We start from the raw sequence: 70,567 nt of genomic DNA on the forward strand, positions 1-70,567 counted from the left end.
AGGAAGGGTTGTTTGCAAGGTGCCCCACAATGCTTTCGAGAGCTCTCTTGCTACTTCTCCCGTCCAGGGCAGGGTGTATGTCCCCTCCCCTCCCCGTGGTGGGGTGACACGGTGCCACCCCATTCCCCACCCGCTGCCCGGGGCCCCATGCCAGCTGACCCAGCAGGTGGGCGGACACTTGCGTGGGTGGGGACACAGGGGTCCCTGCAGGTCCCGGGCTTCTCCGCGTCCCCTGCCCCCCACCCGCTTCCATTCGCTCACCTGGAAAATGTCCGGCGGGCACTTCGTGCAGGCCATGGGCCCAGCGGTGACTGACGGCATCCGTCCCTGGGGACTCACAGCTGGGGAGAGAGCGTCACACCCAGCGGGTACAACGCACACTCTCTGGGGGGTGGGGGCACTGATAACTTTGACCCAAACTGTACAAAAGCAATTTATGTAACCAAAACACTTGTACCCCTGTAATACTCTGAAATAAAAAAAAGAAAATTGGTGTGTTCAGTATAACCTGCCGGGGGCAGGACGGCCTCACTCTGATTCAGGCCTAGCCAGGCCGCCTGCCCCTGGGACGGCCGCACTCCTGGCAGCCACGGCTGTCCTAGCCACGGTCCCGCCCTCTGTCCCTGCAGGGCCCAGGCTGGAAGGAGGCTCCTCTGCTTGGACGGGGCCTGGGGCCTGGAGAAGGGAGAGGGTCCCGCGTGCTGGGAGGGGGGAGCCCGACTGCCCCATTAGCTGTGAATCTGCCTTGAGGGAGGAACTGGGACAGCCTGAAGGACACAACCAGGAGGGGCAGAGGCTGGCTGAGCCCAGCAGGGAGGCTGCCCAGGGAGCCTGGTGTGGCGGGGCTGAGGGGCTGGGGCCGCACTGGAGGGCTGGGGGCGTCAGCCCCTGAGCTCTCTGGCTGCCCTGTGCTCCCCCACCCCCCACCGCCCCGGCTCCCGGTGGGAAGAACCCAGCCAGCGTCCACGCGTGGCAGGCAGCACATGTCCCGGGCGGGAGGGTGGCATGGCCACGGGCTTGTAGCACACCAAGCACATCGATCTCGAGCTGATTCATCTTCCTGTGCACCAGACCCTGCAGCCAAGAGACGGATTCATCCGTGGGGGACACAGTTTACTTTCAAAGTCTAACTTTATGTGGGATGCAAACTGCGAATTTTAAAAGCCAAGAACAGCTAAAAACCTTCCAAGCCCTTTCCTGCCCCCTCCTCCGAGGCGCTGGAGAGGGTGTGCGGATGCTGGACTCCGGCACACGCAGCTCACCGGCAAGCGGGATCCCCCGAGGGGTTCAGACCAGCCCTCCTGGTTGGCAGCAACTGGTTCTGGGTTCCGCTGTTCACAGAACACAGCTCAGCGGAGGCTGCCAGCTGGAGACCCAGCAGAGCCGTGTTACAATCCGGTCCCAACCCAAAGCCTGAGACCCAGGAGAGTTTATGGCGTTAATTTCAGCCCAAGGCAGAAGCCGATGTCTCAGCTCAGGGAGGAAGGGAAGGAAGCAAAACCTCGAACTCCTCCTTCGCCAGCCTTCGCTCTCTCCGGGCGCTCCGTGGTCTGGGCGACGCCTGCCCACGTGGGCGGGACCCTCTGCCTTCCTGGAGTCCGTGGATTCAAACGCTGCCTCATCCAGAAACACCTGGGAGACGCCCCAGAAATAGAGTTTGCTCTGAGCACCTACAGCTGGGTCAGGCTGACAGGTGAGCCCACCCTCGTGCCCAAGGGCGGCCTCCGATAAACAGGTGCTCTTCATTCCAGCCAAGTCCAAGCTGCAACCTTGTCATTGGTTATCAGAAAAATGGGTTCCATTGAAAACTTGCACTTTCTATTTGTGTCACCAAAAATTTTCTTTCTACAATTTCTACTTTTGGGGGGAATGTTTTAAAGCATGTTTTGGAATTTGAGAGGTGTGAGATGTCAGAAGTACGAAAGTGCCCGTACGCAGACACGCAGCTTAGCGGACGCGCGAGGGAGTCGCCACCGCGGGGTCCAGACTCGTGCTGCTGGCGGGAAGCGCCGGCCCGTCCCGGCCCCAGAGGGCACCACACCGGAACTTCCGAGATAACGTGACGCTTAGAAAAGAAGCAAGGAACAAAGTATTGATAACCTATGTAACATGATTTCACTTCTGTAAAGTGATTTTTTTAAAGAATTTATTGAGATGTTCCTTGTGATCTAATAGTAGCTAATTTTTAAAAAGCTCATGGGTGCTGGGAAAGAAGGTTCCCCCACTGCTGGCAGAACACGAACCGTATTATACATTTGAAACGAACATTCGTTACGAAGTTTGACATGACCGTGTGGCCGAAGGGATTTAACCGGACAAAACTCAGGTGCCAGGAGACTGTTCTGGTTTATCTACATCAAATGTGGTTTCCAGGTGTGGCCGTCCCTGGGCACCCTCCCCAGCCTGGCCAGTCACTTGGGGTCCCCAGGGTCTCTCACGGGAACCCCTGTGGAGTCTCCCAGGCCTGCAGGTGTGGCCCCGGGAGGCAGGTCCGCCTGGCGTGGGAAACTCCTGTGCCCCAGGAGAGGCCACGAGAGCCGGGACGGCTGTTCCTCCCGGGTCCTGCACCTCCCGGGCATGTGCGGGGCAGGGGACAGGGAAGGAGGCCACGGCTCCTCGTGTCTCCCAGCCTGGCCCCTGCCCAGGTGCGCGGCTGCTGCGGCCCTCAGCCCTCCATCCAGCCCGAGGTAGGGTCCTGGCTTCTCAGCCTCCGCGGCCTTAGGAACAGGGTGGGCCCTGCCGGGGAAGGGCTGGGGGAGTGGCCCACACCACGCAGCACAGTTTTCCAATTGACTCATCTCACTCTGCTGAGTTTTGGCCTCTCTGAGCCTCCAGAGAGAAGCAGGTGCTTGCTCTTCCCACTGTTAACCTTTTCCGTCCTCCCCTCTTCCTAGAGTTTGCCCACATGGCTGGTGCAGAGCCAGGGGGCGGCTGCCTCTCTCGGTGTTTCACTCCCGTCTCACCCCCAGAGCAGGTGAGATCCTGCCCACCCGCCCCAGGTGAACAGGCTGCCTCAGTTTTGCCTGGTTCTGTGGAGGCTGAATCCTGGTGCCGGCCTGGGTGAGAGGGGGAGACCGGGGCCAGCGCCCTGCCTGAGCCCAGCATCCTGCCTAAGCCCAGCACCCTGCCTGAGCCCAGCGTCCTGCCCGAGCCCAGCGCCCTCTGCTCCCCAGGAGCTGGGTGCTCCTGGCCCTCCCTGCACCCAGGGCTTCTGGGCCAGCCCCTGGGGATGCCGCCCCCCAGCCCCGCCAGTGCCCGCATCCAGCACCCAGACTGCCCGGAAGCAGCCGCCGCAGGGGTGGGGTGTGGGGAGGGACACCGTCTAGCTGGCCACTGGGTGGGGGTGTGCTCACTGGGTGGGGGCTGTGGGGGTGCTGGGTGGGCGGCCGCTGCAGTGACCCCCTGGCTCCCCAGGACCTCCCAGCTCCCCCCGTGTTCGGGTTTCTCCGTCTGGCTCTGTCACCTGCCAGTTAGCGTCAGTCTTCCCAGACTCCGGCTCTGGGCTGCCTTTGCTTCCGGATAGGAGGTGTCTGCGCTCTCGTCTTCAGTGACGCCCGAGGACGGGGCCTGGGGAGGCTGCCGGCTGCAGGCAGGTGGCATTTCCACCGGGAGCTCCCGGACAGGCGTGCTGGTTGCTCGGACGTGCCACTCGCCGCACACCTGCTGCAGAGCGTGGCCGGGTCACAAGATATTCACAACATATTTAACTGACCAGGCCTGGAATCCAGAATACATAAAGAGTGCTTGCAAATCAATTACAAAACAATCAGTGGCCGGACAGAAAAGCAGGCCAGCGAGGCAGAGAGGAGACCCATGTGACAGGTGTCCAGCCTCGTGGCAACCGGGGAGAAGCACGTTGGGGCCACAGTGAAGGACCCTTGCAAGGCGGCTGGTTGCCAGAAATTCAACGCTGACCACGCCGTGTTGCCCGGGCTGGAGAGGAACGGGGACTTTCACACACGGTGTAGCTGAGGAAATGGTTTCACAGCACCTGGTCATCGGACGACGCGGCTGCCCTGACCTGCAGCTTCGCTCCGGGACACATGTACGCAGGGAAACCAGGACGGACACGCGGCAGGGATCTCAGCAGCCTTGTTCCCAACAGCCGGGGTCAGGAACCGCCCACGTGGCGTCCGGAGTAGAAGGAGAAATGCTTCGCACAGGAGTCAGGCGAGAGGAGAGCTCATTGATCCATCCCATAAACCACGGCTGTCCATGGGCCAGCTGGCCACGTCCCACCGGCCCTGATGTGCCCTGCTCACCGGGCCAAGTAGACCTCTCGGCGCCTGGCCCAGGAGGGCTTTGCAGCAGCTTCGCTCAAAAAGAGCAACAGGGAAACTGAGTCATCGTTGCACAGTGCCTGAGACACAAGCACGTCAGGATCCAGACCCGGCAAGGCTGAGCTTCGGCAAAACAGTGGCACTGGTCACGGTCGGTCCACGTGGTTGAGGTTCGCTGTGTTGGCTTTCTGTGACTGTTCGCATTTAGTTCGCGAACGCCTGCTTGACACTGAAATGCGCCTAAGCGGTACGATAGACCCGATGGCGGCCAGTCCCGGAGCACAGGGACCCAAGTGCTGTTTCGGGGCCCCAGAGGAGGGACAGACCAAACCTAGAGAACTGGTGGCTCTGGGGTGTCCTAGGGACCGCTGGGCCTCGGACATGCAGCCCAGCTGCCTCGGTGCTGGTGGGGGTGGGGGGCACAGCTGTGGCCTCCTGGGGCCACTGAGCCGGCCTAGGGCTGGGCGCTCCACCCTCATCCTGGCCGGGATGGCCAGCACCGCCCTCGGCGCCTGGCTCCCACAGATCTGGCTCCCTCTGCCGAAACCCTGTCCCCTCCTGGGGCTCCCGGGGCTTGGAATGGGTCCCTGAGTGTCCCGGGGCGGATTTGCCAGACGAACCCTTGCATTTGGGGCCGGGAGGCCTCCCGAGTGTGGGTTCCCCCTCTGCTCTGCCTTCCCCAAATGACAGCCTGTGATACTGAGGCCACCACTTCACTCCCCAGGAATTTGACTCTGAGCTCGTGCTGGCTCCAGGCCCCCAGGGCCCAGGCTGGCACCGAGGGCTGTCCCGGCCACCCACCTCCCCTTCTCTGGTGCCCAGGGAGGGCACACATGTCCCCCGAGGGCACAGCCTGCTGAGCCGAGGGGCAGCTCCGTGTGACAGCGTTCAGGGCCCGGCTGTCTCTGGGCGCTGCTGGCTGGTGAAGGTCAATGGCCCTGAAGCCACTTCCGCCTGTCGGCCGGGAGCCTCAGGGCCCCAGGACTGAGTCACACACAGACGTGATCAGAGGAGGGCCAGGCTCGTGGGGTCCGCAGGCCCGTGGGGCTGGGGGTTGGGAGGGCTGGAAGGGGCGCAGCCTGGAGCCTGGCCCTGGCCCTGGGCAGCACCCCACGCAGGCCCCGCAGGCCCCTGTGACACTGTGGGTCCCGTGAGCGGCAGGAACAGGGAATGGGGCTGGGGGGTCCCCGGCTGGGGCCAGTCCTGAGGTGGCCTTGGCTCAGGGCCTCGGGGGCAGGGCCCGCTGGGCTGGGGGGAGGGGCCCAGAGAGGCTCCCCCAGGCAGTTAGGGGTGAGGTCAGCGACCCTGCTGCCACCAGCTGTTCTGACACCAGGGCCGAGTGTGGGAATGTGCATGCGTGTGTGGGTGTGTGTGAGCGTGTGAGTGTGCGTGTGTGTGACTGCACATGAGCCTGCGAGCGTGGGGGTGCGTGGAAGTTCCCCACCCCCACCCCCTGGGAGCCCTGGAAGGTCAGTAAACACAGACATGTAGTTTTCCTCCCCCGAGTGTACAGATCTTCCACTCTATTCACGGCCTTGTTTGGCCAAATCCTCCTGCGTCAAAGAACATGGCTTTGATCGCGTTTCTCCCGCTACACGACAGGTGTTTTAACTTGACAAAATGTGCAGAAATGTTATGTGACTGGAGAGAAGCCTCCCGGGAGGACGGGGCGTCAGCAGGCTCTGTCCCCTGGGTTTCTGGCCTGCAGAGGCCCCAGATGGGCTCCTGCCCAGGCCCGGAGCTCGGAGTCTCCTGGTCTCCCTCCCCAACGCAGCCCTCCCGCCCCCCACACGCACGGGGAGGAGACCAGGGTGGCCAGCCAGGGGACGCCCCGCCACCGCCACAGCCCAGCACCAGCCCTGGGCCCTGACAGCCTGGCCCTGCCCCTGGACACCCTCGGGTCAGCTCTGGGTGGTGTTCAAGGGTGGGTGAGGGGCACTTTGTTCTAGCTGCTGCTGCACCAGGCTCCGGAAGCTTCTGCAGCAGCCACCTGATGACGTCTAGGGAGACCAGCTCGGCCCAGACACCCTGCCGGGACCAGTAGAGAGGCCAACCCCGTGTGGGGTCCAGGAGGAGAGGACCCAGGCCAGCCCGGATGGTCATCTCAGGACTGAGTGCCCCGTGTCCCCCACCCTGCCCTGCCCTCACACCTCCTGTCCCTCGGCTCCTCATCCCGCTCTGTCATCGGCTTGTGTTGGGGGATGCTGCTGCTCCGAGCCTCCCGGCTCCCAGCTGGGTATGCACGGGTGACCCTGGGTGGCTCCACAGCCTTTGTGGAGGAAACATAAATTGCATCAGGAATGAAATGAAAATTTGTGACCTACTTTATTTTTCAGCTGAGTTTAGCAAATCTCTCCTGAGCCCAGCGTTGGGGCCCACGGAGGCCCTGGCTCCAGGGAACAAGGTGGTTCTCTGCCTCGGGCAGGTGGGGGTCACACACTCCTCCCACCCGTGGGCCCAATCTCAGGGGCTCTCCTCTCAACGAGCCGCTCCGCCCCCACAAACCACAGCCAACCCGCTGCACACAGACAAGCGGCCCAGGCCCGGCGAGGGGAGCCCAGGTCAACGCACGGGGCAGGGCGAGGAACCACCCGCCGCCGGCACCTGGGGGCCCTTCCGAGACCTGGAGAGGACCTGGGGTGGGTCCCTGCCCGTGGGTGGCCCAGCGGCCTGTCCGGCCCCTCCCGCCGAGGGCGGCGTCCGGCTGGAAACCGGCAGGTGCGGCGGGACAGCTGGGCCTGCCCGGGATGCTTGTGGCATGAAGTCAGCTGCCCATCCCTGGCCGCTGGCCGCGCCCTGGGCTATTTTGGGAGCCTCCAGCTCGGAGCCTGGCCTTGCTGCTCCCTCCCCCAGAGCTCCTGGAGGGCTGGTCAGGAGGGTGGACAATGCCCCTCTTGTCACACATCTGTCCTTTCCCCAGAGCTCCTCCAGGCCCGGCCTCCTCTCCCGACACAGCTGGACCTGGCTGGGATCGGGGGGGCCGCCTGGCATGGGGAGGGCTGGCCTTGGGCTGAGACCCTGAGGTCGCGGCAGAGCTGGGGGCCTGCGGAGTCTGGGGGGCCCGGACTGGGGGGCTGGCAGGGTCGTTTGCAGTCAGCTGGCCCCCCTCTGGGACAAGTGACCTTGGGCCAGGCACACCCTCTCTCCCAAGGCTTTCAGCCCCTTCCCCGCTGAGGTCCGTCCCGGGGGAGCTGGTCAGGGAACGCGAGCCCTCGCTGCTCAGAACAGCTGCCCTGTGTCCCTCCCCCACCGGGCACGGGGAAGTGGCTCCCGAGAACCGAGGGCAGCCTGGTCTACCCACCTCCGTTACTCAGACACACGTCCAACCCCACCGTGTCCACGCCCTGCCCGGTCAGTGCTGAGGGCTGGGTCAGGCCTGGCCCTGGCCTTGGAACACGTGGCCTTGACCTCGGAGCAGGTGGCCCTGACCTTGGGGCAGGCAGCTCTGGGCAGGGTCTGGGGTGGGCACGAGAAGGCCCAAAGCCACTTGGGGCCGGGGAGGATCCTCTTGGCTGGGCTGAGCGTGGGGAGGCCGGTGCCCAGCCGTGGGGCTGGGCGAGTGAGGGGCAGGGGAGGCGGGAGGGGCAGCGGGGACAGGTTGGATGGCCGTTGCCACCCTGATGGCATTCTGAGCCTGAGGGGCAGGTGGCAGGCTGGGGGGTGGGACAGCAGACAGGAGCCGCCTTCACGAGGTGGAGGCTCATCAGGGAGACCTTTAACCCCAGGCGGTTAGCTAACCCCGGGGGGACCTGCACCTGGAGCTCACCTGTCAGAGCCCAGCAGGGCCCATGTCCCAGGTCCAGGGACGAGTCGGCCCGAGACGATGCTGCACAGCGTGAAGGGGTCTTGCAGGCCTTGCAGCCCCTGCAGCCTCTGGGTGGGGGTGTCCCTGGAGACGGGCCCAGCACCACAAGCCCCACACCCGGGGAAGAGGCGCCGGCACCCCCCGCGCCGGGGGAGGCTTCTCCGGGAGGCTCCGTGTCCGCGACTGCCGCCCATGGGCCCTCAGCGCCCGCCGTAGCCTCGAGCAGGACACGACACCCCAGAGCCACGAGGAAAGTCTCTTGCCATGGACGGCTCGTGTCCCTGCAAGGCCAAGGCTGTGCCGGGGTCCCCTCTCCTGCTGCCCTGCCAGAGGGTGGTGCCAGAGGGGGCAGTGGGGGCCTTGGACCCACTTCATGAGGCTGGGGGTGGGTGCGACGTCCGGCCCGATGGATCCTGGCTCTCGCGGGAATGTGCGGTTTCTGGAAGGACCCACTGGAGCCCTCCCGGGGCCACAGCAGCTCAGCGCGTCCCCCCAGGGGGCCGTGCAGGGGAAGGCGGGCTGGCCATCCCATGGCCGCTGTGATGAGGGGCCCAGGGTCCAGCTGGGTGTTGGCTCAGGTCGGGAGGGTCTCTGGCCAGGAGGAAGCCCCTGGGGTGGGGCAGGTCTCTGGTGGGGACCACCTCTGGGTGCGAGGTGCCCAGGCCTGGGCTCTGGACAGTCAGGGTCAGAGGTGAGGGGCATCCTTGGGCCCGTGGTTGGCACTGCTGGGTCTGACGAAGGAGGGTCTCGGGTGCCGGGAGAGGGGCCCCAGTGCCTGTGCAGGAGCTCGTGCAGGGCTCAGACCGGCCTTCAAGAGACCAGACGTGGATTCAGTTTCCAAATCACACTGAGGAGACTCGGGTTCAGCTGCAGGCGGGTGTGGGCGCCGAGGGGTGGGTGCCAGCAGGGAAGCCGCGGCCCGGGGAGGGCTCCCAGTCCCCCAGGCTCCGGCTCAGCACTGGGGCGGGCGCAGGCTGCCTGAAGCGGTGCCCACCCCGCGGCAGCCAAGCCACAGGGCGGAGGAGCGAGTGCGGCCAGGAGCTAGAGCGTCGCCAAGAGCATCTCTGTGCTCCGGCCAGCGCCGTCCGCAGACGCGAAATAACACGGTGGGCGGTGGCTCTGCCCCAGACCCCGCAGGCGCGGCCCAGTGCCGCTGCTCCAGAGGGGCTTCCTCGGCGCCTCCCCAGAGCCCCTGCCCTGCCCAGACATCCGTGTGCGGCGTCAGGAACTGAAGAGGCGCCAGGCACCCCCAGGGGTGCAGAAGGAGGGCAGGGCATGTCACCGAGGCTTCCTTCAGGGTGGGGGCTCCTGAGTCCGGGAGGGAGGTGGGCCGGGGCTGCCCCTCCCCTGCAGGGAAGCAGGGTCTGAGCTCCGGCCTGCATGGAGACACGGCCCGGCCACGGCCATGGGCAGGAGCCGTAGGAGGTGGCCTGGGCCCTTCTTTCGGGGGGCGGGCCAGGTGGGAGCCGGGGCCCAGGCCAGGTGGTGGGCTGTGAAGTGGTGGGGGTGGGTCGGGGCTCTCTTTGGTCCCTGCAAGAGCAGGGGGACGCCGGTGGTAGCCAGTAGTGAAGGGCGTGGTCCACTGCCCCTGCAGCAGAGGACTGCGGGGCGGTCCGGTGCCCGCAGGCTCCGGCTTTGCTCTGTGAGCCAAGCGCGAGGGGGCGGTGGGGCGGGTGGGCCCAGGCTGGCTCAGCAGCTGCAGCTCAGCTCTGTCTCCTGGGTGCGTTGAGGGCTCCCCCAGCACCACCCCTGCAGATGCCGGGGCGCACGAGGGCTTTGCTCACCAGAAGAGGGGAGCCGTGCTCTCGGGGTGCCCTGGAGCCTTGGAGGTTCTGAGCCTGGGCAGGGTGTGGCCAGCGAGGGCCGTGGGTGGGGACTCGGGTCCAGCCAAGCTACCAGCCAGGTCTCTGGAAGCCAGGCGGCCAGAGCAGAGACGCCCCTGCCAGCTGTGCCAGCTTCGGAGAGTCGCTCAGCCTCTCTGAGCCCACTTCCCCCTGCACGGGGCGAGCTCCCACCTCTGGGTGCCGTGAGGGTTCCAGGAGCCGAGGGGGAGCACATTCGCCCGACGCAGCACCCAGCGCTGCACCCCTCCCAGATGGTGTCGGCAGGGCCTGTGGACGGAGGGGGGAGAGAGAGAGGAGGGAGGGAGGGGGAGGGCATGGCAGGAGGCAGGGCCTGCATGAGCGCAGCATGGCGGCTCAGCACATCTGGGGACGGTGCCTGCTTCGCTTTGACGGGAGGACGGTGGAACAGCGGGAGACGCAGCATCGATGCCGGCAGCAGCCCCTAGAGAGCGGAGACCCTGTCTGCTCGCCCAGGTGCCGGGCACCCACCCAGATGATTAAATTCGATGTGCTGGCGTGGGTGGGTGGGCTCGACCTCAAACTCCCAGCTAATGTTTATGGTTTCTTTTCAGAAAGCAGGGGAGCCAGCCAGGAAGATTTTCTACGATGAGCGTTCGTGCAGGACGCGGGTTTGCGATCCCAGCTGGCTGCATGCTGAGAGGACACGCGTGCTGTGAGGACACCCGTGCTGCGAGGACACGCGTGTGGCCACCCTTCGTGGGGCTGGCGGGTGGGGTGGGTGTGAGGTGCCGCGACTGCCCTTGGGGTGCACGGGCCGGTTGGGAGGATCCCGCCGTGGCCTGAAGCTGCCTTTTAAATCCAAGGACCACAAAGTCTAATAAAAGAAAATCAATTTCCAATTCCTCCTAAGCCCCAAGGTTGCAAAGGAAGATAAACCCGGCAGGGCCCTGCGAGCCGCTGCACAGACCCGAGAGCACGTCCTCCTGGGCTCCGTGACCTGTGCTGGTGACCTTGGTCATGGTGGCCTCCCCTCCGTCCCACCGTCCCCTCAGCTGCCAAGGCCGGGGCTGGACACGCAGGGTCCTTTATCACGGTGAGCTCCCAGTTCCTGGCCCTGACGTGCCACTGACCTGTGATGAGCCCAGGCCTGGGGTTTGGGGGCAGAGTGGCCTTTGCCTGGGCTCCCCCCGTACCCGGTGGACAGCAGTGTCCCTGGCACAGCTTCCCAAGGCCGGGTGGGTGGCGGACACCCCTGGCAGGGCACGAGTGAGCGCACAGGGCACTGCAGTGTCAGAAGGACCGAGGTGACGCTGCCGTGTTCCAGGGAAAGCACCCCGGAAACTCAGCCCTTCACTGACACCCCCACTTCCCACTCTTCCCCTTCCGTCTGGCCCGAGACCTGCCGTCATCCAGAGGGTGAACCCCCCTTTCAGGAGCCCCTGCCCCCAGGGTGGTCTCACCAGGGCCCCCTAACCCCGCAGGGCACATCCTCAAGTGTGAGTCGCCGTGTGTGGCAGTGTCCCGGGAAGGTGGGTGGGTGGACGTCGGGACACAGGTGTGACCCTGGGGGCGTCCACACTGGCGTGTGCATGGCAGAGTGACCAGGTGTTCACGGAGCCCCCACGGAGGGGAGGCGTTTCTCCAGGTGTGGGCGCCCCGGAGTGGGACACGTGTGTCCCCTGCTGTCTCGGGCCCCCCTTCTAGTGGGGAGTCAGGACACAGACAAGCGCGTGGCCGTGCGCCTGCGGCTGCCGTCCCCTCTGCACGTCCTCGTCCTTCTGGGGTTTGCTGAGCCCCGAGTCCCCAGGGCTGTTCTCCAGCAGTTCTGGAAAATTCTCAGCCATTATCTCCTCACATGTTGCCTCTGTCCCATTCTCTCTCCTTTTCCTGAGACGCGGCTGTACGAATGTCACGGCATGAACACAGAGTGACTGTCAGATGGCCATCGCGGTTTCTGAGGGTTCGCTCAAACAGTGGCAGACACAGACCCTCCGTCCCTTGGTGGCCTGCACCTGCCGTGGCGCCGCTGCTGGGTCCCCGTGTCTCCCACACGAGGGCCTGTTTCCCTCTCTCTTCCTTTTATTCCTTCCCTCTGCGCTGCAGCTCCGACATTTTCTGCTGATCCGATCCAAGTTCATTAACTCTGTCCCCCGCTGTGCTCAGGCATCCGCTAAACACATCACATCCAAAGGGTCTTAATTCCAAAAATTATGTTTTTCAGTCTGAGAATGCCTATTTGATTATTTTTATAGATTCCAATATTCTGTGGCAATTTTGTATTTCACTTTGGCCGTCTCTTCCTCTGACTTCTGGAAACACGAATCACACTTGTGTTGGAGCCTGTGTCCCCTGGGCTCCCCAGGGCCCTGCAGTCCGCGTCTCTCAGCTGCTTTCAGTGCGGAGATTGTGAACAAAATAAACCCACGTCTCCCTCCGCCAGCTGGCCGAGGGGCCCCCTCCCGGCCACGGGACGCCCTAAAGCCGAGGGAGGCCAGAGCTGGCTCGTCACGCCGTGCCCTTCTGACAGCTACAGGAGGGCAGGTAGCACGTTAGCAGGCCTCAGGCCACGCGAGACACACCTGCAGGTCCTGCTGTACACAACAAATCACTGAGTCTGGGCACGTCAGTGGCTTGTCCTTGATTAACAGACTCAAAACCACTCCAGTCCTGTGACACAGCTTCATGTCTTTAACCAATTGGGAATCAAGCAGTCTTGAGACCCACCTGTAAGCCCCGCCCCCCGCCCCGCTTCCAGCTGTCCCACCTTTTCGGGCCAAACCCGCCTGTGCCTTCCATGTGCTGATTTGTGACTTTACCTGTAGCCCTGTCTCCCTGAAAGGTAGAACCAGCCGTAAACCCGGCCGCGGCAGGTCACCTGCTCAAGGCTTCTCAGGCGTGGCTCCGGGCCGTGGTCCTCAAACTGGCTCAGAATGAACCTCGGTGAATGGAGTTCGGCTTCTTCCCCATTGACGGGATGTGCCCGCTCCCCAGCCCTGGGAACCGTCACTCCTCCTGCGGGTCTCGCTCCCACCCTGTGGCTTCCGCTCTGCAGTCCGGACGCTGGGCCACCAGCCCCGCCCACTGCCCGTGACCCTTCCTCCTCTGTCTCTGCCCCTCTCGACACCTGGCTGCCGTCTCGCATGGGTGTCCCTGCCTGTCCCGTCCACGCCTGCGATGTCCCCACTGAGCGTTTCAGCTGGGGCTTGTTCTCACGCCAGCGCCTCCCCCATCTCTGGTGCCATCCTGTCCCCCCTCAGACATCGGTCCCGCCTGGCCCGTCTGTCCTGTGTCAGGTGCAGAGGGGACAGTTGCTGACGCGCCTTCCCCTGTGCTGGGAGGGAACGGGCACCCGTGGGGGCTGCAGCCGGGGTCTGGCCGGGCCCGTGGAGGAAACGTGCCGGGGTCAGGCTGCCCACCCAGCCTGGCAGCCCTGTCTGGGGGCCTCTTGCTGTCCCCGCACCTGAGATCTGGCCCCATGTGCCCCTTGGTCCTCGGGTTTATGCTGGTTCTTGCCCGTCAGCCCCCTTCTCGTGGTGTCCCTGGGACACTCTGGGAGGGGCCCTGCTCGGATGGGGCCAGCTCTGTCACGAGGGCTCCGCACTCCCGAGCTTGCGGGAGGAAGCCAGCCGGACGCTGCTCGGACGCTGCTGTCCCTGCAGGTGAGCTGAGGCCCCGGCGGCAGGGCTGGCTGGGAGGACGGGGCTCGGGGCAGAAGCTGCTCTGGGGATTCTTGGAGCCGTGCACAGTCCCCGGCTGGGGAGGGCCCCCTCCCGGCTGGGACACCTGTGACACCGAGGGACAGGCCGTGGGAGCCTCAGCCGGGCAGGTGACGAGGGCAGGGGCAGCCTCCCTGCAGCTGGCCGTGTGGGACAAGGAGGGCACAGGGTCTCGGACCTGCCCAGCCATGTGTTACTCTCCCCCCAAGTAAGCCCTCAACCTGGCAAGAGAAAACTCCAGAATGTTCTGTCATGTTTTGCTGGATTCAAAAGTAGGTCCACGGATATGTTTTGGCCTCTCCCCTCAATCCTCGGTGCCAGACCAGCTGCGGACTCCCTCCCAGCCCCTCCGGAGCTGCTCACCTTTGACCTCTGAGTCAGCACAGAAAGTCCCGGCCTCCCAGTCCCGAACGGCTGGCTCTTTGGCTCCAACACACTGGCCTGGACGGCGGGCTTGTTGTCCTCGGCAGGTGCAGCCGGGGCGTGGGGCGGTGAGTCACAGCCCCCTCAGATCTGGAACCAGCCGTCTCAGGGGGATTCTGTCAGCCCCCGCCGTTCCAGAGGCCTCAGCTGCAGAGCTTGGGGACCGACAGAGTCCCAACCTGACCTCTGACCGGGGCCCCAGGTCAGGGGGAAGACGGTGTTCTGGAGCCGCCGTGGGAAACACGGGATGGCCCAGGGCGGCGGGTGTCTGGCCGGGCCCGCAGGACGGGGCTGGAGGCTGGTCGGCTCCTCCCCACAGCGGTGTGGCCCCCCCCGCAGGGAAGGCGCAGGTGGAGATTCCGCGCAGCTACGAAGGAGGCGCGAGGGGAGGGCGGCGAGGTCGGGAGAGAAACTCGCGGCACAGCAGGGGCAGGTTCCGGTGCAGAGACAGCAGCCGTGGCTTGTCGCCATCAAGGGCTTTGCAGAAGGAAATCCAGACCAGGACGCGGCTTCAGAGAGAGGCGCAAACCGTTTGCACGTGCTCCCCAGAGAGAGAGGCACAGCACGGCCCTTGGGAACAAACGGTGGCCTGACGACAAGGTCTGCTGCAGACAGCCCGACGGGGAGTCACGCCGTGTGACGACTTCCGCAGGGCGGCCTCGCCCTGCTGCAGCCCACTCCTCCCAAGGGGCCATGTCAGCAAAACGTATCAGTCGTAGCTGCCACTAACACGCCGCAGCCCCCACGCCGTCTTGCCGGAGTAATTCAGAACACATGTGCCCACCGGGACCACGTGAGACCGCTGCAGCTCCGACGTGGAGGCGTGTGGCAGGCTCCCGCCGGCTGCTCACGGCAGCACAGCCCACCAGGCAGGGCGTGGCTCCGGCTCCAGCCGTCACCAAGCCCGTCCCCTGTGCTTCATGTACAGGGTGTCCCCTGTGCTTCACGTCCACCCCGGGGCACCCCTTCAGGTGACCTGCGTGGGCTCCTGGTGGTGCTCCTGGGTGCACGAGGCACCCGGTCACCTGGTCAGCGGTTGGTCACTGGGAAGGAGGACACAGATGGACAAACACAACAGTCCTCGCTCCAGGAGCTAAAATCGGTGTCCAGAGCAGGGGACGTGTGGCCTGGGGGCTGTGACGTCATGTGGGCGTGGAGGGCTGTCGGTCTCCTGCTTCGGGGCTGGGGCAGTTCGAAGACCTCACAGTGTGAACTGGGGGGACACATGGGGGGCGGTGCTCACACGTGCTGGCTCGGCCTCCGCGCCCCACCCAGCTCACAGGGAGGAGACAGACTCCCGGACCCACCCAGAGGCAGGAAGGGCCGGTGGCAGCCCTGGCCGCACAGCAGAGCCACCAGGAGCTCTAGAAATCCCACGTGAATTCTGAATTCTGAATCAAACACAGGGTGAGGGCCCGGGCAGGGGATACCTTGGGGTTTCTATGGGATTTTAGGGTGCAGTCAGAGCGAGCACCGTGGCCCGGGACAGGGACTGCCCCAGAGACTCGGGGCCCTGACTGCTTTGCTAACTAACGTGGGGTCTGGGTTGAAAGTTAAAGTCTCCGTCTGGCTCTGGTAGATGACATGGGGTCAGAGGCTCCCGCCTCCCGTCATCGGCTGTGTGACGCTAGGAAAGGGGGCTGAGCCCTGTGAGCATGTTTCCCTGCTGTGCCGCTGCTCAGACCCACCGTGGTGGCTCGGAGAGGACAGGGCCGGGCCAGCTGCTCAGAGGCTCCCGCTGGCCAAGTGAGGCCAGCCTGGCTCCCGCGTCCCCACCCCACCCGAGAGAGCGGGTGCGGCCAGAGTGCTGCGGGGACGCGGGTTTCAAGATGCACGGGGCCACGGGGGAGCACCCAGGGCTTCAGCCGGCTCTCCCTCTGCTGGGCTCCCAAGTGGAAAGTTCTGGAGAAAGGAGACCCACTAACTTGGAGGGTGGGGAGAGGGCGCTGCTGCCTGGGGTGAACTTTTTTAAATTACAAAAGTAAACTGTATCCATTGAGCCCGAGTGGGAAGCCACTCCCCGCTGTGGTGGGCCGTGGCGACCTGGGTGTCGTGGGACACAGGCATCCTCCCGGCCCCCAGCGCTGGTTGGTGGCCCGGGATGTGGCGTTTCTGTGAGCACAGAGTGTCAACTGTGGACGTTTCAGAGCTGCCCGACCTGTGAACCTAATTCAGAGCCTCTCTCATGTCACTCAAGCTCCTGTACTTAGTGGCTCGAGGACACGCCGATGGCCAGACACGCCACGTTTCCTGGCACCTGCCCTGACCATGAACACGTACTTTCCCACGGAGTTTCCAGGCTCTGACACAGTGGTGTGAAGACTGTCTTTGTACCTGCACCTTTGAATTTCTCATAATTTATTTAAATTAATTTCTGGGAGTGACATTTCCGGGACAGAGTCTGTAAACAAGTTAAGGCTCTTCAGACACGTTTGCCAACTGCTTTCTAGAAAGGCACATCGATTTGCCCTCTCATCGGTGATGTGTCTGCGTCTCACCCCACGCTTACTAGCGTCAAGTATCGTTTCTGACAGTCTTGGCAAATTTAAAAGGCAAAGCAAGCTATTTTACTCTTCTGTTTGTATTCCAATAATTAGCACTGAATTTAAATAGATCAACACAAATTTTAATACATTTGCATTTCTCTTATTGTGAGTTTTTTGTTTTCTTTGCTCATTTTTTTAATCAAAGTCCTAGTGTTGTGAAAAACTTACTCACCTTGAACTGTGTTCGACTCCTGGTCGTGCTCATCTGGGGACGAACTCTGGATCCCCACACGATGCGCCGGGACCGGAGTGGCGCTCAGACCGCGACCGCCAGGCTCTGCTGCCGTCCCGCCACAGCAGGGATTCGGCCTCCTCACACCCTCTCCTCGCGTGTCCCGGTGCTCACGTCTGTCACTGACGGCTTCACTGTGGAACTGTCACTGATCTCCGCGGGCAGTCATTTCTGGAGGTCCTGCTGGAGACCCCCTCCCCCACCCCCCACGCCAGCCTCTGCGCGGCCTCGGCTTCCCGTGTCAGGGGGATGGCATTTGCGCTCTGGTCTCAGCTCATAATTGCGTCTTCTCTACCCAAAGGTTTAAAACCTAAAATTTTAAAACTGAGTGTTTACCTTTTTCTGACTCTCTAAATATTATTTAAGACCAAGAAAGTTACTTATATTCTTTAACTGAAACTTTATATATTATTATTTCAGAGCCATGATATCATTTCCTGCTTGGTTCAGCTATTTGTTTTCCTAGGACTTTAATTGCCTTTTTCCCCCCTTCGTCCTGTCTTTGTCACTCAGCGGGTTGTTTACGAATCTCAGGGACAGCACCTGACCCTTAAAATCCCCAACTCCGTGACGTTGTCACTCGCTAGGTGGTCCCAGGCGTGGCCTTGGCACCTTCACCCTTCTCTCCTGGGCGCGTCCCGGGTCTTTCTCTCTCTTTCCTTCTTGACTCCTTCATTTTTAAAGAGCGTATCCTTAGCTCTGGGCGGCTGCAGCGTTCTTTCTGCAGGGTCACCGGCTCAGACACCAGTGCTGGGGTTGAAGTCCTGACCGCCAGTCCCTGTGGATGTGAACGTGACCGTATTTGGAAACGGGGTTTTGCAGACGTAAGTTGAGATGGTGTTGTCCTGAGTTAGGGTGGGCCAAGGTCAAAGTGCATCAGACTCTGTCCGCTGCGGCCCGTTGCACACGCGGCGCCGTGAGCTGGGCTCTGCCCACTGCCCCGCGAAGTCTTGACTCCGGCGGGCAGGTGCGTGGACGGCTCCTAGTCCTCTGAGACCCGGTAATCATTCAGCCCGCTGCTTTCTGGTGGCTCCTTCCTCGGGACTATGAAATCCAGTCCCTCACGTGCCCAAACCCGTGCACCCCACTGCACATCCCCGAGTCTGTCTCCCCGAGACGCTCCTTCCACCCAGCACTCGTCAGGCGCACCCGGCTGCCTTTGCCTCGCCAAACTCCAGTCTCTGCTTTTTCCAACTTATTGAGAATTCTGGGTGCTGTCCGGACTCCTCCTCCCCGCGTGGCTGCCTGTCTGGTATCCGGGAAACATTTTACGTCGCCCAGTGCCAGAGTTCTTTATAAACATAATTCCATAGCAGTTTTTTTTAGGTTTTCAAAACGTTTAATGCATGATCAGATTTGCTCCTTACAGCAATGATAGTCACAATTCGGGTAATATACTACTTTACAAATGAGCAAAATGCTCACATATTTTAGTGAGTTTTTAAGAATGCCTGTAACAATATCCTTTTGTTAATAATAGCTACATTGAGATATGCTTCCTATTCCACATTTGAACTATAAACTCACTGGTGCCTAGTGTAGCCACAGGGCTGTGCAGCCATCACTAGCATTTAATTTTAGAAAACTTCATCACCACAGAAAGAAACCTTATCCTCATTAGCCGTCGCTCCTCATGCCCCTCCCTGCAGCCGCTGGCAACCACTGACCTACTCTCTGTGGATTTGCCGACTCCGGACATTTCCCATAAAGGGAATCGCATAGTGTGTGGTCTCCTGGTTCAGGCTGCGCACACTGAGCTTGCAGTTCTCAGGGTTCATCCATGTGGAACATGTATCAGCACTTCAAGTCTTCCCATGGTTAAGTGATACTCCCTTGTGTGGGTTACGGCATTTTGTTCATCCACGGATCAGCTGTTGGATATTTTAGTTATTTCTACCATTTGAATCTTGTGAATCACGCTGCTGTGAAAATCTGTGTACAGGTTTTGTGTGGACATAGATTTTCATTTCTCACAGGTACGTATACCTACGAGTGGGATCACCGAGTCGTGTGGTGGTAGCTCCGTGTTTAACCCTTCGAGGAACTGCCAAACCCGTCTTCAAAGAGGCTGATCACTTTCCAGTCCCACCAGTGAACTATGAAGGATCCAACTTCTCCACATCCTTACCAACACTGGTTATCGTCTGGTGTGTTTTTTTGGTTTGTTTTTGTTTTTAAAATTTTAGCTGTCCTGGCGGGTGTGAAGTGGTACCACCTTGTGGTTCTGCCTTGCCTAATGCCTAATGGTGTTGAGCATGTTTTCCTGTGCTTTAGCCAAGTGTGCATCTTTTCTGGAGAAATATCTGCTCAAATCCTTTGCTCATGTTTTAACTGGATATTTTGTTTTGACTATTGAGTTGTGAGAGTTCTTCATCTATTCTAGATATAGGCCCTTTATCAGATATATGATTTACAGGTATTTCCTCCCACTCTGTGGGTCTTTTTAGTTTCTGATCGTATCATGGTACTTGACAAAAGTTTTTAATTTTGATGAAGTCCAATGTATCCATTTTTCCCTTTGTTGCTTATGCTTTTGATGTCATATGTAAGAATACACTTCCTAACCCAAGGTCATGAAAATGTATCCCTCTGCTCTCTCCAGGGTTTTTATAGTTTTAGCTCTTATATTTAGGTCTATGATCCATTTTGAGTTAATTTCTGTACATGAAGTGAGGTGATAGCCTGACTTCATTCTTTTCCGTGTGGACATCCAGTGGTCCCAGCACCAATTTGTGAAGAAGACAATTCCTGCCCAATTACATTGTCCTGGCACTGTTGTTGAAAATCAATTGACTATAAATTTAATGATTTATGTCTGGACTTTCAATTGTACCCCATCGATCTATGTCTGTCATTATCCCAGTAGCACACTGTCTTCACAACTGTAGCTTTGAAGTACTATAGCTATATAACTTTTGAAATTGGGAAGTATGAGTCCTCCAATTTTATTCTCTTTTAAAATTGTTTCAGTTATTATTGGTCCCTTGCACTTCCGTATGAATTTTAGGATCAGTTTGTTATTTTTGGCAAGAAAAATCTAGCTGGGATTTTGATAAGGATTGAATTGAAGCTGCACATCATTTTGAGGAGTATTTCCACTTAACAATAATAAATGTTCCAATTTATGAACATGGGATGTCTTTCCATTATTTAGGTCTTCTCTAATTTCTTGCAAAATGTTTTGTAGTTTTCAGTGTACAAATGTTGCACTTCTGTTAAATTTAATCCTTAGTATTTTACTGTTTTTTGATGCCATTACAAATGGAATTGTTTTATTGTTTCATTTTGGATTGTGCATTGGTAGAGTCCAATTGATTTTTTTATATTTAATGTATCCTACAATCTTGTTGAACTTGTTTATTATCATTTTTATATTGCTGAAGTGGATAAGATACTAAATTTTGACAAATGCTTTTTTACATTTATTGAGATGATCATATGATTTTTCTCTTTTTTTCCTTAATTAGTAAATGGGCACATAAATGTATATACAATATGTATTACAATACACAGTGTGCATGTATACATATATAAGATATGTACACATATGTATATGTATGTGTACATTCATTTGTATGTGTGTATATAAGTATGCATGTATATATTTATATAGAAAGATATATGTATAGAATTTTATAAGATATATACAAATTTTAATTCCCTTTTCCCTCCATTCTTGCTATCTCTTGGATTAACTACTTTTTCCCCATTTTTCCCTTTTTAACTTGTTAGTTACATATATATATATTTTACTATTTTTCCAATGATTATCCTTGAAAATGAAAAAGTAATCCTTCATATTAAAATCTAACATAAATTAGTGCTTTTCGTTGTTGGAAAATGCAAGGGCCTGTAAAGTTTAGCTCACTTTCTTCACATCTAAGCTTATTTGCCATTGTTTTAACATATTTACCTTCTTTATGTTTCTTTTTATACTTCATATGACATCACTATCTTTGTTTTATACAGGTGGTATTCATTTAGGCGTATTTTCCATTTCTATTGCAATTTATTCTTTTCTGAATTCTCAACTTTGTCTGGGATATCTCCCTTATCCCTGAAAAATGCCTTCTGGAATTCCTTTAGTCTGATGGTTTGTGTTGAAATCGATCAGTTTTTGTTTCTCTGAAATGTCTTTTTTCACCTTGATATTTGGAGGATGTTTTGGCCTCCGAGTTCGGTCTGTGCCGTATCTGCTCTCAGTTGAAGGACATGAAGAACACCCGGCCTCACACGGACGGATGGTTGGGAAAGAGAGGAGTATTCTAGCAACATTTTCAGATTAATTGTGGATATTGTTTTTGACACCACACTAAAACTGGGCAGATGTTAGTTCCCTCAAGATTAAGAATCTGAAACCATATCAAAAAAAGAACTTTTCTCTATTACATAAAAATCCACTTGTCTATCTGGCACGTGGGATTTTCCACCAATGTACAATTTTACAAAACCTCTTTTTGTTCATTTGGGAAATACCGGTTTGCTGACTTATGTGAATCTCCCCAAAGTTGACACATCACATCATATCAAAAATCCTTTTCATTAATAGCACCACACACCTCATCAGAAGAGTCTTCAAGTATTGGGATATCAAGTTCATGATGCAAGTTTTCTAAAATTCTAATTTTTTCTTGCAAGCTTGAAATTTATCATTAGCAACACATACTATCAGTTGCTTTTCCTGAAACCAAAGTTTCATTTTATTCATTCTTGAAAAAAGTCTGCCACGTACCCAAGTTTGATTGATGGTAGTTTGTTCACTGGCCATTTTCCCAGTTGGAGTGCCCCCCCACCCCAGGGAAAGGCCAGCTCAGCTGGCAACAGAGACGCCCACACACACACGCTTCTCCTCTATCCAAGGCCCGCGGCCGCGAACGCGCTTCACACGCACGTCCCATTTTGTCACACAGAATGTCACAAAGGCGTACACTTAAGGGCTGAGATTTTTAAAACTAATAATCTGTACCATTTCACCAAGGACGTTTAAGACTGAAACTTGCGTTTTCTTTCCTGCACCTGTGTGGAGCTGAATGTCCTGTGACTCGTGCTGAGGCCCCAGCAGTCTGAGTGACCGTAGCTTCCGGTCATCAGTGCGGATGTCACCACAGTAAAATTTATCTCAGTGTTGTTAGGAGAACGGTTTTGACCTTGAGAAACCTGTGAAAGAGTCTCAGGAAGCCCCCAGTGTCTGTGGCCCACACTTTGAGAACCATTGCCGTAGATGACTTGCAGAGTCGGATGTGTGAGTCACTTGCGTGTGTGGAGTCATGTAGAGTTATGCGTGTAAGAGGGTGTGTGTGTGTGTGTGCGCATACGCACGTGTGAACACTTTTCCTTTGCCTAGTGAGGGCTTTACCAGTCTGAAAGCTCTCGGAGCGGCTCCTACCTCTGCCCCCTCTAGCAGAGCGGGTGATCCCAGGTGTGAACCACCCAAGACACGTGTGAATCTGGTCTGCGGAGCCAGCCGCATGCTGCAGACAGCAGCTCTGTTCCTGCCCTCACAGCCCCTCTGCTACCTGGTCTCTGGACTCCCTCCCTCTGGCTCTGCTGAGTCTCACAAAGTCCCACATCTCTGCACGTTGTTGTCACTCTTGAACAGCCCCATGGGGTGATTCTAAACCTTCTCATACAATCTCTTCTCCCTCCCATCCCCCTGAGAGGGGCTGTCCCAGGTGGGGGCAGGACAGGTGACTTGGCTGGAGGGAGAGGTACAGACGTGTACCCACGCTGCCAGGGGTCTTGGGGACTCCCTGCTTCACTTCAGATCTCCCAGCTATAATCCCGCCTAACTGTTTCTCTTACACCTGGTCCACCAACGTCTCCCTGGGCCCCAGGACTCCGGGGGCTCCGGGCCCTCCCCTCCTGCAGTCACTCGGCCGACTCAGCTGTTTCTCTCACTTTTGTGGGGTCCACGTCCTACATCCTCAACCAGGGCAAGTGACTCCTGGCTGCTGCTGGAAACCACCCGAGCCCCCCCGAAGCTGTGGTGTGCATGATGTCCCCTTGCTTGGCTTATGGGGACAGGACACCCCCTCTCCCCATGGTGTCGTTGAGAACTAGAGGGAGTAGCACTGCCCTTGTCCACCTCTGGACAGCCCTGGGCCTTCTCTGCATGGCCTGGAGGGTGGTGGCAGAGCCAGCAGAGGCAGGTGACTGCCTCTGAGCTTGCCAGAGTGGTGGCTTCTGTGGGACTCTGACTCTGCTAGCCCAGTGTCCTTTCATGGCAGATGACAGAAGAAACAAGAAGTGACTCCTCAAAGACCTCAATGGCCTCACAGAACGTGGTTATAAATGTTCTCTAGACAAGAACGGTGGGTGCTCGAGGAAGGGCCTGGACACACCCCTGAGCTGCTGTCTGGCCACTCTCCGTCCACAGTCCATCGCTTTCTTGGGATGAGTGAGCTCTTCACTCTTACCAGGTACTTAGCGAAGAGCTGTGAAAAATGATGCCATTACTTCAAAGTCCCTTGTCCTGGCTCTGGGATGACACCAGGTCAGAGCTGGGCTCCAGAGAGCAGAACCTTTAATGGCCATTTGGGGCTGGGGGCGGTGGAGTCAGGACCCACGGAGGGTCTGGGCCAAGCTCCCTGAAGGATGTGCATGAGGTCAGACTTCTAGGCTGTCTGATAAGTCCACAAGGACGAGATGAGGCCAAGGCAGAGAGTAACGCACACCCAGTGCCATTTGTTTCCTGTGCCATCCAGTGATCACTTGAGAACCGTGAGCACATTTTCATTGAGTTTCACCCTGCAGGGAAAAGCTAACCTTAATGCCAGTGTACTTGGCAATGAGGATTCTGATACCCATCCTCTCTCTGAAACCGTTACTCAGCACTCCACAGCGATGCTGTGAAACTAAACCCAAGCCCAGGGGTGTGCGACCACAGCCTGTGTCCTCACACTCGTGGGCTGCAGGTCAACCGTGGTTCCAAAGTCTGGGCTGGACAGAGGCTCTGCTCACCTGCAACGTGGCTGGACCCGCTTCTCACTGAGGATTCAGATCGACTCTGTTCCACGCGATCCACTCGGGGGCCCTCCTGGAGTGCTTGCCCCACGACAGGCCTCAGTGAAGTGTGGAAGTGCACTGAAGCCCTGTGCTCGTGTCCCGATGGCTCGTGTTCCACTGACCAAAAGCATCACATGAACAAGCCCAAACCAATGGGACAGGGACGTATACCCACCCACAGGGGGAGAGAGAAGGGAATCAACATTTGCTGAATCAATCCAACTCGCAGATCCTTAAGGAGGGGACGAGGGAAAGAAGGGCATGATGTTTGGGCTGGACATGATAATGTCCCTGTGTCCCCAGCTGGACTGTGGCTCATTCTTGCTGTTCTGGATGAGAGCGAGTAAATGAAACACCCTAAAATTAGACCTGCACTAGAGCAGGTGATAAGGATGAGGTGATTAGACCTCAGGCAAGTGGACTGTCACCTCCTCTAGGAGGTCAAAGGCTGTCCTCATCTGGAACTGGTCCATGATACGATGCACTCTGCAGGAACAAGAACAGTGGAACTGGTCCATGGATGCCACACTCTGATGGAACAAGGCAATGGAACTGGTCCATGGATGCCACACTCTGATGGAACAAGGATAATGGAACTGGTCCATGGATCCTGCACTCTGATGGAACAAGGCAATGGAACTGGTCCATGGATGCCACACTCTGATGGAACAAGGATAATGGAACTGGTCCACGGATGCCGCACTCTGATGGAACAAGGACAATGGAACTGGTCCACGGATGCCGCACTCCGATGGAACAAGGCAATGGAACAGGTCCATGGATGCCACACTCTGATGGAACAAGGACAATGGAACTGGTCCATGGATGCCGCACTCCGATGGAACAAGGCAATGGAACAGGTCCATGGATGCCACACTCTGATGGAACAAGGACAATGGAACTGGTCCACGGATGCCGCACTCTGATGGAACAAGGCAATAGAACCGGTCCACGGATGCCTCACTCTGATGGAACAAGGCAATAGAACTGGTCCACGGATGCCTCATTCTGATGGAACAAGGCAATAGAACCGGTCCACGGATGCCGCACTCTCATGGAACAAGGCAATGGAACTGGTCCACGGATGCCACACTCTGATGGAACTAGGCAATGGAACTGGTCCATGGATGCATCACTCTGATGGAACAAGGACAATGGAACTGGTCCACGGATGCTGCACTCTGATGGAACAAGGATAATGGAACTGGTCCACGGATGCCACACTCTGATGGAACAAGGACAATGGAATTGGTCCATGGATGCCGCACTCTGATGGAACGAGGCAATGGAACTGGTCCACGGATGCTGCACTCTGATGGAACAAGGATAATGGAACTGGTCCATGGATGCCTCACTCTGATGGAACAAGGACAATGGAACTGGTCCATGGATGCCTCACTCTGATGGAACAAGGCAATGGAACTGGTCCATGGATGCCGCACTCTGATGGAACAAGGCCATGGAACTGGTCCATGGATGCCACACTCTGATGGAACAAGGCCATGGAACTGGTCCATGGATGCCACACTCTGATGGAACAAGGCCATGGAACTGGTCCATGGATGCCGCACTCTGATGGAACAAGGCCATGGAACTGGTCCATGGATGCCGCACTCTGATGGAACAAGGCCATGGAACTGGTCCATGGATGCCGCACTCTGATGGAACAAAGCAATGGAACTGGTCCATGGATGCTGCACTCTGATGGAACAAGGACAATGGAACTGGTCCATGGATGCTGCACTCTGATGGAACAAGGATAATGGAACTGGTCCATGGATGCTGCACTCTGATGGAACAAGGACAATGGAACTGCTCCATGGATGCTGCACTCTGATGGAACAAGGACAATGGAACTGCTCCATGGATGCTGCACTCTGATGGAACAAGGACAATGGAACTGGTCCATGGATGCTGCACTCTGATGGAACAAGGATAATGGAACTGGTCCATGGATGCTGCACTCTGCAGGAACAAGAACAGTGGAACTGGTCCATGGATGCCTCACTCTGATGGAACAAGGACAATGGAACTGGTCCATGGATGCTGCACTCTGATGGAACAAGGACAATGGAACTGGTCCATGGATGCTGCACTCTGATGGAACAAGGCAATGGAACTGGTCCATGGATGCTGCACTCTGATGGAACAAGGCAATGGAACTGGTCCATGGATGCTGCACTCTGATGGAACAAGGCAATGGAACTGGTCCATGGATGCCGCACTCTGATGGAACAAGACAATGGAACTGGTCCATGGATGCCGCACTCTGATGGAACAAGGCAATGGAACTGGTCCATGGATGCCTCACTCTGATGGAACAAGGCAATGGAACTGGTCCATGGATGCCTCACTCTGATGGAACAAGGCAATGGAACTGGTCCATGGATGCCTCACTCTGATGGAACAAGGCAATGGAACTCCTCCATGGATGACGCACTCTGATGGAACAAGGACAATGGAACTGGTCCATGGATGCCGCACTCTGATGGAACAAGGGAATGGAACTGGTCCACGGATGCCGCACTCTGATGGAACAAGGGAATGGAACTGGTCCACGGATGCCGCACTCTGATGGAACAAGGGAATGGAACTGGTCCACGGATGCCGCACTCTGATGGAACAAGGGAATAGAACTGGTCCATGGATGCCGCACTCTGATGGAACAAGGATAATGGAACTGGTCCATGGATGCTGCACTCTGATGGAACAAGGCAATGGAACTCCTCCATGGATGCCGCACTCTGATGGAACAAGGCAATGGAACTGGTCCATGGATGCCTCACTCTGATGGAACAAGGCAATGGAACTGGTCCACGGATGCCGCACTCTGATGGAACAAGGCAATGGAACTGGTCCATGGATGCCTCACTCTGATGGAACAAGGCAATGGAACTGGTCCACGGATGCCGCACTCTGATGGAACAAGGCAATGGAACTGGTCCACGGATGCCGCACTCTGATGGAACAAGGCAATGGAACTGGTCCATGGATGCCACACTCTGATGGAACAGAGGGCATGTGTCTGAGCCTTTGCATCCAGTGCCCGTCCCAGTGCCCGGCATGGAGCAGGTGATGTGAGAGGAACATTCGATCACATACAAATTTCCAGCAGAGCAGAGGGCCAGTGAAAAAGGCGGGTTTTGTCCCAGGCTGGGGAGCTTCCTCATCAACCACTGGGTGTGCTGGTAAATTTCTTACCATTGACTCTCGAAGAAAAACAAACAAAAACCTTGATTTCTAGTGTTTGCCGATCCCCATGGTGTACATTCTCCCACTGTGGCTGATCTCAAGCTGGTGCAGAGGTGGGAAGAGATGCACGTGGCTCCCATGAGACGAGATGGCACAACTGGCCCCAGTGCAGGCCAGCGCCGGTCTGTCAGCTGTGCAGGCCCTGGGGGCGGCTCCTCTGTCCTTCGGAGCTGCAAGTTCAGGGTCGGCGCATGCTCCGTGTTCATTCACACAGTGGACAGGACCATGGGGTGAGAACCTCTGGACGAGACAATCCAGACCTGCAGACAGCTGTCCCCACGCCTGCTCCCAGATACTCCAGAAATGAAAGCAAGACAAGAAGTGGTGGCTGTGAGTCTGTGCACTTCTGAAAATGACCCTCAAATCTTCATCCTGGTCTGCGAGTGGATTCAGCGTTTCCTGTGGCTGGGACAGGCGAGGGTGTCTGTGTTGGAGCAGTGTGGACCAGTCTGTGCTTCTTGGCGGATGGCATGGCCCTCAGCCCTCCCGGGCTCCCAGGGCCTCTGCCTCGGGTTAATAGGTGGGAACACCGCCCCTTCCCGTGCCTTGGCACCCCTACCTGCGTCTGGGGCATTGTCTGTTTCTGCCCCCCGAGACACGCCCGAGGGCCCAGACCCCTGGCCTGGCCGACCAGGAAGCCCTGGGTGAATTTCTGTGCAGAGCTGGGGACAGCTGGGTGAGGGCGGAGTCCCTACACACAGCTGGGGGGGAGTGTGGGGGCTCTGGGGTGGGTGGGGAGACCTGCCTCTCAGTCCCCCCTTCACTTCCTTCCCAGCCTCTAAAATGCAGGCGCACCATCTCCCCTGGGGCTCTCCCGCCCCCTGAACCCCACCCTGTCCTGGACTTGGGGGACTCTCAGGTGGGCTCTGGGGCTCTGGGGGACAGGAAGGGCCCAGGAGGCCACAAGAGACGTCAGCTCCAGTCTGTCGATGGCTCCTCAGCCTGGCAGGTGGCTGCTGTGGTGCCCAGGGACCGGCTGTGGGAAAGGGCCCCTCCCTCCTGTGCAGAGCTGCCCAGGGACCCAGCAGGCGTCACGCCCCACGGTGACCCAGGCAGAGATGTGGCCGATATGCGCCTCCTGGGGGCCTCGCCATGAGGGTCTCTGAATCCTGCGTGGACACGGCTTTGGTAGCCTATGAGGCAGCTAGCACGCAGCCACCCAGTGCATGTTTGCAGGGTTCAGAGGGAAGACCTGGGAGAAGGAGGGCGCTGTCGCCCACCGAGGCCTTGAATCAACCAGTCCCGCGGCGACGTGGTGGTCGACGTCAGTTTGCCTTCTCTCCTGTCCCAAAGACACGGCTTTCTGGGAGTAAGGGCTGAGATCGTGGACGTGGCAGGACCCGGTGAGGCACAGCAATCAGCCCCTCGGGAACCAAAGTCTGGGGTGCAGGGCTGTGCACTGGGCCGGCCGCCCTGACCCGCGGTGCCCACCCCGCCCTGCTGATGGAGCCCGGGGGCTCCCATCAGAGCCGTCACCGGCAAGGTCCCCTGTGGGAGCTGCACGTGGCACTTACCGGGACCTGGGTAGGGAAGCTTGCCCCACACCTGCCCCAGGCCAGCTGAGCCCTGCCCTGGTCCCCACCACCTTCCCCTGGGGCAGAAAGGACCGAGTAGAACAGCGGAGTCCTGGGCCTCCTGGGGTCTCCATGTACTGATGTCCCCGAGGAGCCTGTGCCCGTCCCAGGAGCTGCAGGAAGAACAGAGCTGTGGGTAGGGGGTGGCGGGGGGTGCCAGGGCCAGGGTGGCAACTTCCATTCTCCCTCTCACTCCAACGTCCACCCCAGCTGGTCCTAAGCCCCCCTGGGCCCCTCAGAGCTGCCTGTCTGCTGGCTGGGCCCCCTGCCTGCGGGTCCCCCAAGTACAGCGGGATCCATTTCTTCCGTTCTTCCCAGCCCTGCCAGTGCCATCGTGGGGACTCTGCTGCCTGCTGGGGGCCTGGGGGTCACTCAGACTGCAGGAGCACCCCTCCCGGCCCCGAACCCCCAGGCTTGGGGATGGCAGGAGAGGGATGGGCGGCTGGGCCTCCCCACCCTGGTCCTGCCCCCTGCCCAGCCCCAGCCACGCCGTCCCTGGCACTCGCTCTCCTCCCAGCACACCCCAGACCTACCTCCCCAGCCGCGCCCAGGGAGCTCCCACCCCGAGGGCATGTCACCCGCCAGTCCTTGGCTTGTGCACTAACGTGCCCCACGGGAACGTGAGCTCCGTGTGGCAGGGCTGGCTGCGTCCTGTTCTCCATGGCACCCCCGCCACCCAGGAGGGTCCCTCGACAGGGTTTGCTGAACGGCCGAGGTCCAAACCTCTGCAGAACTGACAAGTGGCGCCTGCAAGCCTGGGAACCACAGCCTGGGGCAAGTTGGGGGGGTGGGGCGCAGCCACGGCCAGCGGCGGTCAAACGCCGAGCACACACGACCTCCTTCAGTGCCGGGGACGTCGCCTGAGGAGAGTGGAGCTGGCCTCGTCCCACGGAGGAGGAGGTGGAGGCAGCCGGGCTGCGGGGGGGTTCCTGCCTGCAGCCTCCACCCCAGCCGGCCATGCCCTGCAGAGGCGGTGCCCACATGCCCCCATGAGGAGTTTGAGGACACATTGGGAAGGGGTCATGGCCCCCCTCCAGCCTCCAGAGTGTCCCCTCCAGAGCACAGGGGGGGCCCCGCAGGACAGGGGTCACCAGAGGGAGGTGAGATGGGGCTGGAGAGGTGCAGAGGGCCCCTCAGCCTTGAGCCCCTGGCCGGGTCCTCTGCAGCCACCAGGGATGGCGGCAGAAGGCGAGGACTGTGCTTGTGCTGTCCTGGGCAGGGGGTGGCCCCAAGTGAGACCCTCCCCAAGCTCATGGCCTCCAGGGCAGCCCGTCCAAGCCCTCGCTGTCCTCCCCGCCAGGGCAGCGCTGGGCAGACGGGAGCTGGCGGGCGGCCCCTCTCATGAATATGCATCGCGGCCGCTCCCCGCGGCCCGTTCTCACCCGCACTCATCTGCGCTGGTGAATAGGGTGCCGTTGTGGGCAGGGCTGCAGAATTTTAATGACTTGCAAAATATAGTTAATTATGTAAAAAGACATCTTCTGCACTTTTTCATGTAAATGAGACAAATTAATTGGTGTTCAGTAGCTTGGAGAAAGCCTGGTCCCAGCGCGGGGCGGGGCCGTGGCGGCTGCAATGTAGGTGCCCGCCGGCAGCAAGGTGAGGGAGGACAACACAGACGGGCAGTTTCTGATACTTTTAATTAATCCACCGCCAAGCCCCGCCTGGGTCTGTAACCCAAACCGTGAGAAAGCCCAGCCCGCGGGTTCTCGCCGCCAGGAGTCCCGAGCAGCCTGGGAACCCGGGGCCCCAGGGCTCCGGGGATCGCCCCTCCTTCACCCACGGCCTCGCCAGGTCCCCAGCGGTGGCTCTGAGGGTGGTGACACGTCAGCCCACCGTGGGGGTGGGGTGGGTGGTGTCTACATTGGCTCCAGGAGAGTCGGAACTTTTGTGTCAAAAAATCAGCCACGTCAAAGGACTCGAATAGACACTTCTCTTATGAAGCCGCACAGAGAGGGCCGTGCGCACAGGAAAAGGCGCTCAGTCAGTCGTTAGGGAAACGCAGCTCAGACCCCAGTGCTGTGTCGCCGCGCCCACCAGCGTGGCCAAATCGGAAACACAGAGAACGAGGTCACCGAGGATGTGGAGGACTCGGACCCCTCGTGCGCTGCTGGTGGGAACGTGGAATGGCGCAGCGCGGTGGAAACCTGCTTTGTGTCTTCCCAAAAGTGCACACGGGACTCGCGGATCAATCGGACGCGTTGCCCCGGGGGTCGGAGTCTCCAGTTGAACAGTCTGTCTCTGCGACAGATCCCCCAGCTGCGATCAACCCTGTGGATCAAATTCACATTTTATCTTTTCGGTGGTTCTATTTTTGAGAAAAATTTTCATTCCCCCTCTCTCCATGGACACGCGTTTATTTCAGGACACACTGCCGCCTGTCATGGTCAGCACTGCGCAGACTGCTTGAGGCAGCGTCATTCCGCCGTCCCCGGCTCCTCAATGTCCCCACGTCACCAGCTCTTACAGCCCTCGTGGCGGGTGGTACGCTGCCAGCACAGAGTGGCTATTCCTGGAAATTCGTCCACTGCGATCTCCAGCTTGCAGGTCTCTCTTCCAAAGGAATCTTCTTCCCCAAATCTCCTGTTTCGTGTGACCTCCTGGCACGCTCACCCTCCACACCCAGTCCTGTCGGGACAACCACGGAGCCAAGTGCAGGATCAGGAGAGGACTTTGTCACGATACGCTGGACTCGTATCTGGGCAAGTCCGCATGGTGCAATCAGTGTGGAACAATCCTGTCAGTCACCTTTTGCTGCACGAGTCGGAACGGGCTCCCGTTAACTAGCACGACGCTCTGACCTTTGGTTTTAATGTCTTAGCACAAATATCCAGGGGCGAACTCTCAACTGGGCACATCCGAGAGACAGACTGTTCCCTTGGTCTGAAGTGCCCTGTGACCCAGGGATCCGCCTGGGCGTCTACACCCGAGAGGACTGAAAGCGGAGTCTCAAAGGGACATCCACACAGTCGTATCCACGGCAGCGTCACCTGCAACAGTCACAGCGCGAACAGCCCCGCCCAACGGGTGAAGTAACCAGGTGCAGCCCGTCCACACGAGGGAGTCCTGCTCAGCTGTGAAAAGGAAGAAACTTCTGACACCTGCTACGACAGGGACGAACCCGAGGACACTGTGCCGAGGGAAACAGCCAGTCAAGAGCAGACAGACGCTGTGTGGCTGGGACTCGGCCCACACCCCCTCTGTGCAGTCAAACCGCAGAGACAAAGCAGAACGACGCACGCCACGGGCTAGGGTCGGGGGACAGGGAGTGAGTGCTAACGGGGACAGTGTCAGGGAAATGAAAATGTTAGATGCAGACAGTGGTGATGGCTGCATGGCATTGCGAATGCACTTAGTGCCGCAGAACTATCCACATGCAAATGTCATCGTTTTTTTAAAAAAATCTGCCCCTGGGCCACCATGCGGCCTATCCAGGCCTGTGCCGGGCTGAGCAGCTGGAGGCTGGGGAGGGACTGAGGACCCCTTGGGCCTCCCGCCAGCCTCACCCCCTGGGCGGCCCCTGGAGCAGCCTCGGCCTCTGCAGGGCAGCGGTGCGCCCGGCGCCCTGGATCCTCCTCCCCTTCCTGGCTCTGTTTCTAGAAGCCACAGGGTCACTTTACTCGCATTCCCAGCCCCGAATCAAACTAGATCTGCCCAGCTTGGCTCATCTTTCCGAAGCCCCCGTGGCCTGCCGGCCTGGCTGGGGTGCCACAGCCCCCCGGCCCCGCTCTCGCTGGAAGCGCCGTGCAGAGCTGGCCAACAATGGGCTTCTGTCTCCCGGGAGAAACCAGATCCGCTCAGCTGAGCACCCACCGGCACCCCTTCTCGCCGCCAGGCTGCCGGCTCGTTCCGCTCGGGGTGAAACCCGACCTGCCTGTGGCCGTCAGTCTTGCTGGCTTTGGAATGAGAGCTGGTGAATGGCACCGACCCCCTCAAAGCCCCGACAGCAGCATAGCTCCCTGGATCTTTCCAGAAAGCTCCCCAAAGCCCTGGGGGCAGGTGGCAGGACCCTGGAGATCTGCTCTGGGGTATGTGGTAGAGATGCTACCGCCTCTGCCTGGTCACGCTGTACCGGCTGCAGTCGCGGGTTTCCAGCCGGAGCCTTGGAGGCAGAGTGGGTCCCCGAGCAGCAGGACTTGCTGCCACCCACAAAGGCCACGAGAGCCCTGGACTGAAGCCATGGCGGCACCCAGCATGGAGCAAGGTGGAAACCGGATCCCACTTCCCAACCTTGCTGCCCTGTGCAGGGGGCACTCCCCCAGCCCCGCTGGCAGTGCAGAGGGGTCTTTCCAGGAGGGCAGCCGAGGCCGCCCAGCCTGAGACGGAGCCCTGGAGGGGTCCTCCCCACGGGCTCAGCAGCAGCCTGTCCAGGACACTGCTGTGACTGGGTCTCAGGATGGCCCTCTGGGCACCAGCGCCAGGCCTGCCCAGGACAGCCTTGCCCAGGGCATTAGGCCAAAGCTTAGGCCACTAGGGGACAGAGCTGACCGGGGCCTCCTGGGCACATACAGCAGTTCAGGGCCAGACCTTTCCAGACCTGGGTGTGGCCCTGCCTTGCTGGGCAGCGGGGACGCTGAGACGCAACCGAGCAGCTGTCCTCCAGCCCAGTGTGCTCAGCACAGACCCCCAGAGAGGGGCTTGTCCCACACCCCGGCTGGCAAAGACCCTGGGAGCACAGCCCTGCTGGCCAAAGGGGAGCCTGGCCAGGAGCTGCCCGTCCAGACCACGTGACTGCCCAGTCGCCCCAGCAACCGTGGCTGAGGAGGTGACGGCCGTGTCCCCACTGAGGGCTCTGCAGGTGTAGACGGTCACGAGCTGGAACCGCACTCACTCCCTTCCCTGCTGCTCCCGGACGGGAAACTGGGTCCAGAGGTCACAAGCGGACCCTGGTGAGGGCCATTTACACATATGGAAGTTGCTAGAAAGAAAGGCAGTTTCTGGAGCCCACGGAGCCACAGAAACCCACGAAACACTAGCTCGCTTGGCTACTGGGCCTCCCCGGCTAGTCACAGCCCGAGTCTAGGGGATTTGCTTTCTGACCGACAATCCCCCTCTGCTCAGGTTATTACAGATTATTAGATTATTCCGGCTAAAAACAATTCCCACCATAGCCCATCACCTTATCTGCGTTAATTAAATCACAACTCAACATAGTTAAGTTAAAAACAAGGACATTGAAAGACACGCTTGGCCTCGACCTGGAGCTCAGCCCCCTGCACTGCCGGGGCCCAGCGACGCCGGGCGAAGGCTGCCGCGCCCGGTCCGTGCATCTCCGTGTCCTCAGCACGTGGCGCAGGGAGGCACCCAGGGGGCGGGGGAGGGGTGGAGGGGAGGGGAGGGCCGGGGTGCTGGGACCTGCAGCCGGGCTGAGACCCATGTTCAGGTCAGGAGCCGAGGCCCAGGGCCGCGTTCACGGCAAGACTCAGGCCCGGGGGATGCGCACAAGCGAGACCCCAGCACCCGCCGCTGTGCCGGCTCCCAGAGCAGCCGCCCACCAGGGAGCAGGGTTTTGGTTCTGGGAACGTTCACCTATGTGTAAGGATGTGTGAACATAAACATAATCTGAAGTTAACACGCGTTGGCCTTTCACGTGTGTCAGAGGTCAGTGGGTGACAGAATGGAGCTGACTCATTCACTTCAGCCTCCATGTGCTGCCCTGGGGCACAGCCGACAGCGTGATTTATTTCCGTACACGTGTGTACCGTGTCAGTACTCAGCAACTGTTTGTTTTAGTGACTTCCCTTGACACCCTTCGACAAATGCTCTGACGGGGGTCAGCCCCGTGAGGTTTCTGCCACAGCCGTGTCCCCAAGGCCAGCGCAGTGCCCGGCACCTCACAGACACGGGGGACAGAGTGAACGGGGCGGGTGAGGAGTCCACAGACAGCCCCAACACGGACCCTGGGTCGACCAGCGTCCGCCATGTGCGGCTCCCCTGGGTGGGGCTTGTCAGACGTGTCCTGGAGCTGCACCCCCCACCCCCCCACCCCCGTGTCCTGCTGCCCCAGCACGGGGCTCGGCAGGCTCCGGAAGTCTCCAGAGAGCAGCGGCCGGAAGCTCACCTCCTTCCTGCCGCCTCCGCCCACAGAGTCACCCACAGCTCCAGGTCCACCGCGTAGCCACACTGGCCCAGCCAAATCCTCCCCTGCTGCACAGGCGCTGGCACTCTGGATGGCGTGACCGGGGCACCACTGCGGTGGGTGGCTCAGGCCAGGCTGCCGCTGCCGCCTGCCCTCCCTGGGCCTGGCCAGCTGGAGCACAGGGGCAGAAATGCTCACCAAATTCACACTTGCCACCAAACCACTCACTGAACTAAAACGAGCTTGTGTGGAAGAATAAAAACTCCGGAAGGCCACGGCCAAGGTGAGGTGATTCATCTTCTAATTAAGAAAATGCTGTCCACTGGCAGAAGGAAGTTAGCTGAATTAGACACGTTGAACCAGAGCAATGATGTTCTGTGTGTCCCCACCAGCAGCACTGACGAGGCTGTCAGGGGACATGGTCTTTTCAGGTCTAGTCTTTAAAAGTAACTGCTGACTTTCCTTCGTTGTCTTAAAATAAAAATCCACTGTAGCTCAATTTAAACATCTGGTCAGCTGGAAAAAAGGTTCAACAACTGCTTGGTCCTTAGAGGTGGTCCTGCTGGCTGGGTGGGGAGCGGCAAGTTGAGTCGCAGGAGGCAGGACTGGCGGCCACAGCTGCACCCAGCCCCAGGGGACCTTGCGCTCCCTGCTGAAAAGCCCCGGAAAGCGTTAACTTCCCTCCTCCAGCTTTGGAACCTTCCAGCCTGTGTGGGGCTCCCCCCACCTCTCTACGTCCACCGTCCCATCCCGGTGTGGGCATCACCCAGGCGGCCACACCTCCCGGACTCCCGCGGCGCCCAGCGGTCCCCCTGCTGCCGAGGCTCGCCCGGACCTTAGAACACACCAGGCTGGAAGAGTGTGGGCCACGTCACCTCCCTGCCCTGTCACCTTCCTGCCCGGTGGCTTCTGGCCTGGCGGGGGCAGCAGCTGGCTCCAGGCATGCACCAGTGGATGCTAGGGGGTGGGTGACGCAGCCTCAGGGCATATTCTCCCTCCAACTTGGCAGCCCCCAGGTCCCTTGGACTTTGTCACTGTCATCCCAAGCAATCAAGTGCACATGGTCCCAGTATGGTGGCTTTGCCTGGGAGCTGTGACAGTCGGGCAGGTGCAGCCTGCCTGGCGGGGGTGGGGCGCAGGGGTGGGGCCCAGGGGTCAGCAGAGTCCCGAGCTCCCCGGGTATCCCAGGTGGAGTGAGGGATTCAGCTACCGTAGAGGCAGGTGCTGCTAAAACGCAGTTTCCTCACCTCTAGCGCGGAAAGAGCGATGGGGCGGGTCGGCTGGAAGACCGAATCACAAATCCACCATGATGAGTTGTGCAGGGTGGGGCCAGGCACACGGCAAGTGCTGGTCATACACGGAATTATAATTTTCAATATAAAGCAAACCTTTGGGTATCCTTTTACACGTCTCCTGGTGATACTGCGCATTTTTCACAACGGTCGTACCGCGTTCCTGCTCTGCTTTGCCGTGTGTCTCCCTGGCTCCGGGCTCCAGGCTGCGCTGCGTGTGGAGCCGTGTCCTGTGTGTCCTGCATGTCCCTGTGCCGCCGCCCGGGAGGGCTGGGCTGCCGTGTCCGCCTTGGGCTCACCTGTGCGCGGCTCTGCAGGCGCGAGGGAATCTGTCTGATTTCTGTCGCTTGTCGACAGCAGGGAGCTGGATTTTATCTTCGGGCCTGTTTGACAGTTGGGGCCGTCTCGGTCTTGCTGTAACGAGATTCTGTTTCATCTTGTTTTTATCATCTGTGATGCTGCCTGATGTTTAACCCTTCCATGCTTTTGTGGTGATTATTACTATTTTAGCTCTTTCTGTTACGTCGCTCAGGTTTCTCTTCCTTACTCTTTTTTGTGATTTGAAAACGAAACACTTTTACTCTGCGAGTGGCTGCCTGAAGATTTTCCTCCGCGCATTTACGCCTGTTTCTCCGCCAGCGTTGATAACACAGCCGTGACTGTCCTCACCGCCTCTGGGACGAGAGGCTCCGGCAGGCGGGGTTTGCTCCTTCCCTCGCTTCCAACTTTCACGTGTTTGAATGACACGGGCTTCTGGAGCCTGCGTTATGAATGCACTTACGCACATGCATTTCTGCGTGACTGTCTTGGCATTTGCACCCTGTGAACATGTGAGTTACCCGGACAGAACATGTGACCTGCTGGGTTCCACGCCCAGCGTCACGCCTCTGGGCCCTCTTCCTCCTCCTCGTGGTCTTTATTTTCCTCCACTTCTCGGTCATCTGACCTTTTTGTTTGAGCAATATTTGCCAGGCCGCTTTCTGAGTCCTGGCACGGAGGAGCCCTCACGCAAAAACACGGCTTGAGGAAAAGAGAACTCTTGGCCACGAACTTTCCGCCCCTCGGAGTCTGAGCTGCGTCCAGTTGTCTGGTCGTGCCGGGTTCCCGGAAGAGGAGGAAGATGCCAGCGTTCCCCACTCTCTCGGGAACCATCGAGGTTTCCGCCCCAACCCCACGGCCTGTAGGACTTTCTCAGTCTTTGAAGTGTGAGCGCCGTGAGGTTGTCCTCCCGGGGCCGCGACCCGCCCCCGTGTCGCAGGCCAGGGGCTGTCTGCTCACCGAGCGGTGCCGCTGGAGTCCTGGCTCATTGAATGTCGGGTCCCAGTCGCAAGTGTCCGTCTCCTGCCTGTGCCTTTGCCTCCTCGTGCCGGGGTCCTTAGCGGGGCTCTGTGCCCGAGGGAGGCTCTTCTTTCCACCCACTGCCCAGCTCTCTGCAAGTGGAGGAAGGGCCGTGTTGCAGCCTGGGCCCCTCCCTCTCACGACACGCGCCCTGTCCGTTTCCCGCACGACCCTCCCCAGCTCAGAGCCTGTCGGCACAGCCTGAGCCCCGTGTGTGGGTTGAGCCTGGCTTCTCCGCACAGCCGGATTCATGGCTCCTTTCTGTCACTCTCGCTCCCTGCCCTGTAGCTGCCGAAGGCCCTGCGTCCTTGCTGGGGCCCGGCTCCTGTGCAGCCCGAAGCTCACCAAAGCGTGGACGTGGCTCAGGGTCCCACCGGTGGACAAGGCTGACATCATTGTTCACCATGGTTCCAAGCCCCATAAATCAGAGGTTGTGGCAAGATCTTGTGCAGAGCCCTGTGCATGTCCCACAAAACTGTCCCCCACATTCCAGACTCACGGATGACCCCCGCTGGACGGGGGTCAGAGGAGGCGTCGGGGAGCTGAGGAGTGGATCCCAGGAGCTGTCAACAGAAATGGGTCTCTGAAGACCACTCGTGCCTGGGGATCCCATACATTGTGTGGTCCACTCAGAACATTCCGCTCAACATACTTAAGAAAAAAGTTATGAAGCCTGGTAGTGGTTAAACAGCTTATATGGGACTGGCTTTCCTTAAGACAGCAGTTGTAAATTTTTAACAGACAGATGGACAAAGGCACTGGAGTGCAGCCCGCACTAGAAACAGAAGGTCTCAGGGTCTGGGCACCTTCCGCTGTGTGCAGGGCAGGTGGGACTCAAGCAGACGGGGCAGCCTGGCTGTCCTGAAGTGCCGGACGCTGGCATCTGGGCTCCCAGAGCAGGTGGAAATCGAGGAGGGAAACCCAAGAAAACAGAGAGTCACAGAGAGAACCCCAAATCTGTGTCCAAACTTCCCTCAAAGCCTTGCTGATGCAGGAGAGACCTCGAGGAGTGTGAAGGGAAAGCACAGCTGGAAAAGCAGAATAGAGATGTCAGCGGCTGCCCTCAACAGGGGAGCCAGAATTTGGAGTTCAAACCCTGCCAGGTTCCAGGGGCTTGGTAGGAATCCAGCACTTTCCACTGGGACCTCAGAGATCATGACGAAGGGTAGAGACTGTGTCCCAGGACTAGGGACTTCCTTTGACACTAAAGGAAAATCCAAATAGACCCACCCCAGGAGAGGCTTCACAAAGTCTCCACAAGTTCAAGGTGATTATCTAGTAAATTAATTGCTTATTAAAATAAGAATGCATAATCTTCAGAGAAAGACCATAGCATCTAGAGTCTTAACAACATCCAATGAACAACAGAAGATTAGTAGATGTGAAGAAACAAGAAAATGTGAGCCTTAGACAGAAGAAAGTAATCAACGGAAACACGCCCAGATCTGACTCAGAGACTGGAGTTAGCAAACAAACCCTTTAAAGCATCGTCACAAACGTGTTCTGGGGACCACGGGAAGGCTGACTACGGTGAGTGATGGATGGAAACATATCAGTGGAGAAAGGTAAACTATGAAAAGAACCAAGTAGATATTTTGATATTTACATGTAAAATATATAAATGAAAAAATATACCGGGTAGGCTTCCTAAAATATTGGAGGTTGCAGAAGCAAATGTCAGTAAATTTGAAAGTAGATTTAAAAATGACTATGTTTGAAGAAAGAGAGAGAAAAGAACTTACAAAAGTGGTGCCCACCACCAATGGCTGTTGTGTGGCCACCTCTGGGTGCCGTGTGACCCCCTGTGGGTGGCGTGTGATCACGTGTGGGTGCCGTGTGACCACCTGTGGGTGCCATGTCATCACCTGTGGGTGCCGTGCGACCACCTGTGGGTGTCGTGTGACCCCCTGTGGGTGCCGTGTGATCACGTGTGGGTGCCGTGCGATCACGTGTGGGTGCCGTGTGACCCCCTGTGGGTGCCGTGATCACGTGTGGGTGCCGTGTGGCCCCCTGTGGGTGCCGTGTCATCACCTGTGGGTGCCGTGCGACCCCCTGTGGGTGCCGTGTCATCACCTGTGGGTGCCGTGCGACCCCCTGTGGGTGCCGTGTCATCACCTGTGGGTACCGTGTGACCCCCTGTGGGTGCCGTGTCATCACCTGTGGGTGCCGTGCGACCCCCTGTGGGTGCCGTGCGATCACGTGTGGGTGCTGTGCGACCCCCTGTGGGTGCCGTGTGGCCCCCTGTGGGTGCCGTGTCATCACCTGTGGGTACCATGTGACCCCCTGTGGGTGCCGTGTCATCACCTGTGGGTGCCGTGTGATCACATGTGGGTGCCGTGCGGCCACCTGTGGGTGCCCTGTGATCACCTGTGGGTGCCGTGTGACCACCTGTGGGTGCCGTGTGATCACCTGTGGGTGCTGTGCAGTAGTCTAACACATGTGTGCTGAAGTCACAAAGAAAAGGAGACAGAGAATGGGGCGAAGTATTGAAAAATGGGTAGAAATTCTCCTAAATTTGGTGAAAAACTTAGATGTGCAGATTTAAGATCAGTGAACCGTAAACAGGACAGCTGCAAAGAAAATCACGCGAGGCACACGGCAGTCAAACTGCTGAGAACTAAAGAGAAAGAGAAAATCTTAGATGCAGCCGGCGGAAAAAGGCTCACGACATCCAAGGGGAAAATAACACGAACGGCTGAGTCCTCGTCAGAAACTGTGGAGTCCTGAAGACAAAGGAGCTACAGCCTCCAGGCTGTGGAAGACTCAGCCCCCAATTCTCTGTCCATGAAAGTAAGTGACATGAAAAAGGGAAATTCTCAATTTACCAACACTGACATGAGAAGACATAGAAATTCTGAATAGTTCTCTCTATATATTAAAAAAACAAAATTTGTTATCAAAAACCTTCCCACAAAGTAAACTTCAGGCCCAGATGATTTTACCATCAAATTTTATCAGAGTTAAAGAAGAAATGATACCAATGTTATACGAAATCTTTCAGAAAATAGAGGTGGAGGAAACCCATTTAAACTTACTTTATGAAGCCAGGGTAGTCTTCTGACCAAGCCTGACAGAGATACTACAAATCGAATTTCCTTTATGAATACAGATGTAAAATCCTGAAAAATATTTGTAAAATTGAATCCAGGAATATATGAAAAGGATAATATATCAGGACTCAATGAGGTTTATCCCAGGAATGCAAGGTTAGTGTGACATTCAAAACCAAATTAATGCAATTCAGCACAGTAACAGAATTAAAAGTATACGTTCATTTTAATAGATACAGAAAAACAGCTGGCAACACTCAACATTCATTTATGATAAAAAATACTCTCACAAACTAGCAGTGAGATGAAACTTTCTCATAAATATGGAAAACGTGTAGATAACTCCACACTTAATACAGAAATACTGAGCAGTTTACCCCTAACATCAGGAACAACGCCAAGATGTCTGACCTGCCACTGCGGCTAAGCCTCGTACTGAAGGTCCTAGCCGGTGTCAGAGGACAATCAAAGACACCAAGTCCTAAAGCTTGGAAAGAGAGAAGTAAAAGTGTTTCTATTCACAGATATCATGGTTGTTCACATGGGAAACACTAAAAAATCAACAACAGCAACAAAAAACTAATCTAGATAAAGTAAGTGAATTTAGGAATTTCACGGGATACAAAGTCAACTTAAGTAATCAATCGTACATCTATAAAGTAGCAGCAAATACTTGGAAAAATACATTTTTAAACTCTTAGGATAGTGCCAAAAATATAAAAAACTTATGAGTGAAGTGAACCAAGTGCACTGAGACCTCCGTGTGCGAACTGGGAAACAGCTGAACTTGCAGGAGGTGCAGAGAAGCGCAGAGACGCCCCTGCCACGACGGTGAGACGCAACGTTGTTAAAGACGTTAATTATCTCCAAATTAGCTCTCCGCTATCTCAATCGAAACCCCTGGCCGTTTTATAGAAACTGACTCTAAATTCTGAAACTGACGTGAGAATGTAAAGAATCTCAAATACTCAAACCGCCTTGTAGGAGGAGGACCTGGGAGGTGCCCTCACTCCCGGGGGCTGTGCCCGTGTGTGGGCAGAGCCTGTGGAGCGGGGGTGGGGCGGCGTTGGATGTGGGGGTGGGTCGGCGTTGGGGGGCGGTGGCGGGATGTGGGTCTACACGTGGGCCATAAATCCTTTCTATTGAGGAGGAAGTCCCATAACACACAATTAGCCATTTGACATTTAGTGCATTCACGTGCGGTCAGATTGCCGTGGTTAATTGATTTTTTACCGGGGTGCTGAGGCAATTCAATTAGAAAAGGGTGATCTCGCCAAACGCTGCTGGAGCCCGTGGGTAAAGAGATGAGGGAAGAAGGACTTCACCCCCTCCCTCCCACACGCAAAGCCGAGATCCGTCATAGACCATGATGTGGAATCTCAAACCATAAAGCTCGCAAAAGAAACAGAGGGGAATGTTTTCTTAGAGGGGACACAAAAAAGCAGTACACATAACAGGAAAAATTGATAAGTTTGACGTCATTAAAATGATAAACTTCTGCTCACACAAAGACGCTGTCAGGAAAACAACACGCCGTCCACAGGCGGGGGCAGAGTTGCAGCACACGTCTTGGGTGCAGCACTGTCACCTAAACACCGAACAACGCCTGCTAATCAATAATGAAAACAAACGGGAGACCCCACGGTCACGAGGAGTGTGGTGAGATGCGCAGCCACACGGCTGTTTACGGCATGAGATGACACACCTGGTACCTGTGAGATGTGGCACAGGTGGAACTCTAGCGTTGTTGGAGGGGCGGGGACACCGTGCAGCGCTGTTTGGTGACCTCCTATGAAGCCAGATACACGCCCACCCCCGACCTCTAGAGAGATGACGACACAGGTCCCGACAGACACTTGGAACAGAACGTCCACGACAGCTTCACCGATACCGGCCGAACATTGAAAAACTCAAACGTCCTTCAACGGGAAACTGGGTGACCCGACCGGTGGTTTTTTTGCACGACGGAGCACTGCTGGGCACGGAGGGAACACGCAACAACACGGAAGAAGCTCAAAAACATGAAGTAAAAGAAGACGGACATGAAACAGCACTTTGTATATAGTTCGCTTACGTAAAGTCCAAGAAGAGGCAAAACCCACTCTCAGTGATGGAAATCGGGCTGGGGTTTACCTGTAGGGGTGCGGATTGCCGGGGGACGTGGGAGGGAACTCTCCGGAACCCTGGCGATGCCGTCTCTGCCGGGCAGCCGCCACAGTGAGCGTTCACAGGACGCGTCAGATGGGGCACAAGCCTGCGTGCGTCCTGCCCCGTGTGCGGCTCCTTCCAGACAGGTGGCAGCAAGGACAGCTGCACGTACCTGGTGCCTGGTGCTCTGATCCGGCCATGCAGGGATCTTCCGTGTCTCCTGCGGATCCGGCACAGCCAGCGTGCTCCACGCACGGGGCAGGTGTGCTGAGTGCGCCCACCTGGCGTGAAGTGCCCCTTCCTGCCTGCGGAAGGAGGAGGGGGGCCAGGCTGGGCTTGGCTCTGACGAGCCCCTCGCGGGGACACATCTGCAGGCTGCCGGGGCACTGCCAGTGGGATCCCTGTCCCCCGGGGTGGGCCTCAGCAGGGGCGCTCGGCAGCACCCCCAGGGGGCTCAGCCCCCAGGACCCCCTGGCAACCCTCCAGGCAGGGAAGCGGCAGCCCAGGCCTGCAGATCCACCCGCTGGACCTCACTCGGGGTCATCCAGGGCTGCGGTTTGGCCTTCCAGCCCCTCCCAGCCTGGCAGGGCACACGGCTCCTGGCTGGCCGTGAGGGAAGGGGACCATGCCATGGGGCAGCCGGGCCATCTCCTGCTGGGGCCCTTCGAGGGCACCAGCAGGCCTCACTGGCAGCAGTGCCAGCACGGGGGGGGGGGGGTCCCGGGCCCACCGCCGGCCCCAGCGAGCCAGAAGGCCCAGGACGGCCGCCCTCCTTCCTGCAGCCCCTCTAAGTCCAGCCCCTCCTCCCAGCTCTCCTTTCTGTGCTAAATTGTCTGGCAGACACGCTGCGCTCAGGCCCCAGGGAGGAGGTTCGCAGCTCCCCAGCAGGTGTCCTCTGACCACCCGGGGAGGGGGGCACCCCCAAGGGCTCCCGGCCACGGAGCTGGGGCAGCCCTGACCGCACCCCAGCAACGGCAGGTGACGCTGGTGAAGGATCGAGACCCTCCCTGCCTGGGCTGTGAAACCTCCCGGGGATGCCCCACCCGGCCCAGGGGGTCGCTGGTGGGCCTGGGACTGTCTTGGGGGGGCTGACTCGGGCACTGGGACCCCAGAGAGGCCGAGGCGGTGGTGTCAGTAGGGGCGGGGCTGGGGGCCGGGGCGCAGAAGGACACAGAGCCGCTCTGAGCACAGCCTCAGTCCTGCAGCAGCAAAGATGAGTCGCGGCGGCTGCTTCTGCGGTGTTGTCAGGGAGCAAAAATAGACCGCGTCTCTGCTTCCCAGAAGGGCCCTGCCGTGGGCCTGGGCCAGGCTGCCGTCTGCCCTTGGCCTTGAGCGAGACGCCTGGCCGTGAGGTCAGGGGTCCGAGTTGCCCCCCCCCGGCTCATCTCTTTCCCATGGAGGGGGACAAGTGTGGCCAGGAGGGACTCGCCAGACATGCCCAGTCTGCCCTCCCCGGAGGCCTCAGAGGTGTGAGGGCTGTGGGGACCCCCTCCCGGACTCCCAGAGGGGGGTCCCCGTGGGTGCTGGGCTGCAGGACCCCAGGGCCCCGGCCGGACCCAGAGCAGGGTGGTCAGCGCTGCAGGCCTGGGCCTGGGGACAGGAGGGTGAAGCCAGACACACTCAGCTCCCCTCCCGGGGCTCTCCCTCTGCACACCGAAACCGGGAGTTTCTGGAAGGTTCCCCTGGACGGTGATCATAGCCAGGGGGCCCAGGCTGGACCTGGGCTGGGAGCCTGGCTGCTGAAGGCCTGGCTCCAGCACCCGGAGCACCCGGAGCACCCGGCTCGGAGCACACCCTGCTCCTTCGGGGCCCAGTGCATCCACCGGACCCTCGAGAGCCACCCCAGGCAGTCTGGGGAGAAGCAGAGCCCAGTGCCTGGGCTGGGAGGGGGCAGGGCTCGCTGTCCGTCCCTGGGGTGCTGGGCCTGTCTGGCCGTGGGGGGACCACTTCACCTGGGCCACGCTGCCCACTCCGCCCACGGCTACGCCCTGTCCTGCTGGCCCTGGGGCAGCGCCCGGGGCTCTGTCCACATCTGGAATGTCACAGCTTTTCTTGTGGAATCTCCAGATGCCTAACACAGCACCCTCGCCAAGCACAAATGGCTTCCTGCTGTGTGCTGGGACCCCCGAGGGGCAGAGGGGCGGGCTCTGCGGCCCCCAGGGCTCCCAGCTCCAGGAGGGAGGAAGCACAGCAGGAACACACGGCCTCCGGGGGCGCAGGGCGGAGGAGGAGTCTGGTGGTCTCTGGCCTCCCGGACACTGCCCTGGGCTGGCCAAAGGCAGGGGCTCCTGGACCGCAGGACTCCCAGGCAGCGACGGGCCTTGGGGGAGGGAGGAGTGGGGTTGGGGGGGGCAGAGGTCCTCAGTGGCGCCGTCAGTCCCAGTTTCAGAGCTGAAAGGGATTCAGCGAAGTGTGGCGGAGCTGTCCCAGGAGGCTTCCTGGAAGAGGCGGCACAGGCGGGATGGAGCCACGATGGGAGAGGGACCCCTGGAGGAGGTGGCAGTGGCAGTGGTGGCTCAGGGGCACACGTCCATCCAGGTTCCCCGATACTCGGGCAGAGTCTGGGGCTCGGGACGCTGTGCTGAGGCTGAGGCCCTCCCAGCAGGCAGGGCAAAGCCAGGCTGCCTTCCCGGGGGGAAACCGAGGCGAGGGCCTGTGCTACAGGAAGGGGTGGGGCCCCCGTGCGGCTCAAACGCTCCAGGAATCCAGAATGTGCCAGAAGCTCCAGACCCCAGCGCCACCCCCACTGGGCAGCAGGGCCGCCGTGCTCCCTGCCCTGGACGGGTGGCCCAGGCATTCCAGGGGCTGAGCCTGAGGGGCAGCAGCCAGCGGGGGTCAGCCTGGGGGCCGTCTGTGAGGAAGGGGCTCCCTCGGGAAGGAGGTTCCGAAGAGGCTCTCGGTGCACCCCCAGATTGGGGCCAGCGGGCTGTGGGCTGCGGGCGGGACGGGGCTGGGGCTGTTCTGTCTGGGCGGGTCCCAGCCCAGCCAGCGGGGGTCGGGGGCACCAGCCGCGCTGCCCAGCACCCCCACCCCGCTCGGGCATCTTCCGGTGGGATGGGGTGCGGGCTGCCTCAGGGGCCCCTCCTTAGCCAAGGGGTGGTCGTGGGGGGCCCCCCAGGCCCAGATGGTGGGACCCCACTGAGCCTTTCAAGTCTAGGGCCAAGGAGACAGCCCGGCTGCCCCCGGCCGTCACCCCGTCTCTGAGCTGCGGCTGCCTTGGGCTGTGTCCGTCCCCGGCCAGCTTCGTCAGCCCCGCGGATTCCCAGAGCCCTGGTGACTCCGGCAGCTCCCCTATGGGCCCGGGCACGGGGGGCAGGCGGAGCCGGGGTCCTGGCCAAGGGTGAGGGGCCGCGCCCACGTCGGGGGTGAGTGGGGTGGTGGCTGGGCGGGGCTGGGGGTCACACCAGTCAGCGACCCTGACAGGACGGGAGTGCCAGGCCCAGGAAAGATGCTCAGTCACCCCGACAGGGGCCCAAGCGCAGGGCAGTGTCCACCCGTTGGCACAGGGGCCGGTCACCCTGCAGCCTGCCCGGGCTCCCTGTGTGTGCGGGGGAGGCAGCTCGGGGTCCCCAAGGGCCCAGAATGCTGCTCCCTCACAGCCACCTCACAGGGGGCGGGGGCTTCGTGCACTTGGGGGTCTGAATATCAGAGACCCCGTGGGCCGCGCGTCCTGGGCAGCCTCTCCCCACCGTGCTCGCCGCCACCCCGCCCCGCGCCCGGCGTGTTTATGTCCCACTTACTCCTGTAGCACGTTTGGAGGTGGATGTAAAGAAATTTTGATCTTCTAAAATAGATTTCACAGGGGAGGTGGAGGGAGGGAAGGGAGGAGTTCGTCGTGCGCTTGCTTCCAAAATAGGCCGCGTGAGCCTGCTGTCTATAGCCCGGCCCCACGTCACCGTCCCCGCGCCCAGCGCCCAGGACAGACGCGCCTGCTGGGCCCACACACTGCCTCTGGGCCTTCCACTCCCAGACCCAGGGACACGAGGCCCGATGCCACTCGCCGTTGGGTGTTTGTGTGTGTGGGGCCGCGAGCTGGGTGAGAAGCCTGTGATACAGCCAGGGTGACCGTGTCCCCCACGGTGCCCTCCATGGTGTGCATGTGTGTGTGTGTGTGCCTGTGTGTTCATGTGTGTGCCTGTGTGTGCCTGTGTGTTCATATGTGTATGTGCATGTGTGCCTGTGTGTGCATGTGTGTTCATGTGTGTTCATGTGTGTGTATGTGTGCCTGTGTGTTCATGTGTGTACCTGTGTGTGCATGTGTGTGCCTGTGTGTTCGTGTGTGTGTGCCCGTGTGGTCACGTGTGTGCGTGTGTGCGTGTGTGTGCCTGTGTGTTCATGTGTGTGTGTGCATGTGTGTGTGTGTGTGCACTCAACCTGAGAGACCGGGAAGGGGGTGGCCCTGCCAACACTCGCCCCGGCATGGCTGTGGCTGTACAGGACCAGGGAGGGGCCTGTTTGGCGTCTCAGGGTCCCCGAGTTGGTCAGACCCACGCCAGCCAGCGAGAGCCGGGCTGCCCCTCGCACATGACACTCAGCATGTCCAGACATACCTGGTGTGCAGCTATGTCACTTCCTGAGCCACACGGGCCGCAGGCAGGCTGGACGCTCGGGTGGTGGTACCTCTTGGAGACCGCCATTTCAGCGTCTGGGTTTTCCTTCCCGGGGACACCTCATGTGACCTCTAGCCCTGACCTCTGCCTGCAGCACCGGGCCCTCCCCTGCGGACACTGGGGCCTGGTACAGCTGCCCTGGCACCAGGCCCTGGCAGAGGGAGTGTCTGGCTCCTTGCACATGTTGCTCTGCCACCAGGCCAGTGAGCCGGCCACCCCCCCTCCAATCCAGCCTCTGTGGAGAAGCCACTCTCAGTGACCAGGAATCATTCCTGTGCAAGTGACCGACATTTTTTTCCAACCTTGAAACATGAGAATTGATTGGTTTGTGGAATCAGAAACTGTAAGGGGTGGATGGACTTCAGGCGTGGCTGGATCCAGGAGGTCAGACAGTGTTATCAGATCTCTCTGTCTCTGTTCTGCTTTCCCTCATGTGGCTTTATTCCCAGGTAGGCTGTCCCCCCAGTAGACCCAGAGGCCACAAGAAGCTCCAGGTATAGCGCAACTCTGTTCTCAGTAAACTCAGACTGGCCAGCCGGGGACGTGTGCCCATTCCTGGGCCAATGACTCGGGAGCTGGGCAGAGCTGACTGGCAGCCTGGGATGTATGTCCACTGCCAGCTTAGAGTCCCTCAGGGCCCTGGACTGGGGAGAGGGTCATTTTCAGAGGACATGCGGAGCTGTCATCTCGGGAAGGGAATGAACGCCGGACAGTCAGAAACCACACGTGCCCCCAACACATGGCCATACCAGGGGTGGCCAGTGCGTCCTGCCAGGGAGAAGAACATTCCGGAAGCTAAGAGCCCTCCCTTGAGGTGTTGGGGCTCCACTCGCCAAATTCCTTCTTCCTTCAGAGCAAGACTGGGGTGGCTGCCGGGACCTGCCTCGCCAACCCCCCCCCGTGAAGCTCCAAAGGGGCCTGTCCACCCCGGCTTTGATCTCGGGGGGGCCTGCGTCGCTCCAGGTACGCCCGGGCCCTGCCCAGGCAGAACTCAGCGCTTTCATCGCGGGCTGCGGGAGTCACCGGCTGAAGAGATTGAAGTGTCCTTGAAAGCACTTTTCTTTTTATTGTGTTTGAAATCCAGCAACAAAAACGCTGCTGTCCTGCTTACTGGAGGCGGTGAGGATGGGAAGTGAACGCTGTCGGGGACGGGTGAGCTTTGGTGGCCAGAGAGCAGTCTCAGGACTGTGGCCGTCCTGGCTCGGCTGCGCCACTGCGTGTCCCTGGGGGCGGCTCCCGGCCTGGGCCACGCTCCGCCCTGGCATCACGGGCTTTGCCGCGTGTTGGAGCCAGAGAGCCCTGCAGGCCCTTCCCGGCTCACAGGGACGTTCTAGGCTCCGGCGGCAAGACGGTCTCCTGCAACTCCTGGATCAAATGAAGGACACACGCGCTTCATGATAGTCCCAAAGTCGGCCTTCCAAAGCCCAGATTCGGTCTGGGAGCGAGAAGAGCGTTTCCGACTCGGGTAGAAAGCGGGTGCGAGCCGCAGAGAGGACGGCAGGGCTGAGGCCTCGGGGAGCGTCTGGCCTGCCCAGAGGGTCGGAGGGCCGGGAAGGCCGGGAGGGGGCGGCAAACACGGACGGCTCCTTCGGGGGCTGGACCGTGAGCGGTGGGGGAGGGTGAAGACGCCGCAGGAGCAGGGCTGACGGACCCCCTGGGAAAGGAGACCCCGAGGGGCCAGCTGTGACCGGGTGGGGGAACGGACCCCTCTCCTACTGCAGCGGAGGTTACAGCCAAGGAAGGGGGCTGCGGATGGCCCTGAGAGACCCTGCGCCTGGGGGTCAGTCCGTGTCCGCGGCTGTGTCCCCAGCCGGGGTGGAGAAGCAGGGGGAGGGGCCGGGTTTTCGAGGACGTGGCAGAATGGTGGGCCCCTCCCAGGCCGCGGCCCAGGCAGTGTGAGCCGGGTGGATGCCAGCGCCAAGAGTGTCCTGGTGAATCTGCCGGAATCCGGCGCTCACAGGGGCTCAGCGGGGCCTCCCCTGCCGGCTTAGTGGGGTTCAAGGCTGGGGGCCAAGGAGAGGACCCTGGGCTGCTCCTCGGGACTCGGGCCCTCTGCCCAGCATGCAGTGCTCACCTCGGCGGTCCCCCAACACACTTCTGATTCTGACGCCTCCTCAGCATCCAGCGTGACCTTCCCCGGGTCACGTGACTGAGATCCCGGCTCAGGAATCTCTCAGCCGCACACTCAAGGTTGTGCCCTCCTCCAAAGACAGGGGTGGCACGCTACCGTGAGCACGGCTGAGTTGGGGACGTTGGGCGTCCCCCTCCGGTCCGCATGCTCTGCTTCAGAACCTGCCGTGGGCTGCTCTGGAGGAGTTTGAGTTCAGCCTTCATCTTTTATTTCAGGGCAGTATTTATTAGCCTGCGTGAGGGACACAGCTTGGGATGAGAGGAGAACGAGACTCCCTCGCGGGCGGGAAAGCTGCCTCCTCGGCGAAGGCGGGAGGGGCAGGAGCCGGGTCAGATGCAGTCACGGGGCGGCCGGGAACCGGACCCCCCACTCCTCTTTCATCCGAGCGCAGAAAGCACTCAGGCTGTCCGTTCAAATCAGTCCCCGGTAAATCTCTGGCCACTCTGGTTTGCAGCCTCTTTCGGCTTGAAGGCAGGACCAGCGGCGCCAGGGCACCTTCAGCTGGGACCTGGACGGGCCCTGGAGCCACCTCCTGTCCCGCCTGCAGCGAGGGGCTGTGCCCCACCAGGCCGTGGACACGCTGGCTCCCGCCCCGGGCGGCCCGGCGAGGTCCCAGAGAGCTTTGTGTCCTAACAAGTCCCTGGTCCCACTAGGACAGCGTCTGCCCAGCCAGCTCGTCCTAATTCTTGGTTCTAGTTCTGCCTCCTGGGAACCCAGAACCCAGAGAGCCTGGCACCCCACGCTGAGCTGCCTGCTGGGGACAGGCCCGGGGCCACCCTGCAGCTCCCTGTGTCTTTCAGGTGCCCCTGGAGGGAGGCTCGTGCTCCTGGGCAGAGGCCCAGAGGACAGGGATCTGCTGCTGTGACATGGCGCAGCGCTGCACAGGGGTAAAGAGTGTCCCCCAAATTGACATGTCCACACCCCAATCCCTGGTACTGTCCGTGTACCCTTATCTGGTCTTTGCAGATGTCATTAAGGACCGTGGGGTGTGATCATCCTGGATTTAGGGTGGATGCTGAATCCGATGACCGTGTGTCTTTACAAAAGAGAGAAGAGGGAGGTTGGAGACACAGGGACACAGGGACACAGGGAGGGGCCACGTGAAGGCAGAGGCAGAGATTGGGGCGATGTGGCCACAAACCAGGGGAGCCGGGAGCCACCAGGACAGGACGTGGCGAGGACAGATCCTTCCCTACAGCCTCCGACCGCCCCACGGCGGGGGCCGGGTGTGGCCTCAGCCACTGCACACCTGCTCCGGTGACAAGCAGAGAGGAGCAGGAACACTGTCCCCTCCTGGAACATACTGCCTGGTCCCGGGCGAGACTCTGCTTCTGGAAAGTCTGTGTGAGGAGGACGGTGAGGCCCAGGGCCAGGAGCAGAGGTGACAGCGCCCTCCCGTCCCAGGGTCCTCAGAGCCCCTGCGTGCGGCTCAGGGACTGTCTCGGGAGGCACCCTCGTCCGTGCCGGTGGGGGTCCCCCCGCCAAGCTCCGGCCCTCGAGCTCCGGCACACTCTGCCCACTGGGCGCCACTGTGGGCCAGGCGGGCTCTCGGCAGCCCCTTCGAGCAAAGCCTCCTCCACAGTCCACGCTCCAGGGGACGCAGTGGCCCGAAGCCCTGGGCTGTTCCTGACGTCCTGCAAGCCCCTGCCCCCCTCAGCATGGAGCCCGGCTCCATCCAGCAAGCCCGCCCTGTGCCCAGCATCCCTGCCCCTCCCAGCCGCACAGCAGCGGCCCCCACCCGGGTGCGTTTTTATTTGGCCCTGTGGGTTCCCCAGCCCCATGCCCCTCAGTGTGTTCCTTCTACGCCACTGAGCTCAGGGCCACGTCTCGCCCATTTCCGTGCGTCCGGGGCTGTGAATATGGCTGCCCCGTGAGCACTCCCTGCACATAGACATGGGCTGGGACTGGCTAATTCTGGGCTAATTCCTGGGCCCAGGACAAAGCCCAGGTGACAGCAGGTGACAGCAGTGATGCAGCCACCCAGCGCCGGCCTTCCCGAGCTCAGGGCAGAGTGACCACATGGTGGCCATTGTGGGCCTGGCCCAGCTGGGGACGTTCGGGGTTGGCTGGTACCGTCTGCATCCTGCTGGGGGGAGGACACGGGGGAGGACGAGGGGGAGCACGTGGGGGAGGACGACGGGGAGGACGTGGCGGAGGACGAGGGGGATGACGAGGGGGATGACGAGGGGGAGGACGTGGGGGAGGACGAGGGGGAGGACGCGGGGGAGGACGAGGGGGCTCCGCCTCCTTGTCGTGTTCCAGAGGGAGGTGCCCGCCCCCCAGGCCCCAGCAGCCCCCACGGCCCGTCCCGCGCACGGGGAGGTGTGAGCTGCCACCTGCTCGGGTCACTGACTCATCTGAGTGTTGTTAGCTGCTAATTATAATTGAATCGTTGAGGAGCTGTTTCGTATCTTCTTAATTAAAGTGATTATGACTAATGGAGTGGATGGCATCTAACTCCGACTGGGCTCCTGGAATGAGCCACAGCACCCAACACAGTTCCAGGGTGAGGGGGCGGATGGGACAGTCACGGGCCAGCCAACGGCAAACTCGGGTCACCCCACCCCCCAGAGCCCCCCCACCGGGCTGGGCGGAGGGGGGGCGGGCAGAGCCGCCTGTGGGTGCTCAGCATCGAGCCCCTCTTCAAACCAGGGCTCGCTCTGCATGGGGCGAGTGTGCGGGGAGTGCATGGGGGGACCCCCTTCCCCGCCTGTGTCCCTGTGCATCTGCCAGGCCCAGCCGCAGCCAGTGGCCACTGTCCCCCCGCCCTGGCGGAACCACAGAGGGCCAGAGTTCGCAGAGCGCTCTCCCTGCCGCAGGGGTGCCCGGCCCTCCTACTGGGCTGGCCCAACTCACAGAGGAGCAGCCAGCCCTGCCCCCACCCCCGGACCTGCCAGGAAGGGCACGGCCACCCACACCCCAGAGGGGGGCAGAGGCCGGGCTATTCCGGGCTGGGGCCGTGGGATGACGGCGGCCCCCGCAGCAGCCGTTCCCTCTGTGCGAGACCAGGGTGGACGGTGGCCTCTGAGGCTCTCTGGGAGGCCACAGGCACAGAAAACAAAGGTCTGGCCCAGCCCGTGACTCAGGTCACTTGGACCCCAGGCACAGCCTAGCGTGAGTCACATCTCAGGCCACGCCGACCTTCTGCGGCAGCGGAGGCTGTGCTGGCCACTGCCCGAGAGCCGGCCTCCTGCAGGCACACGGCAGGGCCTGGGTGCCCGGGGACGTCTCTGGGGGCGGCAGCCAGGCCTCCGATGCTTCTCCGCCCCCCGCCTGGCCTCGGGGTGCAGGGCTCTGTGCTCCGGCCCTCTGTCGGGGGCATGGAGGGTTTGTGCCCACCCCTCTCGCAGGGAGGCCGAGCAGGGGCGGGGGCTGGGGGCCAGCGGGGGAGGGGGCCTGTGGAACTCGCTGCCTGGTCCCAGGGGCCCACGGCCAGGCCCAGCCCTGGTGCCAGCCCCAGGTGGGTCAGGAACAGTGCACAGTGTGGTGGCCAGGGGGCTTCAGGGACCAGAGTGGGCAAGTGGGGTCCTGCCCCTCCCTGGGCTCCCTCCCCTGGGCCTTTGTCTGTGGCTCCTGACTGGTGCTCTCGTGCCGACTCATCACACGGCCGGCTCCGTCCCGACCACCCAGACACAAAGGCCTCCAGGGTCACTGCCCGTCCCCACCCTCGCCCTGCAGCACCATGTGGCCAGTGTTGGGGGGCGCCCCTCCCTCCTGGCTTCCCCCTGCCCAGTACACTCCTTCATGGGGGACACAGGAAGGATTCCCGTCCTCGTCCTCGGTGGGAGACACGCAGGCCTCGCTCCCCAGCTGCTCAGGGCTCCCTGCTAGCTGGGCTGTTTCCCTGGGCCGAGTGGGGGTGGGGCATGGCACCGTCTGAGAGGACGGCCTGGCAGAGATGGGAGGGCGGGTGGTGTGATTGACAGACGGACCCAGCAGTCTCTGGGCAGTGGGGTGGGCAGGTCCCCAGGGCAGGGCTCTGAGTCCCCAGAGCTGCTGCCCAGGAACCCCCAGCCAGAATTCCCCGGCCCCCACCTCTGTGCCTCAGGCAGACCCCTCCCCACCAGGCAGCTCAGACCTGGAAACTTCCCAGGGTCCCTGGAGGCCAGATCTGCAAACGCCTCCAGGGAAAATCTCCTTCAACGCCGTTCCACAGGGGAGGCCCAGGGAGGAGGGGACTGGGCAGCTGGTGAGGGACCAGGCGGGAACAAGAAGCCCCTTCTCCTCCCCGGCCCGGCCCTGCTGGCTGGGTCTCAAGCCTGCTCAGACCAAGGACACAGTAAATGCATTCAGTGGGACAGCAGTGGGCCCAGCCCGCTCGGGGGTCAGGGTGGGTCTCGCCTCTCCCAGCAGGTCAGCGGAGCCAGGCTGGGGCTGGAGAACTCACCGCAGGGCCGTGGGCAGGGCCGGGCAGCCAGAGGGCAGGGGCTCCTGGCAGTGGGGGTGGGGCACAAGAGGGCACAGCCAGGGGCAGGGGTGTGGGCACAGAGAGGCACAGAGGGGCACAGCCGGGGGCCGCAGGGCCAGACGGCACCTTCTGCAGACCCGGCTGCTGGACTCAGAGAAGGCGCCACGTGGGGGAACAGGCAGGGAAGGCAACCCGGCAGGCCGGGGTCTGTGCCGCGAGGACGAACACGGCGCCTGGCCACGGCACGGCAGACGGGCGCTGACACGGCCTCGAGTGACCCCACCTCTGGGGCCCCCTGGAGTGGGAAGCACCTGAGACTTGCTTCTGTCCCTAAACTTGGAAAGGTGGCAGGAGGCCACTCCTGAGATGCAAGGTGTTACATAACGGTCTGCTTTAGCGGACTGGAGTGACAGAGCCTCTGCCAGGGCAGCCTCCAGGGCCTGAGGGCTCCAGCGACAGCAGCCACGCTGGGGACTCAGTTCCAAGGCCACAGGGAATTGAGACCACAGAGCCCGGGGTCCTGCTGAGGCCGCAGCCCAGCGCCCGGGGGGAAGGCCCCGGGGCCCACGGGGCTCTGAGACAGCGTGAGCTGCTGGGGCCACTACGGCTGCTGCGCAGCAGGACCGTGGCACGTGGGCTGTGGCACGTGGGCTTTGGCACGAGGCAAAGTCTCGTTGGAGCCTGGCTGTGCCCTGGCTGTCGGTTGACGGTGGCGGGTCATGTCCTCTTCGCTCCTCCACACTCACCTGGGCACAATGGCACCGCCCCGTGGGCCAGTGTTGAAGGTGAAACCTGAAATACCTGGGTGGCTCGGCACAGCTCTGGTGTGGGGACAGGAGGACGGCATCGCCGGTGTCCCCAGTGTGCTGTTGGGGAAACGGCCCAGTCCCTCCCTTCATAGCCCAGTCGGGCCTCCGCGGAGGGGAGGGCCATGAGGGGTGACGTGGTGTCCCAGCGCAGTACTGCGTTGGGGGACTCCCAGCGTGGCAGACACTGTCTGGCACATCCCTCCCCGGCCCTCTCCAAGTGGCCGGCACAGACCCGGCACAGACATGCACCTGCCAGCCCTCCGCAGCGCCCGCCCAGACCCAGCTTGGGGCCGGAACGGGGAGGACCAGTGGGTGGGAGAAAGGACAGGCTGCCCGTGCCCAGATGAGCCAGGACTGGTCCCCTGTGTATCCCCAGCCCCTCTGCTTCCTGGGGGGGGGGGTCCCTGTGGGTGAGCAGCCCCAGGGGCAACAGAATGAGAAACCTGTCCTTGGAGCGTCCCTTCCTCGGAGCTGACCCTGAGGCAGCTGCCCGGGGACAGCCCCTTCCAAGGCTGGGGGGCTCCCAGGAGGCAGGGCCTGGCCCCTCCACCCCTGGCGGCTGCTGGCTGGGCCCACCCCAGGAAGGACGGGGGGGGGGGGGGAACAGGGCGGGTGGAGGCAGCAGCTCCTGCAGAGTCCCTTCGTGCTCCTTCCCCTTCCCCGGGACGCTTGGCAGGTCTGGCCTGTTTCCAGCAGCCAGTAGGGGCCCCAGGCTTGTCACCAGCCCAACCCCCATGCCGCAGCATTCCTGAGGGGCTTCTCACTGCCACGGAAGGCCCTTTATAAGGTGGCTGGGCCCTCCCCGTGGGCACCGAGCCCAGTCTACCCCTCGGGGGACTGTCCAGCTTCTAAAAGGCCCAAAGAGGCCTACCGAGGGCAGTTTGCCAAAAACCAGCCCCTCCGCCTTTCTGAAAAGACAGACAGAAGGGGCTGGAGAGACTGGGCCAGGGGCCAGCCCCGGAGCCTCCAGCAGGTCCTGTGTCCCGTAGGCAGACCCAGCACGGCCCGGCCCCGGGCCCAGCCCAGCCACCCCCAAGCAGCACCAGGGGCACCCGCTGAGCCTGCAGACAGACAGCCGGGCTGGGGCTGCCCCACCCCGTGGGACCCCAGGCCCGTCTGTGCCTCACTGTGGCTTCCAGAGGCTCCGCCCCCTCCAGGACACTGGCTGTCCCAGGTAGGCTGCTCTCTGACGCTCCAGGGGGCCTTCCTGGGGAATCTGCCCTCCTCAGAGCCAACAGGTAAATGAAACCACGTGGGGCGGCCTGAAGCTCAGGGGCTTTTACACCAGAATGAAAACAGGCTATGAACCCCGGAAGTGCAGCAGGTGCAGAGCCGGCGGCTTCTGCAGTGAGGTCTGGGCAGGGGCCGGGGAGACCCCGAGGGAAGGTCTTGGGGGAGCCAGAAGTGCCCCTTCCTCTTCCTGACAGCCAACTGTTGAAATCCAGCACCAAGCCCAGCTTCAGTGCCAGCGATTCCAGGCAGCCCTCCAGGGTTCCCTCCTGCCCCCAGGCCCGTCTGTCTCAGGAGCCACCTCAGCTCTCTCCCTACAGGCGCAGGCTGGGGCCTCTCCCCACTGGCCCTGGGCACAGCGGGGCCACAGGCAATCCAGGCCGCTCAGTCTGGGGTCCCTCCCAGGGCAGGGCCTGCAGCAGGGGACGGATGGGTGTGGGGCTTGGCTGAAGGCGGGCGGCCACCTCCACGTCCCCCCACACCCAGGCTGCCACGTTCCTGAGCCCCTGCTCCTGCTGGGCCTGGCACCTCCCCGGGGCTGGTCACAGATGCTGAGGCAGGCGTACTCTGCGGTCTCTCTGGCGGGTCTGAGACACCACACTCCGCGTGAGGATGGCAGGAAAGTCCTTCCCAGCCCTGGAGCCTCTTCTCAGCCCTTCCAGGGCCAGGGCGGGGCCGTGCGGGAGACTGACATGCTTCCACCGGCTGCTGCCCGGGGGACAGGGCCGTCCACTCCCTTCATCCACCCTCTTCCTCGTCTGCTCACAAGAGGACAAGTGACTGCCACGCCTGGGGCTGTGGGACACCCCGACCCAGCCTGTGCTGGGCCCCTCCCACTCGTGCCATCTCTCTGGGTGGCCTGGCGGCCTGTGCCAAGTGTTGTCCTCGCCACCCGTCCCCCACCGCTGCCGCAAAGCAGGGCCGCCTCTGCCCTCCCTTGCTGCCCCCAGGCCGAGGACGTGCAGGGGGTCTGGCCATGGCCTGGGGCTTTCTGCGGGCTGGGGACAGTGGGGAGGAGGGGCAGGACCGTGGCTGCTGCCGTCCGGCCCGGCAGCCTCCTGCTCTCTGCCGGCTTTGCACGGAGCCGGGCTGGTGCCACCGAGCGAGCCACACTCTGGTGTGAGACGCAGCAGGGGGACAGGTGCCCTGGCCCTCAGGGGAGGTGGCCCACGGTGTTTCCAGCCCCTGGGCCCTTTCACTGGGTAGGAGCACGGAGGTGCTGTCTGCTGGACACGGGAGGACGCTGTGGTCTGCGTCTGCCGCAGCCACGCAGGTCCGTGTGGGGCTGGCGGGGCCACCAGGAGCCCGCGTCCTGGAGCGGAGCCCAGAGCCGTGCGGCGTCCCATCGGCCCCGGCAGGACCCTGACACCCGCCAGAAATCCATCTGTGCTGGGAGAGCCACTGAGACCTCACGGGCTAATTTGTGGTCGAGGCATAACCCAGTCCCACCTGGCCAACGTGCGGTTCCCACTCAGCCGGGGAGGTCGCCTTGAACACCTAAGCAGGAAATTGCAGAAAGTGTAAGAGGTTAGAAGGACTTGAAATGAATCCGAGGAGCGGGCAGGAGTGCTGGCATCTGCCAGTCACAGACAGGTGTCTCCCAGGCATCCCAGAGGCACCGCTGCGGAGCCTCTGCCCCCTGGCTAACTCTGGCCCTCTGCCTGTCTTTGTAAATAAAGTTTTATTGGAATACAGCCCTGGCCATCTGTGTGACAACCAGGGACAAGGGGCTGCAACAGAGACTGTGTGGCCCACGGAGCCTGAAATGTTCACCCCAAGCCTGGGCAGGACAGCGCTGCCCACCCCAGCTCCGGAGCCTGCCGTTCCCCGGGACCCTCGGCCACCGGCTCAGAATCCTCTTCCAGGATGCAGAGAGCTCCGCACCTCCTGCCCTGGGCCTCCCGGCCCGCCCTGCTGTGCTGGGCACGGTCACGCTCGACCCCACATATGTGCAACCCAGAAGTGACCCTGACCGTGGGGTCTCTTCCCTGGTGGACTGTCATGGAGACGAGGCTCCCTCTGGCCCCGGGAGACTCTGCTGTGGGCTGGGCATCCGTCACACCTGAGGACCCTGGTGGCTGAACTCGCGTAGCCCCTGCCTCTGCGTTGGGTGTCCTTCCTCCTGCTCCAGTCCCCTCCCTGGAGCTGCTCCTGAGGCCCCGGGACCACCTGTGCCGGCAGGCCGCACACATGGCTGGGAAGGTGGCCGGGAGGGGGAGGGAGCCCTGAGACTGGCACGGGGAGGAGCACTCAGGGCAGGGAGCAGCGTGGGCAGAGCCCTGACCCCGACAGCCGAGGCCGGGGAGGGCGGGCGCTGGGGTGGGCAGAGGGCTCGAGCAGACCCCCTCCCACGGATGCCCTGGCTGTCAGCCAGAGCACTGAGGCTGGGGGCTCTCCAGGAAGCGACCGAGAGACGGTGAGCTCCGGAAACATCCTGAAGGCAGAGCCAGCTCCTGGGGGTCGGGGCTGCAGGGAAAAGAGGGGTGGGGACGTTGGATTTGAACTAGTGGAGGGATGGCCCGGCTGGGTGCTGAGAGGGGGCGAGGGAGGACCAGATTGGGTGGGGGCCCTGCAAGAACCAGGCCTGCGGTGGAGGTTCCCGCAGGGCGAGACCAGGGACAAGGTGTGTGTGGCCAGCACCACCTGTGGGTGTGACAGAGCCCCCGAGTGGCTTGTCCTGGCCTGGAGGGCAGCCAGATGGGCAGCCGGTCCCCAACCTGGATGGGGGGGAGCTGTTGGCAGAGCCTGGGGTAGGACAAGGGAAGCCGTCTCTCTCCACACCTCTGGGTGTGTGTGTGTGTGTTTGGGGGTGTTCACAGCCCCCGCCTGAGCCTGGGTCCTCCCCCCCACCAGGCTGTGTGGCCCCACAGCCTGCCCTGCCCCCCCGCCCCCCTGCTGGGATGGGGACGGGGACCCAGGCTGGGAACTCCTTGATGAGCATGCAGGCACCACCTGAGCCGCCCCGGGCAGCTGGGCAGCTGGTTCCCAGACAATGCGCCACATCTGTGTGTCCCTGTGGTCACAGCTAATTGCAGAGCCGCGGTCCTTCCCCACACACAGCCCTGTTGTCCAGCTGCTCCGAAAAGTCTCTCCTGACCAACAGCTGCACGTTGCATGTGTTTCCCTCGGGAGTGGCCCCGCGGAGCTGCGCCCGGGAGAGCCGCAGATGTGTTTGTGCCATCATGAGAGTTTGTTTTCTTGTGAAAACAACAATTTGAAGGAAAGGTTGTCGTGGACAGCTTGGGATGACAGAGTGAGCTTCCTTGGCGATGTTGATTACAGACTCCGGGCTCCCCAGGGGTGTTTACACTGGCTCCCGGGGCAGGAGAATGTTAGTGTTGCTTTAACCCGCTTGCCCAGCTCGTGGGCCGTGAAGCCACCGCTTAGAGGGAGCAGGGACATGCGTCATGTCTAGTGCATGTAGAAGGTGAGTTGCATTAAGTCGCATTAGCCGGTAAATAACTTCCTCAGCAACAGCAGCTGTGCTCAGATGCAGTCGCTGAGGCACCTGGACAACTGGCCACGCGCCGGCGGTGGCCGAAAGCACAGGACGGGAAAGGGAAACAGAGGGCTCGGCGTGTCCTTTCTAAACACGCTGTTTACTGGGGACTCAAAAAAGGTGCACTTTATTTTTATTTACTTATTTTTAGAGACAGAGTCTTGCTCTGTCACCCAGGCTGGAGTGCAGTGGCTCAATCACAGCTCACTGCAGCCTCGGTCCACTGGGCTCAAGCATCCTCCTGCCTGAGCCTCCCAGGTATCTGGGACTACTGGCTTTCACCACCGTACCCCGCTAAGTTTTTAATTTTTTGTAGAGACAGAGTCTCTCTGTGTTGCCCAGGCTGGTCTTGAACTCCTGGCCTCAAGTGATCCTCCTGCCTCGACCTCCCAAAGTGCTAGGATTATAGGCGTGAGCCACTGTGTCGGGCCAAAAAGTGTATTTTAAAAATCCTGCCAATAGAATTCTTAATTTAGTAAATACGGCTATATGTAAGATCTATATCCTTATCTGTTTATCAGTATTTTTTCTCTATTCCAGAAATAGCCTGGGGGAAAAAAGGAGAAAATAATTCAATTCAAACTTGCCATAGAAACACACTGCCTAGGAAAAGCTTAACCGGAAAATTCCTGTACTTTGTAAGAACAACTACACGATTCTGTGTCCTAGTCAGCTTGGGTTGCTATATCAGAATACCTTCGGGTGGGCGGCTCACACGACAAACATTTATTTCTCACAATTCTGGAGGCCTGAAGCCTGAGATCAGGGAGCCGGCAGATCCCGCGTCTGGTGAGGGTGTCCGGGTTGGCAGACAGCCGTCGGCTCCTGTGGCCTCCCACGGCCGAGCGCAGGGAGGGAGGGAGCCGCCTCCTGCCTCTTCCTCCCAGGGCCCTGCTCCCACCACGAGGGCTCCACCCCCACGACCTCACCGCCCGGCACCCAAACGTCATCACCGTGGGGAGTTGGGCTTCACACAGAAACGTGGGGACACACACGTTCAGACGGCGCCACGGTCGCTAGCTGTGAAGGAGGGTTTGCCAGAAGGGACGGACATTCCACTAGATGAATCGGAAGATGAGCTGTCACGATGCCGGATGTGTATTACTTTCAGAATCAGAAAAAAACCAAATCCCACTTAAAAAAAAGACATTTCAGCAAACGCTCCAAGACCCTGGACACGCACACGTGGAAGAACGAAGGTGGTTCCCCCTCACCGTGCACAAAACTGAAGCCGAAGTGGCCACAGACCCAGTGTAACAGCTGAAGTGACACAAATCCTAGAACAAGGCACAGGAGCAAATCTTTATGACCTTGGGTTACAAATGAATAGAAATAATAATTTCTTAAGTAAGATACCACAGCAACGACAACAAAAAAATAGATAAATTAGATTTTATCAAAATTAAAACCCTTTGGGCTGCAAATATTCCATCAAGAAAGTGAAAAGAAAATTCACAGAATGAGAGAAAATATTTTCAAATCATATATCTAATAAGAGACTTATATCCAGAATATATAAAGAACTCTAAGAATGTGACAATAAAAAGATAAATAACCCAATTTAATGATGGGCAAAGGATCTGAACAGTCTTTTCTCCAAAGAAGATAGGTAAATGTCCACTAAGCATGGAAAAGATGCTCAGCATCGTTAGCCATGAGAAAAATGCAAATCGCAATCACGAGCTGCCGCCTCGTACCCAGCAGGAGCTGCAGTCAAGACAGACGACTGCCCGTGTGGACAGGGACGCACAGAGACGGACACTCAGCTGCAGGATGCAAAATGGCGGCTGCTTTGGAAAACAGTCTGGCGGTTCTTCCAAATGTTAGACAGAGCTACCATATGACCCAGCACAACTGTGAATACACTAAGAAGCATGGAATTTTACACCATAAATGGGTGAAATGTAGAGTATGTGAATCATATCTCAAGTTGTTAAAAACACACAAAAAGCTCATTTAGTCCTTACTGCAGCTCTACGGGTGGGCGTCACAGGCTCATCTTCAAGGATCAAGACACGTGGTCTCAAAATCCACAGTGGATGAATCTGTGAAGCCCAGACCTGCTTGCCCCCTCAGCCCTCCTGCTCTCTTTCTCCCAGAGAGGAGGAGGAGGAGGAGGAGGAGGAGGAGAGGGTTCTGCAGCTGCTGGTGTCAGGACTGAAGGCAATGCCTGAACCCATGCTTAGTAGGCAACATGTGCTCCCTCTGCCAAAGTCACTGGGGGAGAAAATCTCAGGGCTTGTGAGAGGCTGCTGGTGCCACAGGCTACAGAGAGCCTGGCTGTGCTAGACCTTTGGCCCTGGGGTTCCATATATCACCTTGCAGTTTCTTAAGCACCACTAAAGCCCTTCAAAGCCTTGAACTCACAATGCTACCTTGGGCTATGACACATTAGCCTGATCACCATTTCACCTGTGTTTGCTACTGTCCACCTCCTCTGGGTGGGAAGAGAGACAATTTGACATAGCTTCTCCTTTGCAGAGCTCACACCCAAGTAGGTGGGGACAGGTGCCAAGCACCTTTCACAGGCTATATTAGATATTCAGAGTACTCTGGGAACACAGAGGAAGGGGTGACTAACTCTGACTGGGGGTGGGGGCAGAGCAGGCTTCATCCACCAAACCATTCATCCACCCATCCATCTGCCCATCCATCCATCCATCCATCTGCCCATCCATCCTCCTATCTGCCTATTCATCCACCCACCCATCCATCCATCCATCCCTCCATTCATCCTTCCATCCATTCATCCATCCATCTGCCCATCCATCCACCTACCTGTCTATCCATCCATCCATCCATTGATTCTTCCATCTGTTCATCCATCCATCTGCCCATCCATCCATCCGTCCATCGTCCATCCATCCAGCGAACCAGCTACCCATCCACCTGGAATTCCTTTCCCCCCCACTGTTCTTGATGCTGAGGATTCATCACAGAACTAGACAAATTAAGTCCTTTCTCTCACAGACCTTACTTTCTAGTGTTTATAACATCAAACAAACATGGCAAATTATTTTAGATATGGATAATCACCAGGAGGAAAATCAAACAGAGTAAAGGACGGAGCAGGTCCGGGAGCCGGGGCACTTCTCCCGGGAGGTGTTGTTTGCAGGAGGGTAAAGTGAGGAGGAGCCATTCGCATGAAGGGCTCGGGGCTCCGGGTTCCAGACGGAAGAGCCAGCATGCCAGAGGTTGAAGGTAGGAATGAGCTTGGCTTGCTCCAGGGCAGAACAAAGGCCGGTGTGCCTAGAGCTTAGTCCCCTGATGTAAGGGGACATTTGTGCAGGGGCTCTTGCAATGAGCTTTGCAGACGGAGAGAGGGTAGGGAGAGGGGACGTGGAGTCCAGGGAATGCAGAGGGACTTGACGTCTGTCCAGCAGCTCCAGACACGAAGACGTTTTCTTTCACAGGGATGAACAGAACAGTGGGAACAGCCAGGAAATCCCTGGGAGAGAAGAGTAGGAGAGGGGGTGGGCGTCGTCTGCCAGAGATAATGCATATGACAAAGCCTCTGTGAGTGCAACAGGAAGGTATTAGTTCATTTGTAGACAACCAGGCCAGTGGAACAGCGTGGAAAACCCTGAAATAGTCGCACGCACAGTGGGAGGTGATCAAGGTGGCGTCTCCAGTGAGTGGGGGGAAGACGCCCTCCATAGGCCCCGGGCGGGGACGGCTGCGGGGCCATATGGAAGAGACAAACTTGGATCCAGCCCTCACGACGGCGCCAAGTGAGTCAGAGACGAGCCGTGCACGCGCTGGAAAACAAACCGGTGACTTCCTTCCTTCGCAACCTGGGACAGGGACAAGTTTTTATAGCTGCGACTCAAACTCCAGAAGCATTCAGGCAGAGATGAGTGGGTTTGCTACAGAAAGTTTAAACTTCTGTGTGGCAAAATACACCATAACTGAAGCCAAAGGACACACAATAAAATATTTTCGACTAATACCACAAATGCAAGGCTGACATCAATGATACACAAAAAGTTCCTAAAAATGAAGAAAAAGCCCAAGATCTGCAGGAAAATAGGCAGGAGACAGCAACAAACACTCGGGAAAAGGAAACAAGGATGTGCCCTTCAAGCACGTGACGGTGGCCCAGCGCTGCGCGTGGACCAGCAGCGAGGAGCGAAGCGCTGAGACGCCGTGTCCCCTGCGTCCGACGGCGGGATGCAGAGACCCGACAACTCGCCGCGGTGCTGGGCTGGGCGGGGGCAGGCGGGCGCGGCCGGTGCCGCTTCTCTGGAGGAGCATAGCTGGCCGGGACGCCACCTCCGTGAGTCTCTGCCAAGACTACCCGGGGAGACACGCGGTGACAGCCGCACAGGCTGCGCATTGTGGCTGTTCACGGTGACAGCAAAAGCTGCTGGCTCGGGCTCTGGTCAGTCCCATATGGAGTGTGGCGGAGCCGGGGGAGGGGCCGGTGCGCAGTGATGGCGGGACATGGCTCTGCCACGTGGGGGCAGGACGCTGTGCAGGGGCCACGGGAAGGGACTGGGGACAGACACGTGTGGGCCTCCAGTGGGGGAGGTGGGGGCGGGCTGGCCTCGACCTTCGTGGTGTGATGTGTCCCTGGGAACCGTGTACGCCTTTTACTGAGCAGACAGAACTGTGAGGAGTGAGAAAGGGACCCCGCAGCTGGCAACAGGCGGGAAAAGCAAACCTAACTGTCGGGCAGCCTGGTGCCGAGAAATCTTCATGGAGCTCAAAAACACAGGATTTTGAGTATAGAATCTTAGCAAGATATTTTCTCACTGAGAACAAAAAACCTTTAAAAAAGTTCTCCTAAAAGAAAAGGCACAGCAGAGGGGGAAGTACGGGAATATTCTCTTTCCTGGTGGGAGACAGGGAAGGATATGAACCCCCCGAGTCCTGCCCGAGGCACAGAGAGGCAGGCCGGGGAGGGCACCGGCCCCCGCCCACCAGGCGTCCCACGGGGGGTTCTGGGGCCTCCAGGTCCCTCTATGGGGACTTGGGCCTGCGGACGGATGAGCCAGAAACTGTCAGACGCCCAGGGCCGCTGGTGAGGGCAGGAAGGACCCTGGGTGCGGTGCGCTCTGCCTTCTGTCCTGGGAGTTTCTGGCTGGGGCTGGGCAGCCCCTGGGTCCCCTTGTTTCGGGTCTCAGCCCTGCAGATTCCGGCCTGGTGGGGTGGGGGGACCGTTGCTCCTCCCAGGCACGGACACTCCAGCTCAGCTCAGCAGGCAGGGCAGAAAAGATGACAGGTGCTACCGCCCCCGGCCTGCCTGTCACTGGAAACCAGCTGCCTCCTGTCAGCAGCCCTGCGTGCCGGGGACAGCCAGGCCTGCTCCCACCCCTGCTCCTTACCCAGCCCCCTCAACGCAGACCCCTCCCCCAGCATTCGGGCCACCACACGCTCCTGCTGTCCCTGGGGTCTGGATGGCCAGGCCCTGACGGGGGGGCGAGGAGGCCGGGGTGGTGGGTGAGCAGAGGTGACCCAGGCAGACCCGGGGGAGTCAATGCTGGGCACCAGAGAGGCTTCCTGGAGGGGGAGGCAGGAGGCCGGCTGGCTGGGAAGGGGTGGGGTCCTCGGGGGAGCAGAGGCACAGGCAGTGGGCGAGGGCCAGGCTGGAAGGCAGACGTGGAGCACCAATTCCCAGAGACCTTCTGGGGGCCGAGGGTCTTGGGTGTGTGCACCTGTCCTGGGGCTTCTGGGCCCGAGGGCTCTGGGCTGGAGTGACCCCACCCCACAGAGCTGGTTCCCAGCCACGGGGAGCAGAGGGTGGGGAAGGGACGCGGAGGCAGGGGGTCAGTCCAGGTGGGTCCCCCGACACGCATGGAGAGAGGATGGGGGTGTGTGAGCTCCCAAGGGAAGGACACAGCACCAGGTCACGCAGCACCGAGCCACCACCGCCCTCTGACCTGGCACTCCGGCCACGGTGAGTGGGGACAGCAAGGGACTCCACCCGGAAGATGCTGCCGTGTGTTCCCACAGTCCCAGGCAGCGAGTGGCCCACCGCGGCTCGAAGGCTGAGCGTGTCCCGGGTGATGTCACAAGAGGGCCACGATGCGTCGCACCGGGAACTCGGCTTTCTCACATCGAGGCGACGGTTTCAGTGCCGTGCGCTTCCTCCGGGGTCCCGCCTGTTACGTTATGCACTTCAAGCTTTGCTCTGAGAGGGGTCTGGAACTTTCCCCAGCTGCCACACGGCAGCCACAGTGCCCAGAAGGTCAAGAACGCCCGGTCAGGTGTTGCCTGGGCTCAGGGACAGGAAACTTCTCAGGGACAGAGGGAGGGTCACGGGGAAGAGCTGAGACCGGCCACACACGGTGGCCTCAGGTGGAGCAGCATCCTCACCCCAGCAGCGGGGCTCCCAGGCTGTCCGCAGAGCCTGGCAGCTGGCGCCGTTTCCAGCCCTGCTCACAGGGAGGCAACGGCTGGGGCCAGGCAGGCGTGGTGGCCTTGTCAGGAGGTCACTGCAAGGGGGAGGCCCATCCTCAGCCAGGGCAGGTGGGGTGACAGCAGCATGGGGGTGGCCTGCGGGACCCTGGGCTGCACTCACCTGACTTCGGGAGCTGGTACCAGGGAGCCAGGCTTCTGGGCCTGTGCCCCGAAAGGGTGTCGGCTCCTCACTGACAGCCCAAGCCTGGGGCTCAGGAGGGGAGGGGAGAGGACGCTGTGAGCGGGGTCTACAGCCCGGGGGCACGGCCTGCCTGGGGCCCCGCTGCCGTCCTCCCCTGTCCTGCTCCCTGCTCTCAGGTCGGACCTGCAGGTGGGTCACGGCTCGCAGAGACCCTGGAAGCTTCAAAGCCATCCTGGGGGGAGAAGCCGCTAAACCACCAACGTCTCAGGAGGCGTCAGGGCCATGCGGGCTTCCCTTGTGAGTTGGGGACGCAAACGCATTCTGCCCTCGGCGTTGGCGTCCAGGGTGAGATTTCTTCTGGCAGGAGAATTTGGTGACTATGTCCTGGGTGCTGATGGACACACGTCAGGGTGCAGGGGGCCCCACGGAGCTCGGCTGGGCACCACCCAGAGCGGCCCGTGTCCCTGGAGAGGACGTGAGATTGGGCAGTTGACATGATGACCCACAGCTCACAGTTTCCAGCAGCTCCAGCTTGCGCCGGGCGGCACTCCTGCGCTCCCTCCCCGCACACGGCAGCCCTGAGAGCCCAGCAGCCTGGGGCCAGTGTGGTTTTCCAGGAAACGGAGCTGAGCCTGGAGCGGGCTGTGGGCCTTCCGTGCCACCAACCCAGCCCCCACCGACCCAGGCCGCTCCTCGGCCACGTCTTAATCGACAGACATGGCGTTCAAGCTCACAGGTGTTGGCGGACACCAGTCTGGGTGGTGTGACCCTGGACAGGTCACTGTACTCATCTGGGCTCAGCTCCCTTGACTGTAAACTGAGCCTCGAGAGCCCACCTGCGTTCGCGGGGCCGGGAGCTCAGCGAGAGCACCCACAGGACACGTCGGCACCCAGCCGGCACACGGAGAGCCCGGGGCAGGCAGCACCTGCCGCGCTCTGCCCTGACCCCGCGTGACCAAGGCGTGGCTGGGAGGGCTGGACAGGTGCCACCCAGAGTCCCCACCCTGGGCTTCCTCACACCCTGCCGCTCCCCTGTCAGGCCAGCCTGTGGCCACCAGTGCACACTGCAGGGGGACATCGAGTGCGCCCGGGTCCTGCAGGGCTCGCTGCTGTGATGGCTGCGTCCCCTCCCAGGCTGGATGGACCCGAGCTTGTGCCATGGGTCACCGGTGTGGGGTCCCTGGGGCAGGTGGGCCTGGAGGGTGAGGGGAGGAGGAGGGGTGACAGAGGGGGAGTGGGGAGGGAGGGGAGGAGAGGGGAGAGGGAGGGAAGGCGCTGGGCGGGGCCTCTCTTTGAGCCATTTGTCCCCAGCCACCTCCTGGCGCGGCGCTGCACACGAGCGCCCCCTGGTGTGGAGAGGCCGTCCTTCCAGGACACCTGCGTTCTCAGAGGGTTTGCTGACCCTAACCCTAACCCCGGCCCACCCGCACCCTGGGATGTGGGGCTGCCGGCTGCCCCAGCCTGGGAAGGACATGGAGAAGGTGGAGAAGGCCCCGTGGGCCTGGGGGGCGAGGTGAGGGGTGCGGGAGAAGCTGGGCATCGTCCTGGAGAAGATGGGCCTCGGAGCCTTCCCCGCACACCCGCCTGTCTGGGGGGCTGGCGCCTTGACCCAGACGTGCTGGCCCTGCCCTGAGGGCCGAGTCCAGCCCTGCACGGGGCTGTCGCCCACAGAGAGGGGCTGGTGGGGCCTGCTGGGGTCAGACGCTTCTCGAGGGACAGCTTCGTCCCCTGGGACAGGTATGTGCAGAGTGGCAGGGCTGAGGCGGAACACGGAGCCCCTGCGGCTCTCCGGGAGAACGTCCTGTTTGCAGCTGTGACTTCCTGGTGACGCCAGGACACGTGGCCGCACTGCACGTGGCTGGGAACAGACACGAGGCCTGCGCGTGGGCGTGAGGCTCAGACTGAATCCTGGGGGGCCCGGCGCAGAGCAAGGGCTCCCGTTTCTGAGCAGAGGAGGCCGCCCTGTGGGACCACAGGGCCACCATCCGCTGGGTCCCAGTTCCCCGCAGGCCCTGCTCAGACGTGACCTGGACATGGGAGGTGGGGCTGGCCCCGCCGAGAGGCTGTGACCAGTGTTGACACCAAAGGCCTGCACCTGACGCTGTAGTCAGTGATAGTTCTGATACAATTCTTCTCTGACGTTAAAGTCAACGCACGCACGTCATGTCCCAATTATGAAGTGCGGGGGGAGAGGCCCCACAATCCTGCCACCCAGGGGTGGCCGCCTGGGGTTCCGTCTCCTGAGCCGCGAGAGGGCTGGTCTGTGCCCCTTCACTGGGGGCGTCTGTCCCGTGTTTCGCGCCCCACGTTTTCCTCAAGAATTATGGTGTCAGCATCCTCTGTCATTAAATTCTCTCCATAAACGTCATTTTAACAGCCATGGGGACGCCTTCCGCAATCATTTCAGTTTCCTTAATTTTTTCCTACTGTAAACTATGATGTATTTGTGCATTCTTTGTGCATACTTACAACTGTTTCTTGGGACAGATTCCCGGAAATTACAACGTGATTTTCCCTCCAAATAAACACGCCACCTCAACTCACGCGGGCTCTAATGAGAGCACATAACTCACCCCACGTGAAAAGGTTTGCAAACGTTTGGTGTTTTCATATAAATCCTTTAGATAACTGAGAATTTTGGGTTTTTTTGGGGGGGTGCTGAATTACTATTTTTTCAATATATTTAAAAAGTTTTTTCAGGTCGACCAATTGTATTTTTTCATTTATTATCAATTCATAACCTTTTTTCGCTTCACAGTTCTACCAGACATCTCTTATTTCATACACTCTGTTCATCTGTGCGTGTGTTCAATACACACGTGATGTTCCAATATATCATATTTCCTTTTGTTCTTCCACTGACTTTTTACATGTAGCAAATCCGCCCACATCCAAACCCAGGTAAGTACTGATGTCTGCTGTCTTTTTCTTGTTTAATAGCTTATAGTTTAGTCCTTCTCTGATACTTTTGCTGTACGGCACGACACGAGGATCTGAGCTTGCCTTCCCGCGGCCGATGAGTGTGCTGCCGCCGTTGGCCACGCAGCCTCGTGAGGCGACAGCTCTGGTCACGTCCTCACGGACCTTCTGCGTCAGAAGCTCCCCGGCGCGTGTTCTGTCTGTCACAGAAGACATTCTCGGTCGGACACTGGCGCCGTGCGGGTTGAATCCTTGTGGTCTCATCGTATGTTTGAAAACTGAGCTGCGTCGTGAGACAGTCTTGCTATCTTTTCAAATGATTTTTAGGATCATTTTATTTGGTTCCAAAACATTTCCTCCTGAAAATTGTTTTTGGTACCATGTTAAACATGAAAATTAATGTGCAAAGAATGAACAACTTTCAACTGTTTCGTCTTGACTCCCGGGACTGGGTGTTTATCCCCATTTATTCGTGTTAAAGTAAAACCCTTCAGGTGGCATTCTGCTCAATAACTGTGATGATTTGGGGTTTTGTTTGCTCCTGAGCGTTTTGGGATCTTTGATGCGATTGTGACCAGTTTCTTTTTGTCTTATGATGCGTCCCACTTGCCTATTGTCACCTATGGCACATCTCTGATTGTCGGGTTTCTTTTCATACCTTACTGCTGTATTGAAATTTCTTGTTAATCTTGAATTTTCAGCTGATTCTTTCAAGGTTTTAAATAGTGATTTTTCTGATAAGTTTGAAGCTTCTTCCCCCGGTGGGCTCCTGTTCTGCTGAGTGACTCACGGTGCTGACGGCCCCCAGACGGCCAAGTGGCAACGCGGCTGGCACACGGCCGTCTCTGATTTCTGATTTCAGGGCCATTTCTCTGAGGCTCACTGTTAAGTATGACGTGGGGGTTGTTTTGAGAGAAAATCACCATATTAGAAATATTTCCTCTGCACCGTGGTCTCATCTCCCCGCAAGGAGCAGGCGTCTGTTTCCACCAACACTTCTCTGGGGTCGGAGCCGGGGACGTCCGTGGAGGCCCAGCCACCCAGAGCCAGGAGCGGGCTGGGCTCCCACCCACACGGGCTCTGCCTGGGGCAGCTCTGCCCACCCTCGCCCCTGCCCAGCTCCCACCCGGCTCTGCCAACCCCTGGGAAAGGCCTGGCTTCCCTCCAACCCCTCCCCCCACACCCCCTAGAATTCAGCACAGGGAGGGTCCTCCTGGCCCCAGGCCCTCCCCACCTTCACTGCTCCTCCTCCTCCTCCTGCCCTGGGGCCCTGCCCTGTCTCCTCTCACCCACCCCTGTCACCTGAGCCCCCACCTCCCTGAGGACTCAGCACTCAGCTGGACGCCCCTCCCCCAGCGACACTCCCCTCCCGTCTCTCCCTCCCTGAACCCTGCTGTGACCTGCAGTGCCCTGGCTCCCTGGTCTGTCCCTCTTCTGGGAGCCGCAGCCTTGCTGTCCTCCTGCAACCATCCCAGCACCCTCTGTCACCGCCGCCCGTCCGTTCCCTGCCACTCAGGCTTCCTCACCCTTGTCCATTTTCCACCTTTAAGTCCCCTGGGAACAGGCCATGTCTCAGGTCATTCCAAGTGTTTACCTGGGAACAGTCAACCCAGCCGTTGCCATGGTAGCCGCTGTCAGCTGTCATCCTTCTCCCCATTAGCATGGTCACCTTTGAGGCTGGTGGCCTGCGTGGCCCAGGAGCCGGCCACACCTCTGCTGTGTGGCTGTCACAGGACCCCCCTCCCCACCTGCAGCCACCACCCGAACCGGCCCCTGGGCACCTAGGAAATGGCAGGTGCCGTCTAGTGGCAATCTGTGTCCCCCACCTGCACCCGCTGCCAGGGAGTTGGGGAGCTGCTCATTCCTGCTTCC

Source organism: Lemur catta, chromosome 8, assembly GCF_020740605.2.
Source record: "Lemur catta isolate mLemCat1 chromosome 8, mLemCat1.pri, whole genome shotgun sequence".
Lineage (NCBI taxonomy): Eukaryota > Metazoa > Chordata > Mammalia > Primates > Lemuridae > Lemur > Lemur catta.